The sequence below is a fragment of the Arachis ipaensis genome, chromosome B10, assembly GCF_059453495.1.
Source record: "Arachis ipaensis isolate K30076 ecotype BB chromosome B10, ASM5945349v1, whole genome shotgun sequence".
NCBI classification, from domain to species: domain Eukaryota; kingdom Viridiplantae; phylum Streptophyta; class Magnoliopsida; order Fabales; family Fabaceae; genus Arachis; species Arachis ipaensis.
The window spans coordinates 101,103,233-101,175,321 of record NC_142435.1 but is presented as its reverse complement, the minus strand read 5'-3'; the positions used below and the strand labels follow the sequence as shown (position 1 = coordinate 101,175,321).

The 72,089-nt window shown below is 37.5% G+C and overlaps 2 protein-coding genes and 1 pseudogene across 3 annotated transcripts; 1 reads left to right on the top strand and 2 right to left on the bottom strand.

Moving 5' to 3' along the window:
• The first annotated feature begins 22,186 nt into the window (after positions 1 to 22,186).
• LOC107624080 (RING-H2 zinc finger protein) lies at positions 22,187 to 23,671 on the top strand. The gene has a single exon (XM_016326527.3). It carries the CDS (start codon positions 22,459 to 22,461, stop codon positions 23,371 to 23,373), a length of 915 nt encoding a protein of 304 aa, XP_016182013.1. The 5' UTR covers positions 22,187 to 22,458; the 3' UTR covers positions 23,374 to 23,671.
• Positions 23,672 to 29,107: 5,436 nt separating this feature from the next.
• On the bottom strand, positions 29,108 to 40,335 carry LOC148581085 (uncharacterized). Of its 2 annotated transcripts, XM_088488952.1 has the most exons (6): positions 38,116 to 40,335; positions 37,765 to 38,000; positions 37,474 to 37,688; positions 37,277 to 37,369; positions 37,076 to 37,177; positions 29,108 to 29,132 (listed from the first exon to the last, which is right to left on the bottom strand). In XM_088488952.1, the coding sequence occupies exons 1-3, from the start codon at positions 38,486 to 38,488 to the stop codon at positions 37,635 to 37,637; spliced, it is 663 nt and encodes a 220-aa protein (XP_088345078.1). In that variant the 5' UTR covers positions 38,489 to 40,335; the 3' UTR covers positions 29,108 to 29,132; positions 37,076 to 37,177; positions 37,277 to 37,369; positions 37,474 to 37,634. The 2 variants fall into 2 exon arrangements, with proteins under 2 accessions (XP_088345078.1, XP_088345101.1); XM_088488975.1 differs by lacking the exons at positions 29,108 to 29,132; positions 37,765 to 38,000; positions 38,116 to 40,335 and adding an exon at positions 36,383 to 36,820 and having other exon boundaries at positions 37,474 to 37,622.
• Positions 40,336 to 42,005: 1,670 nt separating this feature from the next.
• On the bottom strand, positions 42,006 to 45,896 carry LOC148581084 (uncharacterized; annotated as a pseudogene).
• Positions 45,897 to 72,089: the final 26,193 nt, after the last annotated feature.

Here is a 72,089-nt window from a genome sequence, read left to right as displayed (position 1 = left end):
TCTATGCTTATGAATACTTTTTTAGTCAATTGAACGTTACTTTCCCTTTTACTGCCTTTGAAACTGATTTATTGTGGTCCTGCAACATTGCCCCATCCCAGCTGCATCCCAACTCCTGGGGTTTCATCAAGATATTTCAATTTCTTTGTCAGGAGTTGGATATAACACCTTCTGAAACTCTTTTCCTTTATCTTTTTGTCTCGGCCAAACCTGGGGGTTCCTCCAAAAAGAAAGCTTCCTGGGTTTCTTTCAGGTCGGCCCAAGGGCATAAAGTTTTTGCCATGTATGATGAGTCGTTTAAAGATTTTAAGAACTATTTCTTCTGAGTCCGTGCTATTGAGGGGGTTCGCCCCTTTTTTCTTGATGAAAATGATGAACCTGCTTTTCCTCTGGAGTGGCAAAAGAATGTAAGAGTGCCACGTTACACGTGGGAAATGCTTAGTGAAGTTGAGCGGGCCTTTGTGGTCGTTCTTGAAGATTTGTGGGGGAAGCCACCCCACCTGGACACGAAGAGATTTTTGAGTGATCCATCTTTGGTTCGGGCTGCTTTAGGTACTGCTTGATTTGCTTTTATACTTGCTCTCGGGCTTTGTTTTTCCTGTGTTGTAACTTGTTCTTTGTTTTTTGTGTTTTTCAGAGATGTCGAAGAATAATGATTCCATGAGAGCCTATAAGAAGGCGAAGAAGGCGACCGCAGCACTAAACCTCTCGGCCAAAGCGGCCGGAGAGGGGTCTTCTCAGCCTCTGGTTAAACCTCCTATACCGAGTTCTCCCGGGCTGAGGAGAGCAATTCCTACTCCTCGGGTCCGTCAGGTCGATCCTCCACAATCTTCCGTTGCTGCTTCCGGTCCGCCTCCTAGTAAGAAGCAAAGAACAACTGAACCTTTCAACCTTGATACTCCTGACTTTGATGCAGTTGAGTTTGTAGATCAACAAATCGGCCCTTATGGTGTTCTTCCTATGGATGACGTGTTGATTCTTTATCATTTTGATTATATCACCCGGAGTGGTATCAAGTTGGCACACATGGGGGCGGCCCTATATCGGACTGCTCAAAGTCTTCCTCTCCATGCCACTAAAGCTTTTATGGAGGAGGCCAAACAGGAGTTTGATCGAATGAAGGATTTAAAGGGGGAGCTTGAAGTAAGGGTGGCCAGGTTGGAGAAAGATTTGGAAAATGAAAAGGCTATTTCTACTTCCTTGGCTGGCTCTCTGAAACTGGCCGAGGACACGGCTATGCGGCATAAGGATAGTTATTTGATGTCTTACCGGGAGGTGTTGCGTCTGAGAGAAGAGTTAGAGAATGCCCGGGCTGATTATTCCAAACTCCAAAGTCATCTTGTTGGCAGTGTAACTGCTGCCTATGAGAACCTGAGGGAACAAGTTCGGGTTATTGCTCCCGAGGCCGACCTGACCCTCTTTAGCTTGGAGAACATTGTCAGGGATGGCAAGGTTGTCCCTGATGACGAGGATGAGGATGATGTTGATCCTCCTCCTGTAGCCTCTACCAAGGTGTCGCCTTCTGCTGTCCCTGCCGAGGTTGGTCCTCCCGCTTCCGACCCTGACTGCCAGATCTTGAACCGGGATGACGGTACTATAGATGCCGTTCCTCTCCAGACTCGGCCTCCATCTCCTCAGCCTGATGCTGCTAAAAAATCTTCTGACCCTTAGTTTTAATCTTTATTCTGGATATGTAGTTGGCCCGGCTTGTGGGCTTTTTTAAACTCTTTATGTTTTATTGATTGTTGACACTTTCTCGTTGCTTGCCCAGCAACTTTTGTTTTTTATGAAAAGCAAATGGTAGCATGCTTTAGCTTTTTTGAGATAGATTTTGGTGGCCTCTGAGGCTTTTATAACCTTGTGGATGATATCGCGCTTTTGTGCTTGACTTGGTATCTCTTTTGGATTGCTTTGTACTTTGTATCTTGAATCCTTCGAGGTTGTGACTAGGTAGGTCTAACTTGATTTTTGGTTTGTTCCCGCTCCGGCTTGCATTTCCGACAATTTATAACCGATTTCTTCAAGTTAGTCCTCCGTGTTGTTTTCGCAGTCCTTTTCTGAGTTATTTTTGTAATCCCTTTCCTGGATCTTTGTTAGGTCTTTTTCAGGGATTGCTTCGATAACTTTCCAGTTGTAGGAGTCCGACTTGGTCATATCGGTCTCCTTTAAGTTATTTTTGTAATCCTCTTTCTTGGATCTTTGTCTGATCTCTTTCAGGGATTGCTTTGATAACTTTTAAGTTGTAGGAGTCCGACTTGGTTATATCGGTCTCCTTTAAGTTATTTGTAGTCCTCTTTCTTGGATCTTTGTTAGATCTCTTTCAGGGACTACTTTGATAACTTTTAAGTAGTAGGAGTCCGACTTGGTTATATCGGTCTCTTTTAAGTTATTTGTAGTCCTCTTTCTTGGATCTTTGTCAGATCTCTTTCAGGGACTACTTTGATAAATTTTAAGTAGTAGGAGTCCGACTTGGTTATATTGGTCTCCTTTAAGTTATTTGTAGTCCACTTTCTTGGATCTTTGTCAGATCTCTTTTAGGGACTACTTTGATAACTTTTAAATAGTAGGAGTCCGACTTGGTTATATCGGTCTCCTTTAAGTTATTTGTAGTCCTCTTTCTTGGATCTTTGTCAGATCTCTTTTCAGGGACTACTTTGATAACTTCTTATTTTGGGTTGACTTTGTCGTGTCGAGCCCTTCTAAGTTAAAGTCATCCTCTTTAATAGGGTTGGCCAGACCTCTTTCCAGGGTTTACTTATAACTTGTGTTGACTTGGTCCGACTTCTCAACGTCGGCCAGTCTTTAAGTTATTATTTTAGCAATCCGTAAGACCTCGTCAGGTCCTTTTTTGGATCACTTTCGATAACTTCTTACATTATTCTGTGTTTATCTTTGCCGATTTGTAGAAAGTGGTTGTCATCTCTAGATCGCCCTTTGGGTGAATCGCGTTTTCACCTTTATCGGACGGTTGTCTTTATCGTGATCGTGCAGTGAAATTGTTTTTCACTTTCTGCCGATCTGTTGCTTTATAATCGGACGATGAATGCTTCAGATTAATGCGTCTTGAAATCTTTGTAGAATATCTAAAATATATTTTATTTAAAGGAAAAGTGCAAATATATACATATGGGATTGTCTGAGTCTCAACTTGGTGCCTCATTAAAAAACCTTTTCAGGAAAAAGAATGCATCCAATGATGAGATCTTTTATCTTTTCTAACTGTAGTACCTTCTAAGGTTGCAGGCGTGCCATGACCTGGGAAGCTCTCGTCCATCGAGTTCAGACAGTCTGTAGTAGCCCTTTCCAAGTACTTCTACAATTCGGTAGGGTCCTTTCCAGTTTGCTGCCAACTTTCCCTCTCCTGGTCGAGTTGTTCCGATATCATTTTGGATTAGGATGATATCATTTTCTGTGAAATTTTTCGGTACTACCCTTTGATTATACCTGGAAGCCATTCGGCGTTTTAGAGCTTCTTCCCTGATCCGAGCTCTTTCTTGGATTTCGGGTAACAAGTCGAGCTCTTCTCTCTGAAGTTGGAAGTTTGCTTCCTCATTGTAGTGAACTACTCTGGGCGACCCTTCCTCAATCTCTATTGGAATCATCGCCTCTGTTCCGTATGCTAATCGGAAGGGGGATTCCTTTGTGGTGGAATGTGGAGTTGTTCGATATGCCCATAGGACCTGTGGAAGCTCTTCTGCCCAGGCTCCTTTTGCATTTTGTAATCTCCGTTTTAGCCCAGCCAATATGACTTTGTTAGCCGCCTCGGCCTGTCCATTGGCTTGTGGATGCTCAACTAAGGTGTACTGGTGCTTTATATTCAAGTCGACTACTAGTTTTCTGAAACCTGCATCCGTGAATTGAGTGCCATTGTCTGTAGTTATCGAATATGGAATCCCGAATCTCGTGACAATGTTTCTATATAAGAATTTTCGACTCCTTTGAGCGGTGGCATTGGCTAGGGGTTCTGCCTCAATCCACTTTGTAAAGTAATCTACTCCCACTATGAGAAATTTAACTTGTCCTGATCCCTGTGGGAAGGGGCCGAGAAGATCGAGTCCCCATTTTGCAAATGGCCAAGGTGAAGTCACGCTGATGAGCTCTTCTGGCGGAGCGATGTGAAAATTGGCATGTTTTTGACATGGTGGACATGTCTTTACAAATTCTGTGGCTTCTTTCTATAGAGTTGGCCAATAAAATCCTGACCGGAGTACTTTTTTGGCGAGAGATCGTGCTCCGAGATGATTGCCACAAATGCCGCTATGTATTTCTTCTAGCACTTCCTTTGTGTTGGAGGTCGGCGCGCATTTTAGTAAAGGTATTGAGATTCCTCTTTTGTACAGGATGTTGTTTATGATGGTGTAGTACTGTGCCTCCCTTTTTAACTTTTTTGCCTCCTTTTCTTCTGCGGGGAGTGTTTCTTCTTTGAGGTATTTGATTATGGGGGTCGTCCATCCTTGGTCTTGACTTGTTATGGCCAGAACTTGTTCTTCTTCCGAGATTGACGGGTTTTGCAACATTTCCTGGATGAGGCTTCTATTGTTGCCCCCTGGTTTGGTGCTGGCTAGTTTTGAGAGTGCATCAGCTCGGGCATTTCGTTCGCGGGGTATGTGGCAGATCTTGTATTCCCCGACTTGTCCGAGTAGTTCCTTGGTTTTGTCTAAATATTTTTTCATGGTGGGGTCTTTGGCTTGGTAGCTCCCTGTTATTTGTGATGTGATCACTTGTGAATCGCTGTAAATGTTGAGTTTTTGAGCTCCGACCTCTTTAGCCAGCTTCAAACCAGCTAATAGTGCTTCATATTCCGCTTGGTTGTTGGAGGCCGGGAACCCAAACTTGAGGGAAAGCTCAACTTGGGTTCCTTGGTTGCTTTCTATTATCACGCCTGCGCCGCTTCCAGTTTTATTTGAGGAACCGTCCACGTAGAGATTCCATTCTGCGGGAGTTTCCGGGGTATCTGTGAATTCTGCGATGAAGTCGGCCAGATACTGTGACTTGATGGCCGTCCGAGCTTCATATTGGAGGTCGAACTCCGATAACTCGACTGCCCATTGTAGAATTCTGCCTGCTAAATCTGTTTTTTGCAGTATTCCTTTTATGGGCTGGTTAGTTCTAACCTTAATGGTATGAGCCTGAAAATACGGGCGGAGTCGTCGAGATGTTAGGATGAGAGTATAGGCAAATTTTTCTATTTTCTGGTAGTTCAGCTCGGATCCTTGTAGTGCTTTGCTAATGAAGTAGACGGGTTGTTGCCCATTTTCGTCTTCTCTGACTAGTGCTGAGGCTATCGCCCGGCTTCCTACTGCGAGATATAATATAAGTGGTTCTCCTTTTTGTGGTCGAGATAGGATAGGTGGCCGTCCTAAGAACTCCTTGAAGTCTTGGAAAGCTTGTTCGCATTCTGTCGTCCATTCGAACTGTTTTCCCTTTCTTAAAGTAGCATAGAAGGGGAGAGATCTTATCGCAGCTCCTGCTAAAAATCGGGATAGGGCGGCTAGTCTCCCGTTGAGTTGCTGTACCTCTTTGACACAGGTTGGGCTCTTCATGTTGAGTATAGCTTGACATTTGTCTGGATTCGCTTCAATTCCCCTTTGCGTGAGCATGAAACCCAAGAATTTGCCTGCTTCAACTGCGAAGGTGCATTTTGCGGGGTTGAGTCGCATGTCATGCTTCCTTATAGTGTTGAATACTTGGGACAGGTCGGACAATAATGTATTTTCGTTCTGTGTTTTTATCAACATGTTGTCCACATAGACTTCCATGATTTTCCCAATGTGATCTGAGAAGACTTTATTCATTAGCCTTTGATAAGTAGCTCCCGCGTTCTTAAGACCGAAAGGCATCACGATGTAGCAGTAGTTCGCCTTTGGTGTTAAGAACGATATTTTTTCTTGATCTGGTGGATACATGGGGATTTGGTTGTATCCCGAATAGGCATCCATAAACGAGAGGTACCTATATCCAGAGGAAGCATCTACCAGAGCGTCAATACTTGGGAGTGGATATGGATCTTTTGGGCAGGCTTTGTTGAGATCGGTGTAATCGGTACACATGCGCCACTTTCCGTTTGACTTTTTCACCAAAACGACGTTGGCTAGCCATAGTGGATATTTGACTTCTCTTATGAATCCTGCCTCCAATAACGCTTGTACTTGTTCTTCCACAGCTCGGGATCGTTCTGGTCCGAGTTTTCTTCGTTTCTACTGCACTGGCCGAGATCCTGGATAGACCGCTAACTTGTGGCACATTAACTTAGGGTCTATTCCTGGCATGTCTGCGGCTTTCCATGCGAAGAGGTCGACATTATCTCGCAAGAATTGTATCAGTGATTCTTTTGAGTCTCCTCTTAGGACCATGCCGATATTAGTCGTTTTATCCGAGGTGTCTCCAATCTGAACCTTCTCTATCTCGCCTTCTGGGCGCGGACGGAGTTCTTCTCGACGCTGAGCTCCACCAAGCTCAATTGTATGAAACTCTTCTCCTCTGCCTTTGAGGTTTAAGCTCTCGTTATAGCAGCGACGTGCCATCTTTTGATCTGCTTTTACCGTGGCTATCCCCTCTGTAGTTGGGAATTTTATGCATAAATGTGGAGTTGAGACTATTGCTCCGAGTTGATTGAGTGTCGTCCGTCCTATGAGAGCATTGTAGGCTGAACTTACGTCGACCACAATGTAGTCTATTTTGAGGGTCCTAGATTGGTTCCCTTTTCCAAAAGTAGTGTGTAGCGATATGTATCCCAACGGTTGTATCGGAGTGTCTCCGAGTCCAAACAGATTGTTCGGGTATGCTCTTAGTTCCCTTTCGTCTAAGCCGAGTTTGTCGAAGGCTGTTTTGAATAAGATGTCAGCAGAACTCCCTTGGTCTACTAATGTGTGGTGTAAATTGAAATTTGCCAGTATAATTGTGATGACCATGGGGTCGTCGTGTCCCGGGATGATGCCGGATGCGTCTTCTTTAGTGAATGTTATCGCCGGGATGTCGGGTGCGTCCTCCTTTCCCTGAACGTGGTATACTTCTTTAAGGTATCTCTTTCGAGATGATTTGGAGATCCCGCCTCCTGTGAATCCGCCATGTATCATGTGGATGTGTCTTTCTGGTGTCCGAGGTGACCGTTCAGTTCGTCCATCATCTTCGTCTCTCCGTCTTTTTCTTTGGTCATCATCCTGGGTGGCCAGAAATCGATCTAATTTTCCTTCTCTTACTAATTTTTCTATGATGTTTTTCAGATCGAAACATTCGTTGGTAGAGTGTCCCCGAATTCGATGGTAGTCACAATACTCCTTCCGATTTCCTCCTCCCCTTTTGCCTTTGAGTGGTCGCGCTGGGGGGATTTTCTCAGTATGGCAAACTTCTTTGTATATGTCGACCAGGGATACTCTGAGAGGGGTGTAGTTATGGTATTTTTTGATTTTTTCACGCTGTCGATCTTCTTTCCTTTTGGAGTCCTTGTCTCTGTCTCGGTAGGAGGCTCCAGATTTTGAGGTTTCTCCCAACCGAGCGTTCTCTTCCATGTTGATGTATTTTTCTGCTCGCTCCTGTACTTCGTCTAAGGAGGTGGGATACTTTTTTGATATGGACTAGCTGAAAGGTCCTTCTCGTAAGCCATTGATAAGCCCCATGATGGCGGCCTCTGTTGGTAAACTTTGTATGTCCATGCATGTTTTGTTGAATCTTTCCATGTAGTTGCGGAGGCTTTCCCGATCTCCTTGCTTGATCCCTAGTAAGCTGGGTGCGTGCTTGGCCTTATCCTTCTGGATGGAGAATCTGGCCAAGATCTTTTTGGCCAGATCGTCGAAGTTTGAGATGGACCTCGGAGGTAAGTTGTCGAACCATCTGATTGCCGTTTTTGTGAGAGTTGTTGGAAAAGCTTTGCAACGAACGGCATCCGAGGCATCAGTAAGGTACATCCTGCTTCTGAAATTGCTAAGATGATGGTTGGGATCTGTAGTGCCATCGTACAAAACCATATCTGGAAGCTTGAAGTCCTTTGGAATTTTGGTCTTCATGATTTCCCTGGTGAATGGGTCCTGTTCTTTACGTGGTTTTTCTTCAGGAGTGGTCCGAGGAGCTTTTGTTTTGAGGTCGGCTTCTAATTGCTGTAGTTTTTCTTCTAGTTCTCGACGTCGCCGTACTTTCTCTTTGTAGATCTTTTCCGATCTCCCGTTGTTGCTGGGTTTCTTTTTCTAGTTGCTTCAAACGATCTTGGAGTGCTTTCATGGCTCCCGGATTTGGTGAGTTTTTGTCTCCGTTGGATTCTAGGGTATCCTTTAGCGTAGTGTCTGCATTCTTGTGTGGCGTTCTGTTCTCCAGATCTGAATCGTGGTCGTTGTCATGGCCGTCCGCCATGGTTTTGAGATGACTTCCAGGTTCCCCGGCAACGGCGCCAATGTTCCGAGGGTTACCTGAAACTGGAGGTCGATCTCGGATGAGATCTTCTGTACTGATCGGAGATGACGTGTCCGGCTGGCTGATGACGGCCGGAGCTGTTGGGTCCGACTCGTTGGACTTGCTGCACTGCTGATCCTTGGCCACCGAAGGGTGGGGGGTACCTGCAAGAGACTCCGATGCTTAATTTAGCACGGGTATTAAGCAGGTTTTTATGTAGAATCAGAGTATGAGTTATACCTGGGTGCTCCAGTGTATTTATAGTAGCGTGGGCTGACCTTTCTGGTAAGATAAGTTAGTTATCTTATCTTATCTTATCTTGAGTGAAGTCAGCTTATCTTCAAAGGAACCGCCTTTATCACTATAGGCTGGGATTTCCTTTGGATTCTGGGTCGTGTTCCTCTATTTGGGCGCTTTTATTGGGCTTTGCTGTCGATTTGACCGACTTCTTCGTAAAGAAGTCGGTCTGCTTGACCTGAACAGGTCGGTCGCTTCGCTACTGAACATCCCGGTTCGGACAGCTCGACCTCGAGTATGAACAGATACCAACTCCCAAACACAAAAGGAAGAACTCGACCTGCTTTCAGAAGTTCGAGAAAGAGCTCGGATCCGAGAGGAAGCCCTGAAATATCAAGTGGCGACAAGGTACAACCGAAAGGTAATCCAACGAAGCTTCACTACCAACAACCTCATCCTAATCCAAAATGACATCGGAACAAGTCGGTCAGGAGAAGGAAAGCTGGCAGCCAATTGGAAAGGCCCATACCAAATCACAGAAGTACTAGGAAAAGGTTACTACAAGGTGGCCGACCTCGAAGGGCCGGAGCTACCAAGGTCATGGCACGCTTATAACCTAAGAAGGTACTATAGCTAGAAAAAGGCCTTGAGCCATGGTGTGCTATTTTTCCCACCAAAGGGTTTTTTAACGAGGTACCAGGCCAGGACCTGAAAGCTGCCCAACTTGAAGGGTAAGCCCACATATGTACATACTCTTATTTTTATTCTCTCATTACACTTTATTTCTAATAAAAGTAGAAGATTTCCTAAAAAAGTTTCCTGCCAAGACGCAATAATTTGCACTCAAAAAAATGCAAAATTCATCGCCCAACTAGGAAAGGTCGGCAAGGTGAAGCGACGAGGCCCAAATAATGCAAGAAGTTATAAAAGCAATCCGTATAAAGCGACCTGACGAGGTTGGAAAAAAAACAAGATTGCATAAATAACTTGAAAAGGCCCGACAGAAAAGTCAGACCATCCAAAGGATCACTGAAAAAGGGAATAAAGCCTACCTAGCCATGTAAAGGCCCTAAAAAGGTAAGCGTCAAAATCGCCAAGCTAGAAGGTACGAGTCCGAAAAGGACGCTATTTAAAAAGCAAAAGGCGATCTCAAAACAAAGCAGGGCTCAAAAAGTCGTCCCAATAAACTAAAAAGAAAAGGTTCCACATAAGAACACTACCTAGAAAGTTATTGAAAACCGACTGAAAGCCCGAACAACAAGCTGCAAGGACGATATTGCCAAAGCAAGAAGGTTGTCAACACAACTAAGGAAAGGCGTAGTCTAAAAAGCAAAGGTAGAAGTTTGTAAAAAGAACACTGCCTCAAAGAGCAAGATGCTGGCCCAGAAAGCCCCAATCCTAAGGAATGGCTGGAAAACCCACGAAGGGATGCCATCCTCAAACAAAAGGCCATAGAAGGTTGAGAAAACAATCTAACGAAGAAAGCATTTTGCCCAATCCGGCCAGCACACCACCAGAACAAATCAAAACATTACCAGAATGATAAAAAACGAAAGCCTCAAGAAATTAAAACATTAAAACTCGAAGGTTACCTCACAGCAACCTAAGAGAAAAAGTGTTTTGATTAAAAAAACTAAAAGTTGCTAGGGAGAAACTACGAGTGTCAAAGAGTTATCCAAACAAATTACAAAACCAAACTGTTCAAAAGGTCCACAAGTCAGACCATATTCATACATAATCAAAAGAGAGATAAAAAGGAGGGAGAGTCACAAGGGGTCCAGCTTTGCTCCTGTAGCTGCGTCCTGAGAAGCGGGAGGAATGACCGAGATCGGGACGGCTCCGACCACACCATTAGGGCCGTTTAAAATCTCCACATCGGGATTGGCCTCAGGTCGGGTCGGCTCAGCGGAAGAAGCTTTGGCAGAAGGATCCGGCACAGGAACCTCATCATCATCAGGGGCAGGCACAATCTTGCTGTCCTCCACAACATTATCCATGCTAAACAAGGTGAAGTCGGCATCAGGAGCAAGAACTCGAACTTGGGCCTTCAAATTCTCATAGAGAATGGTCATGCCATTCACCACGTGACCTTGCAACTCGGCGTAATTGTCATAAGAGGACTGAAGTTTTTCCATAACCTCTAGGAGCTCACCATAAGTTTGGGTATAACTCTCCTTAGCCTTCTTTGCCATGTCCTCAACCAAGTTGGCAGCCGCCTCTGCCGCGGTAGCCCGGGCATTCTCCCTCTCCACCATGAGCTCCAGCCCAACATTCTTTGCCTCTAGCTCCAGCCTCAGACCCTCCACCCATAATCAGCCTTGGCTTTCTCAAGAAAGGCACAAGTGGTGTGGATAGGAGACTTCTTGAACTCCCTCGAGAGAGCAGCACTAAGATTAGCCATCCGAAGGCTATTGCTGGATATGAAGTCAAGGTGGTGCAGAATGGACATGTCATCAGTCAAAACATGACCATGAGGGGCGATGTGCTCAGCGACAAAGGCCACGCCGTCAAACTCTTTGTCGTTAAGATTAAAGGTCCCAGCAGTCCTCGGCCTCTTAGGAGAAGGCCCAGAGGGAGGAGGAGAAGAGGCAACACCAGAAGACGAAAGGGGCGGATCAGCAGAAGCCGCCTGAACTTGAGGTGTTGGGATAATCTTCCTCCGTCCTTGAGGGCCCGAGTCCAGCTTCTTCGGCGGGAGTTGGGAAGAGCCCTCCCCCGATGTCTTCATAGATAAATTCTGGGCAGCCACCGCCTTCTTAGCCTTATGAAAAACCTTCATCGAATCAGAACTCGACACCATCTCTGAAAAAGGAAACCATTAAAAAAGTTATACAGTAGATAACGACAAGACCACGACAAATAAAGAAGAAACTTCCAAAGAAGAAGTTGGGCACTACCTAGCTCAGAACGGAGAAGAGCATGATTCCCTAAAAACCTCTTAGTATCCAGATGAGGAGGCTCCCCCCAGTGCTCATCCAAAACGCCCACAAAGGCCCTCTCCACCTCATCAAGACTCTCTAAATGATACTTAATAACTACAGGGTCCTTCTGCCACCAAAGAGGGAAGGTCGTTTCATTATTCTCATCTAAAAAGAAGGGGTGAACATCGTCAACAGCCCGGACTTTGAAATAAAAGTTTTTGAAATCGTGGAAGGAATCATCAAAAATAGAAAAGACTTTCTTTCCCTGAGTAGCCCGGAAAGAGATCCAAGAAGCCTTCTTCTTGGCCGCCCTCGGCTTGGTCATCACAAACAGATAAAGAAAAAGAGAAATGATAGGTCGGACACCCAGCTCCTGACACAACAATTGAAAAATCTTCATGAAAGCCAAAGAGTTTGAATGAATCTAGGAAGGAGCCACGTTACAGTTCCACAGGATATCAGTCTTAAACGCGGTAAAGGGAAGGGTAATACCTAATTTGGTAAAAAATCAGTCCTAAGCGTAAAAGAAGGGACTCTCTGCCCGACCTAAGGGAGGAAAACTAACCCTCTCCTCGAGGTCGGGCGACAACAGCTCATAGTTCTTCTCATCCTCCCTATTCTCGCAGATCCTATGAAATCTTCTAAACTTCTCACAATACTCTGGGTCCGCTACAGTAACACACATTAATACTATGGAATCTAACCAGTCAGCCATACCAGGAGGGACCTTTGCAGACATATCAACAATATTTCTATGAGACATAGAAACTACACCTACAAGGCAGAAAATGAAAGAGGCGTTACCACCAAACAACTCGGGCAGAATAAAAAATAGCGAACAAATAAACAGCAAATGAAAGGGCGCCCCAAGGTTCACAAAAAACAAGAGAATCATCATTGAAACCCAGGAGCACCCTTTGGAGGCAATGCAGATACAAAAAGGAAGAAACGCAAAAGCCCTAGCCCTTTCAGCAAAAAGAAAAGCCCGAAGAAAAACCAAAAACCCAAGCGCCAGCATTATTCAAAACAAACAACAAAATAAAAGATAAAAAATTTTCAAGAAATAAAAGCATGCAGCATCACCAGAAGCCAGCACAAAGGAGGATCGCAACTATCAACTAGCGAAATGCGGAAGACATAAAACAAGCACCAACCTGTAGTAAGAAGAAATAGTGGCAGCGAGCGCACAGTAGAGCCACGAACGATCCACACCAACAAATGCTTTGAAGCCTCAGAGAAAGAAGAAAACTTGGGGCAAATCGAAGGAACAAAGGCAAAGAAAAAAAGCTCTTTTTCCAGAAAATGCGAAGGCAAAAAAGAACTAAGAAATTGAAAAGCAAAACCCCTTTGATTTCAAACAAAATACAAAGAGGGAAAAGAAACAGAAAATGGAATAAAAGCCCAATCAAAAGGCTTTAAAAGCACTCGCATGCTCCCAAGGAAATAACGCCCTCGAAAAACGACGCAGCAATTAAGGAGCAAAAGCAAAAAGCTTCGCATTTTGAAATGGCATTTAAAGACACGAAACTCGCACAAGAGAGAGCAGGCCGGGCACAACCAAATAGTTGCTTGAACACGACTTCCCCAAAGAGGTCGAAGCTCGGAAGCACAACCTCGTGAAAAGGTTGAAGCTCAAGCAGGGGCACTGTTCATACCCAGGATCGAGCTTTGGGGTTGGGGTTGCATGAAGACAAAAGACCGACCTCTTTAAAGGTTGGCCCATTACAAACGAACTCTCTACAAAGAGCTTGGAAGATCACCACAGAGGCCCAAGGAGACCCAGAATGAAAAGACCACCGACTACTAGAAGGCGATTGGCCAAAGATATGATCTCACTCACAAAAAGATAAGATAAGATAACAAACTTATCTAAAAAGAAGATCGTCAATCACTACTATAAATACACTGGAGCACCCAGGTATAACTCATACTCCAATTCTACAAAAAACCTGCCTAAAGCCCGTACTGACTTAAGCATCGGAGTCTCTTGCAAGTACCACCACCCACCGGTGACCAAGGACTGAGCAGCTCCTCCACTGCAACAAGTCAGACACAGTAGCCATAACCGGATTAGAAGGTCTCATCCGAGATCGACCACTCTGTTTCAGGTAACTCCGGAACACTGTCACACAGAGCTTTACGCTTAAGTTCGTAAATCAGAGGTAGTGAGGCATTGCGACCTCTAAAAGAAAAGACGTATATAAATATAGTTGAAAGAAAATTATAACTAGGAGCTTTGAAAAAGAAGCTAAACAAAAGCATAATAGAAAATCACATCACTCACGTCCGGGTAAGCATAAAAGGATAAAAGAATGAAAGGAAAAGAGTAATATATATATAAGGATCAGAGTTCTAAAAATACAATTATCAAGCTCCACACGCGACCTGCAATGTTAATGCTAACCAGAGTATCCATACATACATACATACATACATATATATTCCAAAAGTATCTTAAAAGATAAGATAAATACACCTGTTTCTCCAAGTCAACCTCTAGGAGGAACAAAATACAAAATATACAGGGCGAAGAATATAACTACATATATATACATAGCCTAATCACAAAATATTATACCCAAAACTGAAATCTACGCTTGCACAGGGAATCTCCAGAAGCTCAACAAGGTGCCTCTTGACCTGCATCTGAAAAACAACAATATATGTATCGAATGAGAATCTGAGGTTCTCAGCATGGTAAAGGTGTCCACATAGATAATATATAAGGTCCCGGAAAAAATAGAGACAATCCTAGAACTCTGACAACCCAAATCAAACTTAAACTCCATACTAAACCAGAAATTTTGGTAATCTATCAAAAGAATTGGTATTCCCAGAGATTTTGCCAGTTTCAGGAGATAAAACAGAATTATCTCCTATAGAGTCTTTTGCAGCAGCAGGTTCACACTCAGGTAGTCCAGAATTTTTCTTTTCTTGACTTTGGCCTTCAATGTTATTGTTCTCCACTTGGTTTCTTGCATTGAATTCTTGTAAAATACTTTGAATCATATTAGTATCACAAAAGGTAACATGTATAGACTCCTCAATTATTCTGATGGAAAATTCTATATTCTTTGCTAGTTGTGGAATATCCTACAAATAAGCATTTATATGCTTTTAGATCAAATTTTTCTAAATTTTTTTTATTATTTAAGATAAAACATTTGCATCCAAGGATATGAAGATAATCCAGATTTGGTGGGTTTCCTTTCCAAAGTTCATAAGGAGTTTTCTTCAAAAATTTTCTTACGATTGTTCTATTTAAAATATAACAAGCTGTATTAATAGCTTCAGCCCAAAGAAATTTTGATACATCACTTTCACAAAGCATAACCCTTGTCATTTCTTGAATGCTTCTATTTCTTCTTTCAACAACACTATTTTGTTATGGTGTTCTTAGGCAAGAAAAATTTTGTGATATTCCAAATTCCTCGCAAATAATTCAAAAGATTGATTTTCAAATTCTTTGCCATGATCACTTCTAATAGAAACAATCTTTAAATATTTTTCATTTTGAATCCTTTTACTGAAAACTTCAAAAGCAGCAAAGGCATCATTTTTATGAGCAAGAAACAAAACCCAACCAAATCTTGTGTAGTCATCCACAATCACCAAACCATAATGTTTACCACATAAGCTTTGAGTTCTTGTTGGACCAAATATATCAATATGTAGCAACTCAGGTGGTCTTTTAGTAGAGATGTCTTCCTTTGATTTAAATGAACCTTTCATTCGTTTTCCCATTTAACATGCATCACAAGTGATATCTTTGTCAAATTTTATCAAAGGAAGATCTTTTACTGAACCCCTTTTAACAAGCTTGTTTATTTGAAACATGCTTGTATGGCCCAATCTTTTGTACCATAACCACTTTTTAGATTCTTTAGAATAAAAACAAGCTACATTTTGATTATTTAGTTCATCAAGAGTGAGGCCATACACATTATCACAATGATTTGTAATAACAATACCTCATTTCACATTTCACTCACTACACGGCATTCTAATCTTTTGAATATCACAAAGTAACCCAAATCACACAATTGACTAATACTCAAAAGATTATGCCTCAATCCATTAACCAAAAAGACATCATCAATAAAGGTAGACTGATTTTTATCTACTTTTCCAACAACTATGATTTTACCTTTACCACCATCTCCAAAGGTTATAAATCCTCCATCATACGTGTTGAGTTTGATGAAGAATGTTGACCTTCCCGTCATGTGCCTAGAGCATCCGCTATCCAAGTACCATATGTCTTTCTTCTTCTTGGATGCTAGGCAAATCTGCATACACTCTTAAGTAACCTTAGGTATCCAAATCAATTTGGATCCTTTGAAGTTAATCTATCTTAGTTGTCCAAGTGTATTAAAATCACAAAAAATATTGTAAGTTTGGTTTCCTACACTTCTTTTGTCAATAAAGAATTAGGAGTAGGAGTGACTAGGTTTTTTACAATTAAAACAATGAATTCTGTGTGCATGTTGCTGAAATTGATTGAAGCTTTAATGTTGATAACGATTAAGAGGGTGAAATTTTCTGGTTCTTGAAAAATGTGCATTTTTTTTATAAATTCATTTTTAGTGTTAGCACCCCTTTTTGCAAAAGGTATTAAACTAGAATTTTTGAAAGCATATGGGCTTCTTGAATAAGAGTCTCTTTTGTAAAATTGTGGCTGTTTGAAGCAACCTCATTATTTGAGAAGCGTCCCTGACCAGAATTGTTTGAAATCGGTTCAATTTTAGAGGATGATGCAGTTTCATCAAAATAAGACTGTTCAAACGAGGCATCATTGTTAGAAAAATATCCAAGAACAGATTTCTCAAAAGAGATTTTTGTTTTTGAAGAAGAGGCCATGAATTTCGCAATTGATTTTTCAAAAAATGTATCATCTTTTGTCACATAGCCCAAACAATGGTTTTCAAACAATGATTTTTGACTTGCAAGTAATTTGTCCAAATTACTTGAACTGTGAGCAAACTTTGCTAAGTCACTATTCAACCTTTTAATCATTTCATTTAATCTTTCATTTTCAGCAACAAATTCTTGAGAAGGATCATTAAATTGTGCTTTCCTTTAAGCTTTTCGATTTTAGATTTCAAAACTTGATTTTCTTCAATGAGATCCATAGCACATTTGGCTTTCTTCACTTTTTCTTTCAAAAATTATTTTCAGCTTTCAACATTTCATTTTCAATTTTGCATTTATTATATTTATTCAGTAATTTCTCAGAGTGGTGGGTGAGATCATCAACAATAACATGTAAATCATCCATAGATAGGTCATAGTAATTTACCTCACCCAACTAATCTTCACCAGCCATGAAGTAGACTTGAGCTTCGTATTTGGAGTCCTCTTCCTCATCCGAATCGTTCTCTAGATCCTCTCAAGAGGCTATGAGCACTCTCTTCTTTTCTTTCTTCCCTTTTTCCTCCTTCTTGAGCTTTGGGCAGTTGTACTTAAAATGTCCAGCCTTCTTGTAGTTGTGACATATCACTTTACTCAAATCCTTCTTGTATTTATTTGATCTCGAGCCCTTGTACCTGCCTTTGTTCCTCATTAGCCTCTTTAGCTTCCTAACAAAAAACACAAGTTCGTCATCTGAAAAACTATCACTAGACTCACTCTCATTTGGTTCTACTTTTAATTTTAGGGTATTCCCTTTTTTTAGTCTTGGCTTGTGTGTGTGGTTTTATAAGCAAGAAATTTTCCTCTTAGCTCATCATGGTTATAGGACTCAGGTTATTAATCTCGGCTAGGACAGTGTCTTTTGTTTCCCATTCTTTTGTGAGGTTTTTAAGGACTTTTCTCACTAGAGTTTGTTCAATGTGTGTTAAGCCCATAGTATCAAGGCTGTTGATGATGATTGAGAATCTCTCAAATATCTCATCAATGCTTTTTTCATCCTTCATGGTAAACATCTCATACTCTTTTTGCAGCATATCAATCCTTGTTTCTTTGACTTGTTTGGTACCTTCGTGTGTGACTTGGAGTTTCTCCCAGATTTCTTTGGCGGTCTTGCATCTAGACACCTTTCGGTACTCCTCAAAACTAATGGCACAGTACAGCAAGTTTATAGCTTTAGCGTTCAGTTCCACCTTCTTTTTATCATCATCATTCCATTCAGCTTCCTCCTTTGGAGTCACCACTCCATCAACACTAGTCTTTGTTGGGATTTTAGGACCATTCACCACTATCTTCCATATGTTATAGTCTATTGATTGAATGAAGATCCGCATCCTCTCTTTCCAGTAAGCATAGTTCTTCCCGTTGAAGAAATGAGGCCTGTTGTTTGACTAACCCTCTATTAGCGTGTAGGCCACTGTTGGCTTTTCCCTCAAGTGTTTCTCTCAGCCTTTTTCACTCTAACACATTTTTTCAATGCCTCTCTTTCTTGCCTTTTACCTCTCAGAGAAAACTAAGAAAGATCTACATTGAAACTGAATTACAAATAATTAACAATGAAGGAGATGATGATTCACAGCTTTGACTCTATGTAATAAACCCAACATCTAAACTCATAACCTTGTTCTTCATCTTGGAAGAGTGCTTCCTTTAGTGTATATGCAATGCTTCCAAGACTTCAAACTTAGTAGTGAGAATTCACTCTTTGCTCAATTCGGGTTCTCTCCCCTTGCTTTCCAAACAGAATCAATTTTTCTTTTTGTACCTTGTTCTGAGATAAGGTTAGGGTTTCTTCCAAGTCAACTTCTTGGACCTTGAGCTTTCAGAATTCATCCCTTCTCTTTCTTCAATCAACCTCCTAAATGAAGGATTTCAAATCTGATCCATTTGCTTGACCGAGGACAACAGAGCAGCAGAAATGAGCTTGCTCAATGATAATCTCAAATCCACACTCTTGAGAGTGTGCTTTAGCCCCAAGTAACAATTTGAGCCTTTAATTTATAGCAGTGAAAATCAACCACCATTTTCTTCAACTTCCCAAAAATGGCATTGCAAAGAGTGGGAGAAGAAGTGAAGAAATTAACTTGCATGCAAATAGAAATAAATCACCTTTAACCTCTGACTTAGCTTAACCTGCTTTTAATTAGTGTGATAGGACAATGCTTTCTTGATTAGCTTTCTCTTTCTTTCTTCTCTGGTGTATAGGTTCGAAGATGAAGCTCTCTCTCTCTCTTCCTTGTGTTTACCCGAAGTGTATAAGAGAGGCTTAGCTTATGATTGATTTACTAATGCTTGATTGCAATTGGGCTCGGTTAGTGGATCAGTTTCCCTTCATAACATTTGAGCACATTTGTTTTATTGGTTTGGGCTGCTGCATAATTATTTAGGCCTGCATCAATATATGAAGCCATCAAACCCAATTGGATATTTAACCCAATAAAACAATGTTTGTCATCATCATTAAATTAATTTTATTCTTAACTCAACAGACATAAATATCATTTTATAAGTAGTATTTTTTAATACAATAATCAAACATTGATAATAAATTCTATTAAATAATAAGTCTATCTTTGGACAACCTTATTGTTTATATGGAACCAGATAAGTATCACATGTTTATTACCACAAATGTGTATGTAATTTGGCCAAGTACAGAATTTTCAACGGGTCAATCCATATCCACATAAATTACGTACACATAAATTTATTTAGTGCAGGTTACCAAATATTCTCAATAAAATTCTGTTAAACAATAAGCCTATCTTTGGATCGACTTATTGTTCACATGAAAACCTGAAAATTGTATCTATTTCTTACCACATATATTTTCTATGAATTGGTCAAGCACTAACCTTTCTTTGTGCTGATTAATGGTTGTATAATTAAATAGAAAATATACATAATGTCCAATGTTTATTATTTTGCTAAACAATAAATTTCATTTGGGTCGATTATTATTCGCATAAATAATAAGCATTGATTTATTCTTAACTAACTACTTAAATATATAAATATCATTGATATGTATATATAATTCAGTCAAATATAAACATTTCTTTGGGCCGACCAATATTCACATGAATTATATATCACAATATTCTTAATATTTTAAAATAAATCAATTTTAACAACAGAGACTATTTCGATAACATAATGTTCAATCAATTTATTCTAAAATTAAGTTTTATAAAATATATAGGTATTATATTGTCACTAATTCTCTTATGTAACAAATCTAAAATACTTACACAATACATATAACAACAACATAATATTAGGAGTTCTTATTATTAATTAATTGTTAATTTTTTTGTTTAACACAAAATTAAATCTATGATAAAAAAAAAATCTAAATAACAAAGGCACAACAATTCTCAAAATTAATCATGAATTAAAATTCATACTATTATAAAATTGTTCAATTGTTTATCTATTTGAATGGAGTAGTAACTAAATCTAATAAATAAATTTATAATAATAACTTAATAACAAGAATCTTTTTACTGATGCAAGTCAAGCTATTGGGGTCCTTTGGTTATTTACTATACTTTATAACTAAATTGAGTTACTCAAGCTCTAAAAGAAGAAATTTTTAATATCCACTTACATATTCTGATAACATAATATCTTTTATATTTGTTCATTTAAACAATAACAAATAACATATCCTTAATTTTATCAAAAGCTAAAAGAACAAATATCATACAAATATAACTACAAAATTGTCAATAACAATTTCATATATCACATATTATTAGTGGCTTATTATATTAAATCTTAAGAACAAAGAGCAATTAAAAAAATACCAAAAGAATATATATAAAACTTGAAACAAGCACAAATTTGTGACTAAAATCAACAATAAATTTTGATAGTAACATTTTATTTATCAAAAAGATATATATATATATATACATACCGGGAGGGGAAAAAATATATTCATAAATTCATTCAAATTTTATGAAAAACTTTTTTTCTTATTCAAATATGATTAAAAAAAAAGATATGATCATTTTAATCAAAAGAATGATTTAATAATAAAATTGATCCTTTTAACAATTTAAATATGAAAGATTCTGATTCTACTTGTTAAAATTTTTTTATTTTCTTAATCCTAAAACTATTCATATTAAATCATTAAGAAATAGATACTTGAGAGTGTAAAAGTGTACCTGAATTTGTGAGTATAACGGATAGAGTTTGGTTCTTTGATATTCTTCAATAAAACTCTTCTCTATCCCTAATAAGGTTGAAGAAAAGAGTTACGGAGACAATTTTATGTGTTAGGGACCAAAACTCTGAATTCATTATTTATATTTGAGTATAGTATTTATTAAACTCTAAAATTCAAATAAAATAGTATAATTAATTTTAATCTAATTTAGTTTTAAATAAAAAATAATAATGACTTATTTAATTTAATATTTATAACAATAAATGAGATTGCCATTATATAAATTATTTAATGTGAAATAACTTAATTTGTAATTATAGTTAATATATATATATTACTCATAAATACATTAAAAAATAATAATTTATTAATAAAAAATCATATGAATTTCTCTATTTTTCTTTATCTTCTTTTTTTTCTTTTTTTAACCATAATTGTTGAGTAATTCTCTATATTTTGTGTAACTTAATCTGTCCATCCTATTCGGATAAGAAATTCGTCATTTCACGTTCATATTGGGCGTGTGCACTTCAAGTTTTAGCGTCCACTAGTCAAGTCCAAGAAATGCCAAAAACTGAGTGGGGCCTCAAAAACAAATGCTAGAAAAAGACTCAAACTTGGATGAGTAACGATATGGTACTTTATATCAAAAAAAAAAACGATATGGTACTTCAACCAAGTTGGGTTGGTCTAGTGGTTAGCTCACTAGTCCGCTTAAGCAAGTGTCGGGGGTTCGAATCCCGCCTTGTGCATGCAGCAATCCATTGGCCAGCGGCAAACCCTTAAATGGAGCTCATTACCGCGACGGATTAGTCCTTGACCTGTCCGGTTGGGGGATACCGTGGGAAACCAAAAAAAACGATATGATACTTCTTCTCACTACTGTGTCATCTTAATTCTTGTTAATATATGTGATAAAAATTAAATATATAATAAATTTAGTCACAAAAAAAAAATATATAATAAATTTTAAACGAATTTTTATTTATTTATTTTTTTTTTAAATATAGATTGACATAGATACTAACACAAGTAATAACACATAATATACAAACATATTGATATTGATTGTGTTTTTTTATTTATTTTCTCTTATTCATTTAAATTGAAAAAATATTTTGTATTAATAACTAATTTATTATCTGTTTTTATACCATAAATTATATTTAAGAATTGATATTTGATTGTCATTAATATATTTTTTAAAAACATATATTTAATTTTTAATTTTAAATTTATTTTTATAATTTTATATTTTTATTTAATTATAACCGAGTCAATTAGATAAATCAGTGACCCATCGATTGAACCAATAACCTAATAACCCAATAATTCAATCGTATGACCGAATTAATTACCGATTCGATTCTAATAACTATATGTGTGTCCCTTAATTATTTTTTTTGAGATTTAATAATCACTGAAAGATAGAAATAAAGTTTGCTTGCTTGAGAGGATCTCTACTTTGTGTACTTCTATAAAACCCCAAAAAAAAGAGCACGGTGAAAATGAAGTGAATGAAAACTAGAGAAGCCACGTACTTAGGAGTTAGGAAAGAGAGTAGCCAGAAGCAAACAAGGAAAAAATGAATGAATATTATAAACCAGAATAAAATCTCATTCTAATCTTAAATCATAAATCCATTCCCCACCTCTCATACACCCTCTAATCCAAATTCCAAACCATTTTTACCAAACCCAGCCCACAACCCAAACCCAAACCCCTATTCTTTCTTCATTCTATTCCAGTTCCACCATCACACCATGTATATAACGCAATCTAACAAAAATTACGAAATTGTCCCGGGGAAGATCAACCAGCACCAGGGTTGAAATGTCACCGCCGCCGCAGCAGCCACTGACCAACCTCCAAGACAACCTGGTGGTCGGGCTTCCGTCGCTGCCAGATCTCTTCCTCACAGCCCTCTCCGTCTGCCTCCTATTCACGTCATCGACATCCAAATCTCACAGCATAACCGCCACAAGGTGCCCCTTCCTCTCTTTCCCTCTCAACCCACGCCGATTCCTAAAAATCCCCGCCATGTCCCATTCTGCCACGTCATCACCACCATCGACACCCTCTCTTTTTCTTCTCCCTCGCCGCCACAACTTCGCGTCCCCTCAGTCCCTCTCCGACTGGCTGAAACCGCGTTTGCCCTCCGATTCGTTCGCCTCATGGGGAATCAAGCCTGGAACCAAGAACGTCCATAACCTATGGCTCGAGCTCGCAGAGGGTGAAACCTCCCTTGCCGATTCCACACCTCCGATTCGCACCGTTCAGGTCGTCACCGTCCGCGTTGCCGGAAAACACGGCAAGTTTCTCGTGGAGGCGTACCAGGAGCTCTCCGATGGCAACGTTAGGAAGCGTGGCCGGCCTTTGTCGGAAAAGATGAAGCCCAACGAAGATCCCGAATCCGCCGCCGTGAGGGCAATTAGGGAAGAGCTTGGCTCCGTCATCATCGGTGGTGGAGAAGCTGGGGTTATTGAGGTGGAGGACATTGTTCGGATCGATCCGAATTCGTACGAGATGAGGGTGGAGGAGAAGGTTTCGGATTCGTATCCGGGTTTGCCCGGTTGCTATGTGCTTCACACGGTGTGTGCCACCGTGGAAGGGTTGCCTGAGGGTGATTTCTGCACCTATGAGGTTGAGGAGTATGGGGCTTCTGAAGAGAAGAATCTCGCGGATAAAGCTGTGTCTGTTAAGAAGCATTATTGGACATGGGTTAGTGCTGATTCCATCAAACCTTGATTGATGACATTTTCTTTTTGTTTTCTTAATTTTGGTGTTGTGTTGAGAGTTTCTCTTTATTTATAGATATGGGAATTGATGCCAACATTTTTGTACATGTAAGTAAACTATGACTTTAGCTTTTGGGATTGGGGGGATAATAAAGTGGGAGTTTAAGCTTCTGCTTCTGGTTGGTGTTAATAAAGCCATTACAATATACATATACAACCGGTATATAGAATTTTACTGTTTTCTGTGTAACTTTCTATGTGGATTACATGATTTGGTTTCAAAAACCGTGTTTGCACTTTTCATCGCTGTGTCTATTTTCACTGTTACATTCTAGTATGTGCTTCTAGAGAGCTTGTTCCAATTCCAATGTTGTTTAGGGCAAGGCATATATCGGTAATCATCAGGGGAATTTCTTCCTTGCGAATTTGTGGCTATATAAGTACAAGGTCTTCTGAAATTTCTCCATTTTAAGGGCTGTCTGTAGTTTTGATTTTGTAGGACAAGATAGGGAACGGAAGGGTTTGAACTTTGAAGTGTAAAAGTGAACTGTCTCTTATTAGTCTTCAAAACCTTCGTTTCCATCCCTAAACCTCCAAAACTTCAAGTCACAAAGACACCTAAATAACTTGTTTGTTGAGAGAATATTGAATATCCACACTGTAAGTAAATGTTTTAGAAGGGTGCTTGATATGTTATGTTGTATAATGTATACACTAATGTTGGAGACTTGGAGACAAGTTCAATACTGGAAGGCTTAAAAAAATCCCTGAATGGTAAAATATGCAACAGGTTTAGAGGAATTTTGAAACGGCAGTGGAAATCGGATACGTTTAGATTAAATAAAATGGAATGAATGAGATAATTTTCACCTGGTTCTAATGCTTTAGTTGAGGGGTGTTCTTCATTACTGAGTGGATCTTCGGTTGAAAGAAGCGTCAGGGATAACAATCTCTTCCCCAGGATCATGTATTAAATGAATCTATGGAAACAAGATGCAATGCCTGGAAGTATTTTTTCATCCAAATTCATCTAAGTAGGCTCATCACCAACAAAAACCACTCTCATTAAAAAAGCGCGATTACACGCGTGTCATCTTCTACTTCTCATGCTCATTTACACATGGAGCTTCTTCTCCTCCTCCTCCTTCTCAAACTCGTTTACGCACGGAGCGTCTTCTTTTTCTTTGCCTTTTTTTTCGCGTTCCTCCTCTTCCTCCTCCTTTTTCGCGTTCTTTCTTCTTCATGTGTTTTCTCCTTATCGTTATTCTTTTGTTGTTGCTATTGTATTTTTGCTTTTCTTTTCCTCCTCTCTCTAGCGAGGCAGTAGAAGGTGATGAGGAAGAGTTTTGACTTGTACAGAACAGAAATGAATTAAAAGTATCTTCAAAATGAACCGAAAATTATATTCAAAATGAACTGAAAATTATATTCAAAATGTAAATTCGTTTCAAAATAAGTACAGAAAAAATTGAATTATGAACAAAGACACGTCCAAATCCATCAAGTGATTTTGCAGTATTATGTGTTTCTTCTTCTTTATTTGATTAGATGATGAGAAATTTTGAGAAATTTCTTCTTCTTGTTAGTATTAATCACTAACAACACCAACATTTTGAATTGAATTTGAATTTATATAATAGACAATGTTTGGTTCATTTAGTATTATACAGTGGTTTCGCTTTGATAATATTTTCGGTTCATTTTAGACGCAAATGTTTCTGAATTCGAATTTATATAATAGACAAATGTTCGGTTCATTTGGTATTAAACAATGGTTTCACTTTAATAATATTTTCGGTTCATTCACAGTTCAGGTGTGTTGTCGATGAATAATTTGTCCCAATGGTTGAAATGGATTTCAAGACAAATGGAATGGAATGGAATGAAATCTAATATAATTGAATAAAATGATAATAAATAATTTTATTCTTTTTTGCTAAAAAAAGGCTCAATCATTAATAAAGATACATCGAAATTACTTAAAGAATAAAAATTTTTTTCAATACTTATCATCAGCATCAAATAAAATCTCAATTAAGACACAAATGAACCAAAATAAATTAAGAAATGAACCGAAATTATTTAATGATAGCAGCAGAGAAAATCAGAACTAATAAAGATGTTCGTAAAATGTTAGATATTATTGGTAATGACGAAGAAGAAGAAGGAGAAAGAGAAAGAGAAGGAGCGTGTGTTATAATAACTTAGTTATATTTGTCAATTATATAGTGTACGTAGTTGGTACAACACATTTAGTGTAAGAAGGATCAGTAGTGCTTACAATTTTTTTCTCACATACCCACACATTCCTCACACATTTATCATATTTTCTCCTTGATTGCAACTAGTAGGGTTTGAATCTGCGACCTTTAAGGTGAGGAAGGAGAAATATGTCATATGAGCTAAGGTTCATTGGCGTGGTGCTGGCGATTAGAGGCGGCTTGTTTGCGTTGAGCCGAGATGTTGGCTAATGGGACGAAACGGCAGTAACATGGATTGAGTTTTGTGGGCCTATCAATTGGTATCATTGGGCTGGCATGTGAATACATGATAAAATGATTAGGTGGGTAATGCATTGTGGGTTTTGGGGGAAACAATGGTTGTAGTACATACAAAATGTGAGTAGACCAACTAATTTGGATTAGTCGAATAATTAGTTTATTCGTCCATTTAAATAAATGTCAAGAGTTTAAATTTTGCCTTGTATATATAGTAATCTATCGACCATCAGAATTAATTTAATCGATTAATCTTATATATAATTTTGTATCTAAATAGATTATAATAAAATAAATATTATTTAGATTACATTATTTAATATTAGCCATCAAGATTAGTTTAATCGATTCACCTGATAATTTTGTATCAAAATAAATTATAATAAAATAAATATTATTTGAATTACATTATTAAAAATTACTTTAGACATAAATTTATACTATTTCAAATTATATTATTTTAACATTCTTTGACTATAATTTCTTTTGAAAAGAATTTAAATTTATGAGTTAAAATTTAGTACTCTTTTGATTATAAATAAATATCATACTATTAACAAAAAAAATAAATAAAAAATTGATAGAAAATCACAACTTAACAAAGAGTACTAATAATAATATTAAAAAATATTTATTTGTAAAGTATAGCCACGAAAAAAAAATTCAAGAACTCTGATAATTATTTTTTTGGTATCTCTTATTGTAAATGAGATTAAATGGCAAAATTGATAAAAAAAAAAATAAATTCTTTAATTAATTTTCTAATCTATCAATTAAACACAAAATCTAAACACAAAAGTTACAATTTATTGCTTATGGTGAATCAGAGCTCAAACCCAAAATTATGTTTGCGTTTAGAAAAAAAAAAAAAAAAGTAGCCACACAAAATTATGGCGTTCAAAACGATTAAACATATTTTTTGTGTTTCCAACATGTTTGTCAAACACATCCTAAATAATTCTGGATGGATATAGTAAATTGTTTCGCTCTATTATTATTATTATTATAAGAAAAATAACTTATTAAATGGTTTATGATCAGGATTTAAAATGATTTTATACAAGCATGTAAACAAAAATAAATATTTTTACTGATTATAAGAACTTGAACAGGAAAAAATTCTGTTGTTATGTAAAGATAACAAAATGAATTTCGAAAAAAAAAAACGTTAAGCTGTCATGTCTAATTTTAATTTTTTATTTATTCTACTAAACTATATTTAGTATTTTTATTTTGCAGGTTTTATAAGTCCTTCATTCTTTTTAATAAAAATGTAATAATAATTTTACCACCTTTTATGTTTAATATTTTTTTATTTTTTTTATATTTTATTGTCTTTGATATTCTGCATGTAATTTATAAAATATTTATTTTTTACTCTATTATATATAAAATTTTCACTTTCCATTTTGTAAATTAAAGTTTAGAATTAATTTTTTTTATGCTATTGTGATTAAAACTTATCTATTTTTATTCTTCGTTATTCATGTTGTTGAGTATTATTTATATGGATAATTTGAGAAATTTTGGTGATATCAAAAGGAGAAAGTATAGAAAAACAACGTTTTTTTTGAATAACTTAAACAATAGGTTAAAAAAGGAAAGTCAATTCTAATTTGAATTAATTAGATTTAATCATAATTTTGAGTCATTACCGCTCTTTCGCAATCTTGTGCCACTATCACCGTTGCTGTATCGCGACCCCGGTATCCCACAGCTGCTATCTCGTTACTTGTTTCTTATCAACTAAGTAGGACGTTTATTTTACTATGTATGCGGAAGGTTTTTTTTATTCTAAAGTGGATGTTTATTTGGGTATACTATTGATATGTTACTTGATTTGCTTGATTTTGCATGCACATGTTCTGCAGGATGTTCATTTCACTATGTATGCGGATGGTTCTTTTCTCTAAGATGTTGATATTTATTTGGGTCATACCATTTGGGTGAACGAAATAAAGCGCTCACAATGGAAGTGGCGAAAACACGATGCAGCAGCGTGGAAGCAAGGGCAGAGGAGCAGCATTTAGTGGCGAAACAAGGCCTCTAACTCGGCAACAGTGCGACATCATGGAGGGGAGAAGAAGGTGCACATCGGCAGCGTCACTTGCAGGGAGAACAGGGGTGGTGCGACGCATGGGAGAAGAAGATGCAGCGGCAATATCGAGAGCAGGGGGCAATGTAGGGAAGAAGAAGGTGCAGCAGTAGCGTCGGTTGCAGGGAGCATAGGGGTGGTGCGATGCATGGGAGAAGAAGGTGCAGCGACGGTGCGGCGTGTTGCTTCTTTAGATGGTGGCGGCAGCGGTGAGGTGCGTTGGTGACGGCACGACAGGAAATATGGAGTGAAGTGGCTATAGTTAAAGGAGAGAAAGGTGGAAGGTGAGAGACTAGAATTGTGGTGGATAAATGAGGGTGAAATATTTTTTTTGTTTTAATGGGCTTGGAGTGTAGCCCAATGTTCATGTTATTCGCACTCCCATTGTCTACTTAGCAGAACTCTATCGAAAGGGAGTTTATGTGGTGTAGCAGTCCAAATTTCTAATAAGTTGAATTGTTTAGTTATATACTTTAATTTTAGACACTTGAGTATTTTAGTATTTCAATTCATTATAGAGAATAAAAAATTATATTATTGTAGTCAACAAGAAAATAAACATTTATTTTTCTACAAAAAGTAATTCCTTAATGATACTTCAAAAATTATTAAATTATGCAGTCTTAAAATAATAAAATAAAATGTTTCTAAAATTAAAAAAAATAAAAATGCAAATTGCAATCTTTGTTTGTAGGTTTCATTTAAAAAAAAAAAAACTAAAGCGTGAGTTGCTAAAGTATGAGTCGCATTTTGACCTAATTACTTCATGTTCACCCATTTCAATGTGTAACACCAAAATTCTTTTCATATTATTGAAATAAATCAGCCTCTAAGAACTCCCCAGTTTTTACCGATACTTCATGTTTACCCATCACGTACGTCTAAACCTTTTTATTATATACTACCTTTATTGAATATTGAGTCTTCGCGAATACGAATCGATACTTTAATTAAGAACTCAAAAGGAGAGTTTATTTTAAATCACTTAACCATAAAAGTATATATTCACATAACTTTATATACATAGACTTATGTCAAAGAACCTCAATTACAAATCCTACCCCTCTAAAAACTAAAAACAATAAACGATGAGGGAAAAATAAATTCTAACAACTCAATTCGTGAATATAATCTGCTATGCTCTTGTAGCTCCGCACTAAACCTTCGCACCTGTAGCTGAAAGGGGTGAAAATCGGGGGTAAGAACTGGGGAGTTCTTAGTAGGGTCGGGGTTAGAAGTTAAGTTTGTTTCATTATATTCTCAGTCAATAACAATAGTCAACAAAGTATAATCCAACTCAACAATTATAGAACATAGAATCCAATTACAAGCACAAACAATCATAGAAAACATAATCACAAACAAATATGTGCAAACAAGTATGATGCATGTCTAGTCCTATACAGGCCATGAGCTCATGTGTCAGTTTGTTGCCCGATTCCCGACACTGATCCTGAGATAAGCGTTTCGTACCACTGTCCTTATCTCAGCCAACGTCCCCTCCATGAGCGTTACGTATCGTCGTCCTCATGGAGAAACCTTCTTTTCAGTCTCCAGTGAGCGTTAGGCATCGCTGTCCCCACTGAGCCGTCCTTATAGTATCAAGTGAGCGTTACACATCGCCGTCCCCACTAGGCACTTGGCGCTAAGGCCCAAACAACACTCAATTTCTTTTTAATCTTTGCACTCTACTCTACTGCGGCAGAGATACCTTTAATTAATACCCTTTTTTCTATCTGCTCTACTGTGGCAGACGTTCATTAGATTCTTTTAATCTTTGTTCTCTGCTCTCCTGTGGCAGAGATTCCTTTAATTAATATATTCCTTTCTCTTATATTCTTTTAATTCTTTTGTTCTCTATCATTTATTGAATTATATTTCTACTTAACTCAGCAAGCTTTGTCTGAGTTTGGCTTCCAGTGCCATAACCTCTGTAAGCAACCTTTGTCTTACAGGTGCGACTCTCTTGAGTCGATGTATGCAAACATAACCTCTGTAAGCAACCTCGGTCTTACAGGTGAGGCTCTCTCTAGCCAATGTATGTATTGATAACCTCTGTAAGCAACCTCTGTCTTACAGGTGCGACCATCCCCTGGATTGGCCGATGTATTTCTGGAAAGCAAATCTCGGTGGACTCACCACCATATCTCTGCTTATCTCATTTTCTTTTCGTTCTTTATTTCTTTCTTTCTTTTCTTTCTTATCATTTCACAATATAAATTATCTTCACATTATTCCCTCGCCTTTCCCTAAGTGTCTTATGGAAAGAGTATCAAAGGTTCTAAACTTAGATTTGTCTTTCTAAAGCTTTTAGGACAGTTTTCTGCTTACCCTTTTAGTATATCATAAATAAAATAATATATTTTAAATAAAATACTAATATATAATATATTTCAAAAGTACATTGATAATAATCTTAATAAATTAAAAACAATAATAATGATTTTCTTTATTACCCAAAACTTTGTTAACTTGAACTTTAAATATTCTCATTACTCAAAATTTATTAACTTAAACTTTATTATTAAGCTCTTATAAATTATTCTGCATCTTTGACCTTTCTAAATTATTTATATTTTTACTCCAATATATTTTGTAGTTTATTAAAATGTTCTTACATATTATATAATTACCAAAATAACCTTGCATCTTTTATAAAATTCTCATTTTATCCCTGAACTTCTTAATTATTCCCCAAAATATCCCAAAAACGTATATAATTACAAAACTACAATTTTTAGTAAGTTACTATTTCATTCTCAAATATAAATCTTAATTTTCTGATTATAACTGTATCAAAGGATTGAACCTCATTTCCAAAATTCTTCAAGTTTTTAGCTTTAGTTTTAAGTCTGTTTTTAAGCTTTACTATTACCGATTTTTCACCGCTTTTTATTTAATCTCTCGGCCATCAAACCTCATTAATTTATACTTTATTGTCAATGATATTCCAACCCAAAAATTACCAAAACACCTCAGCTGGCTGTTCATACATAGCCGACCCAAAATCTCAAGCAAACAACAATAATTCAATAATATTTCAACATAAAGCTCAATCAAACTCAACAATAATCAATTAAAGTAACATTCACTTATAAAATTCACATTTAATTATTATAAAATTACCAAACCCTACCTCCGTACGAAATCAAAATAATGAAAACTCCAGAGAAGCTTTCTGACCAAACTGCTGAAGAAGAAAACGACAGAAATCGCCTGTGCCTGCTAGAACTCCAATTGGATGAACTTAAGGGGAAGAGGAGCTACGTCACCATCAACTTCTACCGAACAAAAGTGATGCCAATGTGTAGAGGAGGAAGATACAAACACTTTTATCGGATTAGATTTTTTATTGGAGTTACGAATCTCAAGAAATCAAGACCGAAAAATCAAAGGAAGTCGCGGTTCTCTTTTCCTCACACTTTCGGTCCCTTTCTTTTTTCATGTTCAGTGATGTATGAAATGAAATGAAGATGAGCAATAATGATTCTTGATTGAGTGTCATTGGATTATTAAATAAAAAGGGCATAGGTGGTGCATGAAATTGACTCTGCAATATTCGCACAGATAGACCAGCAAGTGCACTGGGTCGTCCAAGTAAAACCTCATGTGAGTGAGGGTCGATCCCACGAAGATTGTTGGTTTGAACAAGCAATGGCTACCTTGTAGATCTTAGTCAGGCGGATAGAAAATATAATTGTTGTGAAAAATGCATAAAATAGAATAAAGTTAGAATTACTTAATTGGTGTGAAATCAATGATAAGAGAATAGTTGAGGCTTCAGAGATGCTTCCTCCTTCTGGATCAATTTTTCTCACTGTCTACTCCAACTTCTGATGATTCATTCCTTGGCAGGCTGTAAGTGACTAACACCAGGTCAGTGGTTATTAATCTCCTCTGCTTCAGACCAAACGCCAGGTCAGTGGTCATCCAATCTAAATGGGGGTGAAGCTCCAACAGTCCATTCCATTGGTGATCCTACTCAAAGCTCCACAGACAAGGTCAAATCTTCTGGATCAGAGAATGCTGCTTCCTGATTCTATCCTATACCACAAAGGCCCTAATTGCCTCGTACCTCGGCTGAACTGATGTCTCCAAGTCCCTAACGAAGTCGTGGATTAGTCGTCTAAGAGATGTATAATCAAGCTTATGGTTCAATACTATCCTGTCAAGGACTCACAAGAACCCATGTAAAATAGGGATGACGGTCAAGTTACACTCCCAATTCATTAGGATGAAGAATGAAGATACATCTTAGAATAGAATCAAGCATAGAATGAAATAGAACAATGATATTATTAATCCATAAGAATCAGCAGAGCTCCTAACCTTAACCTAGGAGGTTAGTGACTCATAGCTTACATAAAATAGTAATGTATTTGAAAATATGGCATAAGGTAAAAGCCAGGTAGAAGATCCTAAACATGGGTGATCATCTCCTATATATACTAATCTAATAACTAAGGATTACAAAAATAGGATAAACTAGGTTGATAGTGTGAAAATCCACTTCTGAGGCCTACTTGGTGAGTGTTTGGGCTGAACTAAGGGTGACTTCACGAGCTAGTACCCTTCTTGGGCATTGAACGCCAGATTTGGACTCCTTTTTGGGTGTTGGACGCTAGCTGATCCCTTTTGGGCGTCCAACGCCAAGAAGAGGGTGAAGTGCTGGCGTTGAATGCCAGTTTTGGACCTTCATTTCCAAAGCAAAGTATAGACTATTATATATTGAGCGCTGGATGTTAGCTTTCTAATGCCGTTAAGAGAGCGCCATTTGGACTTCTATAGCTCCAAAAATGCTCCTTTGCGTGCACGGAGGTCAGAATCCGACAACATCTGCAGTCCTTTCTCTGTCTCTGAGTCAGACTTTTCCAAAGCTCCTTAATTTCGGCCAGAATTTACCTGAAATAATCATAAATCACACAAACTCAAAGTAGAATCCAAAAATGTGAATTTTGCACTAAAACCTATGAAAATATAATAAAACCTAAACAAAACATAATGAAAACTATATGAAAATGATGCCAAAAAGCGTATAAAATATCCGCTCATCAAAATACCAAACTTAAACGGTTGTTTGTCCCCAAGCAACTAAAATCAGAGTAGGACTAAAAAGAAGCGAAGGATACAATGAATCTCAGAGTTTTCAATAAAGTTCAGTTTCAATTAGATGAGCGGGACTAGTGGATATTCACTTCTGAATAGTTTTGGCATCTCACTTTCCTTTGAAGCTCAGAATAATTGCCATCTTTAGGAACTCAGAATCCAGATGATATTATTGAATTTCCTAGTTTAGTTCTTTTTTATTCCTGAACGCAGCTTCTTTTGAGTCTTGGCCATGACCCTAAGCGCTTTGTTTTCCAATATTACCACCAAATACATAAACGCCACAAACACTTAACTGGGTGAACCCTTTAGGATTGTGATTTAGCTTTGCTATAATCCTCAGCCAGCGGTGTCCAGAGTTCTTAAGCACACTCTTTTCGCTTATGTATTATTTTTTTTTCTTTTATTGCTTTTTTGCTTTTTGCTGCTTTTTCTTGCTTCAAGAATCAATTTTTGGATTTTTCAGATTACCAATAATACTTTTCCTTTTTCATCATTCTTTCAAAAGCCAACATTCTTAACTTCAACATCAAATATGCACTATGCATACATGCATTCAGAAAGTAAAAGCAATGCCACCACATCAAGATAATTGAACTATTCTTATTATATAACTCGAAATTTAAGTATCTCTCTATTCTTTTTCAAATAAAATTTTCTTTCAAGTAAGGTGAGAGATATATAGAATATTTCATGGCTTTAAGACATAAAATAAAGATGATCATGCACTAGAAACAGACAATAAGATAAAATACATGAAAAATAGAAAAATAACATAGGCAACAGGGTATTAAGGGAACGTGTCCACCTTAGTAACGGTGGCTACTACTCCTTCTAGAGAATCCAATGGAGCGCTTGATTTCTTCTATGTCACGCCCTTGTCTCTGTTGTTCTTCCCTCATGGCTCTTTGATCTTCTCTTATTTCATGGAGAATGGTGGAGTGCTCTTGGTGTCCCATCCTTAGCTGATCCATGTTGGAGCTCAATTCTCCTAGAGAAGTATGCAATTGGTCCCAATAGCCTTGGGGAGGAAAACGCATCCCTTGAGGCATCTCAGGAATTTCTTGTTGAGGCGGCTTCACATGCTCTTGTTGAGGTGCATGTGTAGGCTCTCTAGTTTGCTCCATCCTTCTTTTAGTGATGGGCTTGTCCTCCTCAATAGGGATGTCTCCTTCTATGACAATTCCAGCTAAATTGTATAAATGACACATAAGGTGGGGAAAAGCCAACCTTGCTAAGGTAGAAGGCTTTTCAGCTTTCTTGTATAATTCTTGAGGTATTACCTCATGTACCTCTACCTCGTTCCCAAGCATGATGCAATGAATCATGATGGCTTTGTCAATGGTCACTTCTGATCGATTGCTAGTAAGGATGATAGAGCGTTGGATGAATTCCAACCATCCTCTAGCTACAGGCTTGAGGTCAAGCCTTCTTAGTTGGATAGGCTTGCCTTGACCTCCCTCTTCCACTGAGCTCCTTCCACACAAATGTTTGAAAGGACTTGATCCATCCTTTGATCAAAATTGACTCTTCTTGTGTAAGGATGTGGGTCTCCTTGCATTACTGTCAAATGGAGTGCCAACCTTATACTTTCCGGGATGAAATCTAAGGGTCGGCCTTAGACCATAGTGCTCTAATTTTTGGGGCTTGGGTTCACGCTTGTATCATGATGTTTAGTGACCCATACATTGGCATAAAACTCTTACACCATCAAGATTCCGACTTTCGGAATAGAATTGGTTAGAACTTCCCAACCTCTCCTTCGGATTTCTCGTCGGATCTCCGGGTACTCATTCTTTTTGAGCCTAAAGGGGACTTCAGGAATCACCCTCTTCTTTGCCACTACTTCATAGAAGTGATCTTGATGAGCTTTGGTGATGAATCTTTCCATCTTCCAAGGTTCAGAGGCGGAAGCAACAGCTTTTCCTTTCCTCTTTCTAGAGGATTCTCCAATTTTGGGTGCCATAAGTGTAAATGGAAAGTAAAAGCAAGCTTTTCCAATACCAAACTTAAAAGCTTTGCTCATCCTCGAGCAAAAAATGGAAGAAAAGAGTAGAAGAATAGGAGAATGGGTGGAGAAAGAAGGAGAGAGGGGTTCGGCCAAGTGGGGCTTATGTGTATGAATTGTGTGTTGAAAGGGTTGGAAGAAGGGGTATTTATAAGGGTGGGATGGGCTAGCTTCGAATGTGAGGGGGGAATTGGGTGGAAAATTTTGAATTTGAAGTGGGTGGGGGTTAGTGGGAGCTATGATGGTTTTGAGAAGAGATATAGATGTGATTGGTTGAGGGTTTATTGGGGAGAGTGTGTGGGGAAGAGTGAAAGAAGGAGAGAGAAGAAGGTGTGGTAGGTGGAGATTCTGTGGGACCCACTGGTCTTAGGAGATGATGAGCGGATATTTTATATCCTTTTTGGCATTGTTTTTACATAGTTTTTAGCATGTTTTAGTTACTTTTTATTATATTTATATTAGTTTTTATGCAAAAATCACATTTCTTGACTTTACTATGAGTTTGTATGTTTTTCTATAATTTCAGGTATTTTCTGGCTGAAATTGAGAGACCTGAGCAAAAGTCTGATTCAGAGGCTGAGAAAGGATTGCAGATGCTGTTGGATTCTGATCCTCCTGCACTTGAAGTGGATTCACTACAGCAGAGGCGGGATTTGGCGGCGGTTTTTTTATGAATTGGCGGCGGTTTTAAACCGCCGCAAAATCAAATGCCGGCGGTTAACTGAAACGCAATGGATATGGGCGCCGGGATGGTATTTGGCAGCGGTTTCCAGCAACCGCTGGCATAACTGCCGCTAAATCAAAATTTCGCGGCACACCTACAGAAAACCGCCGCCGTATTCCACTGACACAATTTGCAACATATTTACCGGCGGTTTTTTAACCGCCACAATTTTTATCGCTTTGTTTACGTGGCCGCATGTTTAGCGGCGTTTTTAAAACGGCCACCAAATGCTAATATATTTTCTGTTAGAGATGCCGGCGGTTACAAACCGCCGCTAGACATAACACTATCCTTAATTATCGAACCAAAATAGAGGCGGTTTAAAACCGCCGCTATTTTAATAGAAATTAAAAAAAAATTCGGGTCTTTCAAAAAAAAAATCGCAAAATTGGTTTAAAATATTATTCAATTATTTTTTATAATTCTTCTTATATTTTTTATTATTTTAAGATTGAATATTTTCAACCTTAGAATCTAAACTTGTAGCAAAAACAAAATTGATATATAAGCAAAATAGGAAATATATATATATCCATAAAAAATACGAACAAAAAAAAATCTCTTTCAAAGAGTTGCTCAGTCTAATTCGATAAAATACTTGATTCATAGCAAAATATCTCCACTCCTAATATTCTACTATTCACTCTATCATTCCACGAAACCCATTCCTGCAGCAATGTCTGGTGGCAGCTCCTCACCCTGGCGTTGAAACAGATAAATCAGAGCACTCTCCATCACCTTCATCTTTTTCTTCTCTGCTGCTGCCTCATCCTCCATTGCCTTCCTCTTCAACTTCTCGCCTTCAAGCTGTGCCTGCAGTTCAAGCAGCTTCCTCTGAGTCTCCTCTAGTTGGACTCCGTTGCCAGACCCATGTGAATTTGGACCGTAGAGTTGACTAGGAGTCGGTCCAAAACCCACACCACGTACTCTATCCGGTTTCTCTTTTCCGAAAACCTGAGCAATGGAATCATTTTGAGACAACACCCTTGATGACTCATCCTGCTGCTCAATCTCCTCAATTCTTTCCTACAGACATAAATTAGCATAAACAATTATTTATGTTGATGCATCTCATGTCAAAAACACACCAAACGATAACAACATAGGATTCCAACCACTATAACTAGTTGTAAGGGATAAATGAAACTCAATCATTCAAATTCTACATAGGGAATTAAACCATTCATCAACAAGTAAAAAATCAAAATAACATATAAAAGTAGACTACTACCGTATTTGAGGTCATAACTTAGTCGATCAATTATAAGTAGTAGTACTTACACCGATTGCTCTTGCTTCATCATTCATGTAGGAGCCGTCCTTTTTTTTGTGCACTGCGATCCATAACTCCCCTCTTCCGACTATTCTCCCTTGTTGTTCCAACTGTATAAAAAATTTTTATGACATTACCATTTTCCACACAATCAAGGCAATCTCAAATCATAGAAATAGTCCAAAGAGTGAATAAAAAAAGTAAAGTACCTCTTCTTCGATCTGTCGTGCAAAGCTTTTTGAACCGCCAGTATGGGTATATTGTTGTTTTGATCAATTCTTCGCATTTTTCTTGCACTTTTCCTATTGGTCCAGTAGAGACAAAAGGCGATTATAAGATGATCTAAAAAGACTCAATGCAACAATAATTTACATAAAAGTTGTGTACCAATGATATACTAGATTACCTTCGTTTCAAGTTTGGCGCGATAGTCAAGGAACCATCTCCAATGCTCTCGATCGATTCCCGGGGGACGATTCTCAATATTTTGTTCAGTCGTGAACGTTGGCTCGAAATAAGCATTATACAACCTCAGCCTTGTCTCCTTCCAGGACTTCCCCATACTTTTCAAGATATTTTTTTTATAGTTCCTTCGCTATCTTCATCAATGTGGAAAATTTGCTATACAGATAACCAAAAATTTGTCAAAAATTGTAAAAATAAGCAGATGTATTTTAAAGGGGATATAAACTTTTACCTTCACACATTCGTCATAAACTTTGTCCTTTGTGGTAATTTTATGCCAGCTTTCCTCACAGATAGGAAACTTCCCAAAGTTAGATCCTAGCAGACCAAGCACGCCACTCAACAGTCCAGCTTCGTTTCCAATGGCTTGCTTTGCTTTGTTGAACCTGAGGATGATCTTTCTACCGTTAGGCCATTCCATGGCCTCCCTCACGCTTAGTCTTGCCGGCTTGATTGTGCCATCGGAATCTATAGGCCAAACATAATACGTTAAGTTTATCCGTAGTGGACAGCATGCGAGAATAATAAAACATAACAAGAGTATAAATCATGTTGAACACATCAAATTTATTAGCTAAATTACCGATTGTCCTGACTTCCCAAAACTCTGTAGTCTTACGTCCTTTGCGAGTCTGAGCTCTAGAATCAACAAAAGACTCATCAGCTGCTTGATCGACAGAATCTACATCATTAGCATTATCTGCCGAGTTTACATGGCTTGGCTCCGAGTTCTGATTGTTAGTTGTGCTCGTTTGTGGAGCCAGCCTTGGTACACTACGCGGTGGAAGGAACGGGCGTGAAGTTGGAGGGACACTATCACCACTGTCCGGGAGATTTTCAGAGTCATCACGGTGGGAAGTCGAGACCGGAGGCGGGACCGGAGGCGGAGCCGTTTGTAGTTGCTGACATCCTGGTCCTACTTTCGGTTTTCTTGTGAAACGACCTTTTCTAGCCATCTTAAAAGGTATAGGGCGCCTGGTTCAACCAAAAAAGAATAATAGAATTAAGAGGAGTCAATGCACATTCATGCTATTTTGGTAAATTTGTTACAACCAAAATTGAAATATAACTCATTGACTAATTCATATAGAAAACACAAGTTTGAATATGGATATAAGATTACATACATGTGGAAATATAATTTCTTCCTAGGAATCTAAGATACTCCCAAACATTTCACGGGAAAAGATCCACATACATTCAAGAGTGTAGTACATGCAAACGGCAACTCCAAATTTCTTACCGTGTTCCATATATAGCTTTGGGCTTCAAATATCACATACACTATATCTAATAATATAATTTTATTCAATCTCTCCTTTTAATGCCATGAACAGTCTAACGGTAATAAATGGTGTATGTTAATATATTTATTTAAGGCTAAGTGACTAAATAATTTATATAAACATGTTGCACCAATCACACAGGGAATAGTTAAAATATATACAATGCAATGCGTATAGGTAGGTATCACCAACCCATTAACGCTATTGTAGACAACACTAATAAAGAACACCAAGCACAATTCAAAATCACATCCAAGTGGTTATATATATATATAAATGTGCCTTTTCAGGTACATGTTTAAACAAGGAAGAGCCTATAAATTACTCATTCCCTCCCCCAATTTAATTAGCTCCTTGCATTAATTATTTCATGCATGTCCTAGAGTGTGAGCTATAATCATTGCAACGAGTATATGATACCAAAAAGGATGTTATTTTAAAATAATTAACGAATAATGATCAAATTGAAACAACAAGACAATAAGAAAACTATGCTGCTATGAGGATTACATATAAATATTAAAAATGAGATAAAGTAGGAAAGAAAAAAACAATTGTATTGTAAATCTATTGAATTATGTAATTAAGCATGACAGCACATCAGCAAGCTAAGAATGTATTGAATCTTACTAAGTTTTGATTGAAAATAAGACAACTATGCTAAACGGCCATGCTGGTGACTGCAAACGGGGTAACATCTAATTATTAGCTCTCATAAGTTCTTGAATTAGTCAATGCATTTTTAATACCAAGTCAAGTATACTTCTAAAAGAGTGGTGCATTTTAAACTACCAAATCTAAAAAAACCTGTATCCCCTTCCGATACACAAACTCCTAAGTCCCACTCCTCCGTTCCCAACTTTACATTGGATATACCTCCTCATAACATTCCTACTTCTGCATCAAATTAATCCTTTTCAAGTGATATTTGCATTTCAGTGGTACAAATTATACAACCCAAATTAGCCCATATATAAAGCGGATGTCAAGCTATGAATTTTAGAAGAGGAAACTGCAGAGCAGGTTATAATAGTGTAGCCTCAGGTCAGCAACAATCTGAATCAAAATAAATCTGCTTAGTTCATTAAATATTCATAACTCCTTATTGTATTACGGGGACTATACACCTTCATATTAACATTCTATTGTGTTCACCTCTTACCCAGAAGAAAATAGGCTTACGGTGAAAGGAACAAAACAAATTTCAGTCATATTAAGAGCACCCACTGAAATCAACAATTTTAACATCACCCATTTTTGTGTTAGAAAGAGGGAGGGTTATCGGAGCAGAGACGTTGGGCCAACAGTAATCCCGACCGGAAGACAACCACACGGGCGGAGAGACTTGAGCAACTGGTAGCTTCTCGAGACCCAAGATCCGACGCGAGTTAACGATTTCTTGTTGGAGCCCGAGATGTCAGAGCTTCTATGGGCTGGGGAGTGCCTTCGTTGAATGTTTTTGAGTTAGGGTTAGAATGTATAAGGATTGAGGAGCAGATGATATGACTGCTGCAGAGGCTGGGGTATGAAAATTTCAATCAAAGGAGTTCAATTATTTTGGCGGGTCTTTGAGTTTGCCTAAAACCCAAATCCCTAACTTCTGACTTTTAAAGCAAATTTATTTATAAGATAAAATAAATCATCAGTAACAAAATCCAATTGAAAAATGCACTATGTTAGCGATGACGCAAAATTGTATAGGGTTAGTTGATATAATAATAATAATAATAATAATAATAATAATAATAATAATAATATAGTATAGGGGTTTAGTAATAATAAATAAGATTTATTAACAAACGAACAAATTAATAACTATTTAATCAAATATGTAGTAAATCGAATTCAATGAAGTAGACTTAAGTGAAAACATTATTGAATAAAAGTAGAATCAAGTATATAATCGTGTATGTTTAAAATGCTAATAAATCGAATGAATTGGCTTTAATTTACATGTTTGATTTAATTAAATTCGTTTTTAAATGAAAATATCGTAATAAATGTTTAGTATTTATTTTTCGTAAATTAAACTAAAAATATTTTTTAATGGGCACAATTAATAATAATTATATTTAAAAAAGAATTTTTTTAAGCTAAAAATATTATAATAAATTTATATATTTAAAAATTAACTGTATTAATTCATTTATTGATACATAAAGTTATGCTAATGATTTTAATTTTAACAAGAAAAATTACTAACTTGCCGAAAAACCATTCACGGTTTACCACAAAATTTTAAGCCCTGGCGAATGAAAATTTAGTTCTGTGTCACATTCCCTAAGTTCTCCAACATGAAACATTATACATTTATATTAATTATAATAACTTTGCAGTTAACAAATTATTTATTTAATATAAATACTATTAGTTGTGCTTATTGAAAATTATTTTTAAAGTTTAATTCATCAAACTTACATACGATAAAGTTTATTTAAAAATTATCTTTTAAAAACTAATTTAATAAATATTAGCAATTAATTTTACCTACATTTGACTCTTCTGGATGTGCAGCTCATATCATCATCACAATCACTTCCTACAACTATATCAGTTTTAGAGTGGAAAAAATTACTTCCATTTCCATCTATTATGATAATCTTCCGAGTTAGAAGCACTTAATTAATATCGGGCAAGATACAACTACGCTATTAGGAAGGCGCAAAATTCTCACTAAGCTCAAGTTAACAACACTTACTCTTCTGAACCTCCATATTCTCATGATAAAGATTAAACACAAGACTAGCCGTAGAGTAAAAACTTTAAACACCAGCGAATGAAATATGTATAAAAGTAGACTCGATGGCCTTCATTGTGGCACGGAATAGTGATAAATCCAATTCATTAATTAATCGACTCTAAAAAATAATAACTGTACCAATCTTGACCAAATATCGCATTCCCCAAGTTCTCTAACATGATAATACTTTCCAACAAGAACAATCTCAATATAACAATCTGAGAAGTTATAAAGTCACGAGAAAACCAATGAACAAGGTTTGAATTTCCTAAATAACCTGAATTGAAAATCTTCAAATAACCTAAAGCACTGTCCTCACGGATTCAAGTACCGTATTGCCCAATTAGCCAAGTGCCATGCATTCTTTTTTCCAGGAGACATTCCACTGTAAGGATATTCATTCTCATTTGGCGTTTTGTTGAGGTCATATGACAGCATGGAGCAATTTCATCCTGCAGAAGTGGCCTCATAAGATCCATCAGAGGAGACAACGTCCTCTTTCTCCATCAAATCTGGAACCACCTCTCCTGGTGCTTCGGATGCATCTTGGAAATTGGGTCGAGATAACCCTGAGAGTTGTGCATCATATCCAAACATAATAAAAAAATTAAAGAATCAGAGTGCGAATACAATCCTATACATTATTAACATTGCATAGATCATATCTCTCTTACTGTCCCATAGTCGTTCAAGGCCATGTTCTATGAGCTTGAATTCCTTCCGTGATGCAACATCCAGTTCAACGACCAGAGTATTTTCATAGCGTGCCTGCACAAATTTCCAAAATTAACACTAATAATAAGAAGACGAATTATCAACCAATTATCAACCAAAAAGATATTAGGACAACAAGATATTGCCCAGGGGTTTAAGATACTGCTCAGAACAATGCCATACCTCAAGGCTGGGTTGAATATCTAATCCTATGAATCTATGAAGTAAGAGTCAGAACACACCATGTATTGATCTTTTCTATAATCAATCACCATTCTCATGAATAATTGGGTGCTTTGATTAACCTCTGCTTACGCTTCCACTTAATTGAGGTCCGGGAAAAAAAGTAATAAATATATGAATACTAGTTATGAAGCTCCAAATATTCCTACAAACGAGCTAATACTTTTCTTTGACATAATACTTTATATATGAATACTAGTTATGAAGCTCCAAGAAGAAATTGAAATTAAATAGCCTGACATGGAATCCAATAAAAATTGGGCAAATTATACTGACCCCTTCTAAAGTTTGGTTAAATTTATTGTTAATTCCTTTTATTTGCCCAAATCACACTGAAATTGACCGTGAAATTCACCTTTTAGAAGAGTTCTGTATTATCTTTATAGTGGTGTTCTGTGTCACATTTTATAGAATAGAAAAATACTTAGAATAATAGTATATAAATTTTAGGAGAGGGTTGAATTTCATCAACAGTGAGGCGTGTGTAATTTTTTCTAAAACTTTTCAACAAACTAAGATCCATTTGCTCAGCTCGTTTTTAAAAACAATTGGGCTTAATTTTTAAACATCTGTGTTTCTTAAAATTCATAGCTCATTATTACACTAAAAGTATAATGAAAATGAGATGTTTCTTTTCAAGGTATAACTCTATTACTATTATTAGTATTGAGTGCTATGTGGGTAAGAGTATTTAGTGTGTAACAAAATAAGCTGCTACTATAGTCTTGTGTCATTGAAGTTTGAATGGTTAATAATATACATTATATCTGTATTTATTTATTTTTACCTGGTGGTAGCTACGTCTAGACGTATTGGGAAATTAAGAAAAACTATAACTAAAATAATGAAGAAAAATCTAGATTTTAATAACTGTACTGTAAATATATTTACTATATGATACTACAGCATTTCTAATCCATAGAGAATTATAGATAGAATTTAGCTACATATATAGAGAACTGTTTTATACGTTAGATAAATACAAAAGTAAAATAGAAAGTTTTTTACCTTCACCTCGTCAAGTTTTTTTTTGGGGAACCACAATTCCGTACTTGTTATAAACTCAAACCCGAATTTAGCCCGGTACCTTCGGTCCCATTGAAGCAGTTCCTAATAATTTAGTATAACCGTCTGAAAATGGGTTTCATCAACGAAAATGAAAAAGATTTTGATAATGAAATTGGGAAACAGCAATCTAACCCTCATCATTGAAGCTGGAGCATGACCAATGGCTCGATAGAGGTGACTGTGTCCAGAGAAGGCATCCAGCCATGACTGTATACGAGACTCTTTGAACCACAACTGCCTTGCAAAGGATGTTGCGTTCTCCAACGAAGAGAATGGAGATGCCTCTATCATCTTCTCTGCAAACCAATAGCTTCGGGTAATGAGAAAGAAGTCTCGTGTCTCCAATTTCCCTGATAGGCCACGGACATAGACAGAATGTACAGGAACAATTAAAATATGCGATTGTAGGAAGTCTTATATGAGAGGTAAGAGTTAAATAAAAGAGCTTTATATGAGAAACTAGTCAACTAAAGGAGCTTCATATGAGAGGATAAGTTTTAGAAATTAATAAACGACTCAATCAATTCAATTTTTTGTATAATGATATGACTAGGATAAAATTCACTATCTATCATAGGTGAATCACTATAGTAGTACATGCGCATGAAATCCCGTGAATATGAGCTACATCCGTGATGGAGAAATGTATTTTAGGAATCGGCGGCCTCATCACAATCCTGAACCCCGTCATTAGTGGATTCCTCGACAACCTCGTCTCTTGTCAACCGCAGGCCTTCGACATCAAATTCAGGCAAGCTGGTCATACAGCACTGGGGGTGAAAGTCGACCTAACATTGTTCATAATTTTCGCCCATGTCAAACAAATCTCTTGGCTTCACATGGACTACTACACTCCATCCGTTGTCCACCTCATCCTCCACGTAGAACACAAGACGTGCCTCAGATGCTAGGATGTACGGCTCATCGTCTTCTCGATCACCGGTGTGAATCGGATTGGCAAAATTGACACAGGTATGACCCAACTCGTCTTGTCATATGCCTCTGCCCGACGTGGTGTCTACCCAGAGACACTTGAATAAGACTACATTGAACTGACCACTGTAATTTAGCTCGATGATGTCTACTAATCTCCCGTAGTACGAGACACCGCCGATGGCAACATTGACATCCCGTTTGCTTGCATAACTCCTAGTATCCGAAGTGACATAAATCCCGCTATTTTGTGTTTTCATCCCTTGCTCCCTCGAGATGGTTCTAAATTTAAATCCATTGACGTTGTAAGCTTGATAGCGTCTGGCCTGAGCAAGGGGCCCACAGGCAAGCCATTGCAACTCGTTCGAATGACTGGTGCTTCCAAATGGGACCTAGAATTGAACCATTAGAGGCAAGAAAGCATCAAAGGGTAGTGGGATCTTGTGATATTAAGGATTACCTAATGCCTAAACCAGTTTGGGAATTCTCTGTGCACCACACTATCTATAAGAGACTGGGACCTTGTTTTACTTCGCATTTTTCTCTTTGTGATGGCTCTGTACTCACTATGCAGTGTGAAAAAAATGTTCACTTTTATTATTATTAAAGCCATATTGGCTCGCTGGATTATTTTAGAACTCGGTCTCGATACTTACTCTAAGAATTTCTCTACAGCAATGCAATTGACCAGTACATGACGATGTGCTTGAAGGATTTCAGTGGCTGTCAAAGTAAAAAACGAAGCAGCCCCGACCACCTTTCCAACTTCTGGGAACATGCTGGAAGCCTCACTGGGCAAGACATCGCTCGGCCGATCGTCAACCCGCGTCGGTCGGTTGATCCTAGTCTCGACGTTATCTAGATATCTTGAACAGAACGTGAGAATCTCTTCTGACAAGTAGCCCTCTGCAATAGATCCCTCCGGTTGTGCCCTATTACGCATGTACTGCTTGAGACGACATAGGTACCTTCGAGAACATAACACATAAAATTATAGGTGACAGTTATCCTAAAAAAATAGTTTGAGGAAGCTTAGGTAGATTTTTACCTCTCAATTGGGTACATCCACCGGTAATGCACTGGGCCACCGAGGCGTGCCTCTTCGACCAAATGCACCGTTAGATGAACCATGACTGTGAAGAAGGAAGGTGGAAATATCATCTCCATGTGGCATAGAGTATGGACCACACAATCCTGAAGGAGAGGAAGTTGACGAGGATCTATGCATTTGCTGCATAGTAGTCAAAAAAAGGCTGATAACTGAGCCAAGACAGCGGACACTTGGGTGGGCAATACGTGCCTTGACGCAATTGGCAAGAGATGTTCCATTAGAATGTGGCAGTCATGACTCTTCAAGCCCAATAACTTGCGCTGTTTTATATCAACACATCGAGAGATGTTGCTAGAGTACCCGTCTGGAAAGACCACATTCTTGATAGTCCTAAGAAATACCTCCTTCTGTGGATTTAACATGGTAAAGACTGCAGAGGGATACTTTCCACCTTCAGGTGAACACAATGTTGAACATGGTGATCTTTGAACTTACCACTCTCGTTCAACATGGTGAACACAATGTTGTCGCACACATTCTTCTCTATGTGCATCACATCAAGATTGTGGCGTAATTCGTTGTTCTCCCAGTATGGGAGATCAAAGAATATACTCCTCTTTTTCCAGGGAGACTCTTCTTGTACCCCGGTCTGCTGTCCGTGCTTTCTTTTACCACCCACCACTCCCACCTTGCCGTGTGAGACTGGCACACCCTCCAACTATCTCAAGATATCCCTGCCAGTCAATTTGACAGGTGGGGATCTATCATCTACCTTTCCATCAAATTTATCCCGGTCCTGTCTATATCTGTGATCATGATTCAAGAAGCGACGATGACCCATGAAACACCATTTCTGACTGAAAGTGAGTCGCCTAGTCTCGGCGTCCATATTGCACGTGGGGCAAGCTCTCCCGCCGTACGTGTTCTAGCCAGATAAATTGCCCAATCCAGGAAAATCACTGATGGTCCACATCAATGCAGCACGCATCTTGAATGTTTTCTTCTCACTGGCATCGTACGTATCAACACCGGCCCACAACTGCTTCAACTCATCGATCAATGGCTGTAAGTAGACATCTATGTCATTGCCAGGCATTTTAGGACCGGGAATAATCATGGAGAGGATAAAGTTGGTTTGTTTCATGCAAATCCATGGGGGTAGGTTGTATGGAATAAGAATCACTGGCCATATTGAGTACTTTGAACTGAGGTTTCCATATGGATTGAAGCCATCACTAGCCAAGGCTAAGCGAACACTGCGCAGATCGCCAGAAAAGTCAGTATATCTCCTGTCAAATGCTTTCCAGGCCTCACCGTCCCTGGGATGCCTCAAGGAACCGTCAGAATTGGTTCCTCTCTTGTGCCACAACATGTCCACTGATGTCTTGCTGGACATGAATAATCGCTGCAACCGTGGGATCAGAGGAAAGTAGCGGAGAATCTTCACCGGCAGAGGTTTCCCATTCTTCTTGACAACGGCGTTGATTCTTACTAAGGAATTCTTCTGGGTCTTTTGCTTCCACCTGGATGCTCCACACTGTTTGCATCTAGATAGGTCTTGATCGGAGCCCTGATATAGCATGCAGTCATTTGGACATGCATCTATCCTCTTGTACTCAATACCGAGCTTCCTTATGATCCTCTTGGCATCGTGCAAGGTATTCGGTATCTTTGCATGCTGGAAGGCATCCCCCAGTAGCTCTAGAATCAAACCGAAAGCCTTGTCGCTCACTCTGCACATGCACTTGATATGGTAGAGCAACACCAAGAAAGACAGCTTCAAGAATTTTAAGCATCCCGGGTACAATTCCTGCTCGCCATCCTCCAGCAAGTCGTGAAAGGCATGAGCCTCGCGGCTAGGTTCGTCAGATAAGTACGACAACCCCTCCAGAACATCTTCGACATGACCATTCATCGAGTCTTCATCGTCACTCTGCAGTCCCGCCAAGTTGAATGCGTCGTGGACCATGTCACGTATTTGATCTCCTAAATTTACAGTGGGTTCTAGTTCTTCCCTACCGCTGGATCTCTCGTCTACGATCCTCTCACCGTGATGTAACCAAAAGTTTTAGTTAGGGGAAAAGGGTTTCATCAAAAGATGATCGTAGGCGTCCTCTCTAGTTTGGAAAAATCGAAACCCACACAAAGGGCATGGACAATGTATCATCCCATCGGATGATGCATTGGCAAATGCGAAGTCAAGGAATCTATTCAGACCATCCATATATTCTACAATACCTCATGGCTTTATAATCCAGCTCTTATCAATGTCTAAATAGATGAAATAGCACAAACAAATAAATGAATAATAAGAAAATTACATAGAACTTAAAAAGCAGTAACAGTTTATCATAGTTATTGGATGGGAGAGTACCATACGTAATAAGCTCGACAATATATTGCAAGCAAAACCATGTAGAAAGGAATTGGGGAGGATGCTTACTCATTGTCAAAATTCTGTGCTTTATAAAAAATTACTAGTAGAAAGAATTGCTGATCCCAAGTCCAAAAAATGAAAAGACAAAGAAGAAAAAACCTTAAAAAATGAGGGAAAAAAATAATAGGAGTAAAAGTTAGATTTATGTAATAATTAATAAGAAACTAAATAATCATAATGAACAGAAACCTCAAATACAAATTTTCTGCCCTTAATTGCGGGTTAACTCAACAAAATAAGAAGAGAATAGCCGGATATAATATCCTCTGTTATGCTTAATTTAAATTCTTTGAAAGATAAATTTGATTAAAAAGATCATTTGAAAGAAATAAAAAGTTCATTTTAGGGAAATATTAATAAAAAACTAATCTAACAAAAAAAAATTTGGAGATAAATCTAAACATTTACTCCCAAGATTCTCGAGCAAAGCATGCTGGCATGTTTATGTTGATGATGAAGCTCTTTGCAATGATGACAAAAGGTTATTAATAAAGCAACTTAACATGCAGTGGCAACTACATATATTAATACTTATATAATTCATATATAACTCTCTCATATAGTGGCAAAAGCCTATAAATACGTTGAAGACAACAATCTAGATATCACAAGCCAAGGCTATATTTCCTTCCAATCAACATTATGCTGCCAAATGAACCACAAGTAGAAAAATTAAATAAATAAAACGAACATTCAATTGCAAAGCTCGAATATTGTTTCGGATATTGGATAATTAATGCTCTGCGGCATATTATTTTATCTGTTGATAATCCAGGATGTTTGCACTAACTCATTGGTAGCAAATTCATCCTGGACTGAAGTGGCAAGTAAACATGAACCCCACCCCCACCCCCGGGGGCGGAAAAAGAAACCGTAAAGAAAAAGCCATTGTAACTTCTCAAACAACTAGCTCAAATCAAATGCCAAGTAATAATTCGTATTAAGGTCATAGACAGTGAAGTAACAATTCATTCATCAAGACAACCAGTAAAAGCAGCAAGTATTTCCAACTTGTTCCACCCACAAAACATTAAAGTTTGTTTTCATCATCAGGGTCATATTCATAGCAGATATACTAAATATGTAGATTGAGTAAATTGGACTGAACCTAGTACAAGACCGCCACCAAGCACAATGGAAACTTCAGTTCTGAAAGTACCAGTCCTAAAATTAAAGGAAACATCAAACTACACAATATAACACTTGAGAAAAGAAGCACATTTCATTTCAAAGAGCAATGGCTACACGATCTAAAGGGACAAAACAAAACCAAATCCTAAAGGACTATAACCAAATAGCATTTCATAACTAACTCAGAATTAAAGCAATGCAAAAATAACCAAATCCTAAAGGACTATAAGTTCAAACTCTAACATGGTTTTATTTTATTTTATTGTATTACTTTAAAAGCTGCAAGGGAAACACAACTCGTATAAAGGATTAGTTTCACCGTTTCTCATAACAATTGAAAATAGGGAAGTCCATAGAAAAACAAAGCTATTTCTTTGGTTAAATTTATCCCAAGGTGGCAATAATGCTATTACTTCTATCAATCAACATTGCTACTTTAAGATAAACACTATATAACCCATTCACCTCTGTTTCTTATAAATACAAAATGTATATGTGGAAAATATAGAATGAATGTTATTTTTTTAGGGATAAGTATAGACTATTAAGGAACTAAAATTTTGAAAGTCTTTTAAGTTGAGTAAAATAACACTGTTAAAAGAGATTGAGATAAAAAAGATCAAGAAAGTATCTAACTGCAGGGGAGTTTTTAGGTCTCTTGCTTATTGCATTAGGAGTTGACAATTGTTCAAACAAATAGGGCTTATTCTCTCAACCACAATCTTCTGGTGTGATGGTGTTAGCTGCTATACTCCTATTGGTCCCAGTAAGCCAATTTTGCCTTAGCCTCTTCAATAATCATATAGGAGATTCCAGATCAAGTGATGTTAATATTAACTCCACATTTTTCCATGTTTAGGTTCTAATTAAACAGGGAAAGTGCTATCAGGGAGACAAGGTTTTTTTAGTTTTCGGGCAATGATAAATGTGTTAGAATCCTGCTTGTTTTCCTGCAGTTAAATATTGCAGTAACCATTAAATGCATGAGTGGTTCATTATACGGTTTGAATTCATTCTTCTCACTTTAGCATCTCATCCTAGATTTGGGTGAGCTTGGTTTCTGAATTCTAATTATTTAACTTCAAAGGAATTACAATGTTACCTTATTTATTTGCTGAGAAAGGTTAATAAAATTCTGCTGAAATAAAATATTAACCTCTTCTAGCAAAAATGTTTTCACAAAAGACCAAGGTCTAGAGCACACTTAACGAACTAGCAAAACAGCAGTTGAAAAATAAATTACCAACGTTCAATGATCACTTGAAAGAGTCAATTTTACAAAGTCCTAGTTCTTGTAAAATATGGCTTCATTAGATATGTATTCTCAATATACCATTCATCCTTTATCCTTAAAGCATTATGTGAATTTCAGCCTTTTTAACCCCCACCCTTCCAATTTAACGTCCCTACCAGGTAATGCATTCTTTTATGAACTGGTGCTGAGATCGTGCAATATTAGATATGCATTCTTGTGTAGCGTAGAATGATCAATTCTACTACTCACCAAGCCTAATGAGGAATAGTACAACAATGATAAATCAAGATCATGATATTCATATATAATAAGAAAGTTGAAAGAGAAAAAACCTTGTTTGGAGTGTGCTCTAGAAGCTTCTATGCCCCAAATTATTTTACAATTATTATCAACAGCGCAAACAACAACACCCTTTGGCAATTTTTGTGCACAATACTTAGCAATCGACACCGAACGAAGTTGCTTCCTGCATCAGAACTGGGTTTGTTGATGAGGTTCTAATCAGCAATGTCTCTTAAAAGATTGAATTATAATCTGCTAATTAATCTAACTCAATTATCTATCTAGCCAATCACAACTCACGTGTTCATTTGGTTAAAATTATGACAGGAGCAGAATAATGAGTAGCCAGCTGAGCTTGCTCACATGGGACCAAATCAGATGAATCAAATCCATAACCCAATCAATGCAGCAGTTAACCCCAATTAATAGAAGATTCGGACAAATTCTTGTTCGAAATTCCGAACCAAGAGTGAAAACACGAAGGAAAGCTTAGGGTGTTAGAACTAACCAGGGACAGGGAGAGGCCATGATAGCTCAGGATGGCGAACGGTGGAGGGTGGCTCAACAATTTCGTGCACGGTCGGCAGAGGACCCAGTATCGGCAGCACCTTCACAGTGAAGTAGAGACGGTAGCAGATTTCGCGCGCTTCCAAGGACTCTTCGCGCGGTTCTGCTTAATTTGGGCAAGAATGAATTAGAATTTATAGGAGAAATTAAAAAGGGGTAAAGTAGAAATTGAGTTAACAAATCCTCACCTGGTGGCATTTTGCGATGCAATCGCCGCTGATTTGTGGCACGCGAAAGAGTTCTGCCTTCACAACCTTGTTTTGGAATAGCAGCAATGGGTGTGCTTCGTGGGCTACCAATCACTCTTCGCGGGTTTTCTGCAAATTTGGGGGGGAATCAACTCAGAGTTATAGGAAAAAAAGGGGGCAAAATAAAAATTAGATTGCTTAAGATTGGATCCTCACCTGGCAGCGTTTTGTGATGGAGTCGCCGCTGATGAAAAGGCACGCGAAGGAGTTTTGCTTCCCCAGCATGTTTCGCGGCGGCGAGGTGTGTGGCCTCCAGATCTTCGCCGCTATTTTTGCCTCGCGTTGGTGATGGCGGCATTTTTGGTGGAGTCGCCGCTGATGATTGTGGCACGCGAAGGAGTTCTGCTTTCCCCAGCATGTTTTGCGGTGGCGAGGTGTGTGGCCTCCAAATATTGGCCCCTATTCACCGTGCCTGGCGTAGTGATTTTCTGGAGCTACAGAAGCCCAATTGGCGCATTCTCAATTGCGTTGGAAAGTAGACATCTTGGGCTTTCCAGAAATGTATAATAGTCCATACTTTGCCCGAGATTTGATGGCCCAAACTAGCGTCTAAACGCCAGCCAGAGACCCTTTTCTGGCGTAAAACGCCGGAACTGGCACCAGAACTGGAGTTAAACACCCAAACTGGCATCCAAGCTGGCGTTTAACTCTAGAAAAGGCCTATGCACGTGTAAAGCTCAATGCTCATCCCAAGCACACACCAAGTGGGTCCCGAAAGTGGATTTCTGCACTATCTGCACTTAATTACTTATTTTCTGTAATCCCTAGTAACTAGTTTAGTATAAATAGCACTTTTTACTATTGTATTCGCAACTTTTATCACTTTATCATCTTATCACTTTATCATCTTATGATCTTTGGACTTTGAAGGCTGGCCATTCGGCCATGCCTAGACCTTTTTCTCTTATGTATTTTCTACGGTGGAGTTTCTACACCTCATAGATTAAGGTGCGGAGCTCTGCTGTTCTTCATGAATTAATGCAAGTACTATTATTTCTCTTTCAATTCATGCTTACTTCTTCTCCAAGATATACTCTCGTACTTAATTCAGTTAAGTCAGAATGAAAGGGTGACTGATGATTGGACTTTTGTGTGGTCTAGAATTCACAATAAATTCTCGTTGCAAGTATAGTTTCTAAACTAACAATAATCCTTTGATACAAAAAGTTGTTTGTCACAAGTACAAACCCCTAAATTTATAAACCAAAGTATTGAACCTCGGGTCATTCTCCCTAGGAATTGCAATAAAGTGCCTTGTTATTGGTTATGGAGCTATGTTTGGGATTTTTGAGATATTAGACATGAAAGGTAAATGGCAATGAAAATAAACTAACAACTAAAAAGCTCTTGGCAAGGTTGTGAGAATTAGAAGTCATATCCTAGTTATCCTCCTCTGTTGTGACCACAATTATCTATTGCTACCACTTAGTTAACCTCTAATCATGGAGGAAAGTCAAGTGGATGAATCAACTTGATTCCACAAGTCCTAGCCAACTCCCAAGGGAAAGACTAGCGTTAGTGGTATGCAAATCAATTAGCAACTTCTAATTATCAATCAACAAATGAATTAGATAACTCAAGCGTCACTAATTAGTCTACCAAAGCCAAGAGGAATAAAATTTATACTAAAATCCAACCAAGCATTTTATCAAACACTTGGAAGGCATAAAAGGAAAGCAAAGTAAATTGACAAAAAAAAAATAGAATCTAACAACAATTATGGCAATGAATTAACAACAACAATCAAAAGGAACACAATTATTATGAATTACCTCTAATTGAATTGAAAGAAAAGAGAAGGAACAAAAGTAGATCTACAACAAAATATAGAAACAATTATAAAGGAAATTACAACAAAAGAATGGAGGAATCATGAATGTCACAACATAGAATTGAGAAGAAGAAGAAGTAGAGAACATGAATCAAAATCTAGATCTAAGAACTAAACTAATCATAATCCTAATCCTAGAGAGAAGTGAGAGCTTCTCTCTCTAAAACTAAATTTCTCTCCAAAAATTAAACTAAACTAAACTAATGTGTGAAAGTATGTTAATACCCCTTCAATCCTTGGCTTAAATAGCATCAGAAATGAGTTGGATTGGGCCCACAAGGCTTTTAAAATCGCTGGCCACGTGTTTGACTAAGTGAATTGTGTGCGCCCATGGACGCGTACGCGTACCGTGCGCGTGCGCATCTCTATGCGAAATGCAACCATGACAAATCTTATATCATTTCGAAGCCCCGGATGTTAGCTTTCCAACGCAACTGGAACCGCATCATTTGGACCTCTGTAGCTCAAGTTATGGTTGTTTAAGTACGAAGAGGTCGGCTTGACAGCTTTTGCGATTCCTTCATTTCTTCATGAGTTCTCCATTTTTACTTGCTTTTCCTTCATTCCCTTGATCCAATCTTTGCCTCCTAAATCTGAAATCACTTATCAAACATATCAAGGCATCTAATGGAATCAAGGTGAATTGAATTTATCTATTTTAAGACCTAAAAGCATGTTTTCACACTTAAGCACAATTAAAGGAGAAGTTATAAAACCATGCTATTTCATTGGATAAATGGGTGAAAGGTTGACAAAACCCTCTAAATTCAACACAAGATAAACCCTACAAATGGGGTTTATCAACCTCTCTACACTTAAACCAGGCATGTCCTCATGCTTTAAACCAAGAGAAAGCAAAGGGTATCAACATTTATTCAATGAGATGTAACTAAATGCACCTATCTATATGCATGCAACTAAATGCAAACTGATTCTACCTACTTGGTTAAAAATAATTCAATCTCCAAGATATACATGCACAAGTAGGGCTAGGGTCCTATGATGACTCATGAATCCTACCAATCTAAATATCAAAATGAAGTTCAAGTAGACTTGCAAGAAGAATGCTCATGAAAGCCGGGAATCAAGGAATTGAGCATCGAACCCTCACCGGAGGTGTTTGCACTCTAGTCGCTCAAGTGTGTAGGGTCGATTCTCTCAATTCCCCCCTAATCATGCTTTCTAAGATTTGTTCTTCTTCTAACAATCAACATTTATTCAATGCATGCATACAAGTATCATGAGGTCTTTTCATAGGTTGTAATGGGGTTAGGGTCAAGGTAGGATGCATATATGGTTAAGTGAGCTTGAAATTTGAATCTTTGATAAGCTTAAACTTCCCACCTAACCTATGACATCCTATACAATTTCAAAGCTAACCTAACTACCCATTTTTCTCACTTTTTTCACATACTCATGTATTCCTTTTCATTTCAAACACTTATGCATTGACCCTTATTGAGCTTTGCTTTGGGGCACTTTGTCCCCTTTTATTTCTTTCTTTTTCTTTGTTTCTTTCTTTTTCTATTTTTTTCTTTTCCTTTTTCTCATTTTTCTTTTTATATACAAGATCATCAATGCATAAGATTTTACATTCATTACACATGAGCATGTACCCGATTCCCAATAATTTCAATAAAAATACAAAACTACCCTTTTATTCCCCCAATGTCCCAAGATTCCCACACTTGAATGATACACATACGCTAGTCTAAGCTAATCAAAGATCCAAATAAATGACATTTATTGTTTTTCGCTTTAAGGCTTGTGATGTGCTAAAATTATGAACAAAGTGGGTTAAGCATAGGCTCAAATTGGCTAACAATGGAAGATAAAAGGTAAGGCCATTTGGGTGAGTGAGCTAAATGAAATGATGGCCTCAATCATATAAATGCATGAATACACAAAATAATGGACATAAAGAATCAAACAAATAAAATATTACAATCATAGAAAGAGAATAATGCACACAAGAAGGAAAATAAGTGGTTATAAGATGTAACCACACCATTAGGCTTAAATCTCACAAGCTTGTGTTCTTAGCTCAAAAACCATGTTCCACAGTATGTGTATAATTCAAGCAAGTTCTATGAAAAGTTTTCACTCAAATCAATTGAGGTGCCCTATAGATAGAAATCTTGAAAAATCTCATTATTTTGACTAAGCTTATTGTGTATATGTATGCAAAATTAAGAAAATGCAACAAAAATCCTAAAAACCTAGAATGAAATGCAATAACTAACTAACATTGGTGTTGAAAAAGGAACTGGTACCCATGGAGATCGGTCGAACGACCTCCCCACACTTGAAGATTGCACCGTCCTCGGTGCATGCATAGAAGAGCAAGATGGATGGGTTGCTCCAATTGGTGAGCTTCTCCGAAAGGTTGTGTGGATGACTTGTTCGTTGCCCCATCTCGAAGCTTTTCCTTTTCCTCCTTTCTTGGCGGCCAACCTAAAAGGAAAGAAAAAGAAAGAAAATTAAGCCCACAACAAAGATATTTAAGCAAATAGAACATAGGCGGGGCTAATGCCAAATAAGGGTAAGGTTCTCACTACATGGTAGCTAAGCATGTGAGGGAGAAAACAATATAGGCAAAGGACATATCAACTAATACTTGATGCAAGAGTAAAGTCAAAGCATGAAGAGCATGTTGAGCATCAAGTTCAAATAAGAAAAAATGGGTCATGAAAAACAATATGAGGTCATATCAATGCACAAAGACACAAGAGTCATACAAGATGAAGCATTGATTTAAAAGTTTCATCACCCAACAATATCAAACAAGTCAAGAGGCACCAAAATAATGCAAAAAATTCTCAACGATTGAGTAGGAAAATTCAACACCATTATTAAAATAAGAAACTTAAAGAAAGAAAATTACAACAAGCTATAAAATCAAAATTAAAATGCAATGAATGAAAGAAAGCAAAAGCAATAAAAGAAAATGGAAGAAAAGAGAAAAATTTTTTTTTTAATATTTTATTTATTTATTTATTTATTATTATTAGTTTTTTTTATTAAAAAATTTTTTTTTTCAAGAGAGGAAGAAGAAAGGTAGAAAGAAAGAAGAAGAAAAGAAGAAAGAAGAAGAAAGGAGAAAGGAGAAAGGAGAAAAAAAAAAACAGGGTGCAAATCGACGCGTACGCGCGCATGGCGCGTGCGTCGATGTTTTTTTTTTCCGAGAGTGACGCGTATGCGTTATGTATGCATACACGTCAGTGGTTTTGTGCCAAAGGCACAATGCGCGCGCAGCGTTCGCACAACTCTCGGGTTTTTGGCTTGGGGATGGAATTTCTCAATCCACGTGTACGCGTACATGACGCGTGCGCGCGGATTGGCGAAAATGCTTAATGCACGCGTACGCGCACATGGCACTCTTTTTTTTAGAAGCATAGAAATAGAATTTGACACTCTCCTAACCTATAAACACTCTAAAGCAACCAAAATTCAAATTTAACAAAAATATTTAAGTTTTTGAAAAATTTTCAAAGTCAAAACAAACACAACTTGCACTTTAAGTAACCTACTTTAACAACAATCTAAACTAATCAAAACACACTATAACAACCTATCAATCAAAACAAAATGTATAAGAGTATATTAAATAAGAAAACTACCTATGATGGCAACTCAAATCACTTATTAAGTATATATACAAGAGTATGGAAAGAGTTTACCATAATGGGGTATCTCCCACCTAGCACTTTTATTTATTGTCCTTAAGTTGGACTTATGGGGAGCTTCATATCAAGGAGGCTTGTGCTTGAAGCTATCTTTGAACATCCACCAATGCTTGAATCTCCAATAAACTCCATTCTTCAAAGTTAATATCTTCAAGCTTTGATGGAGTTCTTCACAAACCATGAGCTCCCAAATTTGATTTTCCTTGTGCGATCTGGGATTCCACACTTTGTTTTGACAGCCGTCCTTGAGTTGGTCATCAATATTCCATCCGGGTGGCATGACCTTAGAATTCTCATAGAAGGTTCCAAAAAACTTCATAAACCTATGCAATTTAGTTCCACACCAACCATTGCTCTTGAATTTTGAGCTTGCAACCATCATGAGCTTAGAATGACGTTTCCAACCACTACACAAATCTCGTCTACTTTTAACTCCACAAAGAGCTCTAAGTTGACCATCATTTTCAATTAAAACATATTCAAGTGAGAAAGTAAAGCTTAGGGATAAGAATTTTACCCACTTGAATGTTGTGTTGGATGGTGACTTGGGGAGGGTGACCTCCCCACACTTAGATAATGCGAGGTCTACTTCTTTAGGCTCTTCTTTAGTTGTTTCCACTTCTTCGCAAGCTTTTTCAATTTCAACCTTTTCCCTTTTATCATTTGGCTTGGTGTTGTCTTCAAGAACTTCGATTTCTTGCCCAATGGGAGGTGATTCAATTTTGGATAGGAATTCATTGATGAATGAATCCATCTCTTGATCAACCTCTTCATATTCTTCAATTTCGATATACACCAATTCAACTTTTTCCCTTTGGTAGCTTTCTTCTGATTCGCTCTCCTTCTCATTTCTTACCAAGGGTATGGGAGGTTGTGCACATTCGTCTATAATTTCAACTTCATGTCCAATGGGAGAGGATTCCATTGTAGAGAGAAATTCATCTATGATTGAATCCATCTCTTGATAAGACTCTTCCAAGTCTCCAATGATGATATGCCTTGGAGGTTGCGCACCCTCCTCAACATCAATATCAAGCCTCTTGGAAGAGTGCTCCATGATGCTACATTTCCATGGACTTTCAACATTTCCTAAATCTTCAACTATTTCTTCCTTTTCTTCAACAATCATTGGCTCCTCCAATTGTTCTAACACAAAGTGGCATCCCTCATTTTCCACCGGGGTTTCCAATCTCTCCTTCATACTATGCTCTTCAATTGATTCTTCACATGTGGCTATGGAAGCACCTTGAGTGTTCAAGCATTGGTAGGCTAAGGTATGCACTACCTTGGTCAAGTTAGTCACAAACTCTAGGGTGTTCCTTTGCATATCCGCTTGGCCTTGAAGTAGCAAGGTGAGAGAATCATCTATTGGGGCTTGGGGTGGATAAGAGGGTTCATTATTTTAGAGAGAGGGTTCATAGTAGGAAGGTGGTTCTTCTTGGTAAGGGTATGGAGATGGTGTGCATTGAGGTGGTTCTTCATAGTAGTCATGATAAGGTTGTGGTGGTTCCAAGAGTTCTTGCTCATAATGGTCATGAGAATATGGTATGGGTGATTGGTCATATGAGGAGTATGGATCATAGGAAGATGCGTGGTATGGAAAGACTTGTGAGTATGGTTGAGGTTCATGTTGAGGATAAGAATCATAGGCATATGATAGTGGTAATTGATTGTCATAAAAAGATTCATCATAGCCATTGAATTGACATGCATTAGGATGGCGATTATACCTATAAGTATCCGAAGGTTGTTGCCAATAGGAGTGATCAATTCTTTGAGGCTCCTCCCATCTTTGTTGGTTCCATCCATAATGAGTGTCATCATTGAAGTTCACATTTCCTACAACACAATTAGGACCAAACTCATAGCCAAAGTGAGAGTTCATAGTGGAAAAACAAAATAAAACTAACAAAAACCAGAAACAAGCAAAATACAAACCTATTCACACTATTCACATATATACAATAACCAATAACATAACACCATTGCAACTCCCTGGCAACGGCGCCATTTTGATGATTGGACTTTTGTGTGGTCTAGAATTCACAATAAATTCTTGTTGCAAGTATAGTTTCTAAACCAACAATAATCCTTTCATACAAAAAGTTGTTTGTCACAAGTACAAACCCCTAAATTTATAAACCGAAGTATTGAACCTCGGGTCGTTCTCCCTAGGAATTGCAATAAAGTGCCTTGTTATTGGTTATGGAGCTATGTTTGGGGTTTTTGAGATATTAGACATGAAAGGTAAATGGCAATGAAAATAAACTAACAACTAAAAAGCTCTTGGCAAGGTTGTGAGAATTAGAAGTCCTATCCTAGTTATCCTCCTCAATTGTGACCACAATTATCCATTGCTACCACTTAGTTAACCTCTAATCATGGAGGAAAGTCAAGTGGATGAATCAACTTGATTCCACAAGTCCTAGCAACCTCCCAAGGGAAAGACTAGCGTTAGTGGTATTCAAATCAATTAGCAACTTCTAATTATCAATCAACAAAGGAATTAGATAACTCAAGCGTCACTAATTACTCTACCAAAGCCAAGAGGAATAAAATCTATACTAAAATACAACCAAGCATTTTATCAAACACTTGGAAGGCATAAAAGGAAAGCAAAGTAAATTGACAAAAAAATAGAATCTAACAACAATTATGGCAATGAATTAACAACAACAATCAAAAGGAACACAATTATTATGAATTACCTCTAATTGAATTGAAAGAAAAGAGAAGGAACAAAAGTAGATCTACAACAAAATATAGAAACAATCATAAAGGAAATTACAACAAAAGAATGGAGGAATCATGAATGTCACAACATAGAATTGAGAAGAAGAAGTAGAGAACATGAATCAAAATCTAGATCTAAGAACTAAACTAATCCTAATCCTAATCCTAGAGAGAATAAAACTAACTTTTCCTCCAAAAATTAAACTAAAATAAACTAATGTGTTAAAGTATGTTAATTCTCCTTCAATCCTTGGCTTAAATAGCATCAGAAATGAGTTGGATTGGGCCCACAAGGCTTCTAAAATCGCTGGCCACGTGTTTGACTAAGTGAATTGTGTGCGCCCATGAACGCGTACGCGTACCATGCGTGTGTGCGTCCTTATGCGAAATTCAACCATGGCAAATCTTATATTATTTCGAAGCCCCAGATGTTAGCTTTCCAACACAACTGAAACCGCATCATTTGGATCTCTGTAGCTCAAGTTATGTTCGTTTAAGTGCAAAGAGGTCGGCTTGACAGCTTTTGCGATTCCTTCATTTTTTCATGAGTTCTCCATTTTTACATGCTTTTCCTTCATTCCCTTGATCCAATCTTTGCCTCCTAAATCTGAAATCACTTATCAAACATATCAAGGCATCTAATGGAATCAAGGTGAATTTAATTTAGCTATTTTAAGACCTAAAAGCATGTTTTCACACTTAAGCACAAATTAAAGGAGAAGTTATAAAACCATGCTATTTCATTGGATAAATGGGAGAAAGGTTGACAAAACCCTCTAAATTCAACACAAGATAAACCCTACAAATGGGGTTTATTAGTGACCCGTGACAATCACCCCCTATCTTCGTTACTCGCTTAGCTAAGATCCGCGTGGCTAACAACCACAAGCGGTCTACATGATATTCAACGTTGTCATTGGACGACAGCCGGAGTATAATCTCTTGGGTCTCTGATCCATGGACCGATTCCGTGAGATTAGAACCTTCGTGGAAGAAGCTAGAACCAATTGGCAGCATTCCTGAGATCCGGAAAGTCTAAACCTTGTCTGTGGTATTCCGAGTAGGATCTGGGAAGGGATGACTGTGACGAGCTTCAAACTCGCGAATGTTGGGCGCAGTGACAGTGTGCAAAAGGATAGAGAGATCCTATTCTGACATGAATGAGAACTGACAGATGATTAGCCGTGCGGTAGCTGTACTTGGTATTTTTCATCCGAGACGAGAAATCCGATAATTGATTAGCCGTGCAGAAACCATACTTGGACCATTTTCACTAAGAGGATCATACAGCTTGCCATGGAAGGGAGCACGCATGATTGGATGAAGACAATAGGAAAGCAGAGGTTCAGAAGCAATAAAGCATCTCCAAATGCTTATCTGAAATTCCCACCAATGAATTACATAAGTATCTTATTTTATTTTATGTTTTATTTATCCTTTAATTATCAAAACTCATAACCAATTGAATCTGCCTGACTAAGATTTACAGGATGACCATAGGTTGCTTCAAGCCGACAATCTCTGTGGGATCGACCCTTACTCGCGTAAGGTTTTATTACTTGGACGACCCAGTGCACTTGCTGGTTAGTTGTACCAAAGTTGTGAACAGTGTGATCACAATTCCATGCACCAAGTTTTTGATCCACGGACCGAGTCCGTGAGATTAGAACCTTCGTGGTTGAGGTTAGAACCAATTGGCAGCATTCTTGAGATCCGAAAAGTCTAAACCTTGTCTGTGGTATTCCGAGTAGGATCTGGGAAGGGATGACTGTGACGAGCTTCAAACTCGTGAATGTTGGGCACAGTGACAGTGTGCAAAAGGATAGAGAGATCCTATTCCAACACAAGTGAGAACTGACAGATGATTAGCCGTGCGGTAGCTGTACCTGGTATTTGTCATCCGAGACGAGAAATCTGACAGTTGATTAGCCGTGCAAAAACCGTACTTGGACCATTTTCATTGAGAGGATCATACAGCTTGCCATGGAAGGGAGCACGCATGATTGGATGAATACAATAGAAAAGCAGAGGTTCAGAAGCAACAAAGCATCTCCAAATGCTTATCTGAAATTTCCACCAATGAATTATATAAGTATCTTATTTTATTTTATGTTTTATTTATCTTTTAATTATCAAAACCTCATAACCATTTGAATTTGCCTGACTAAGATTTACAGGATGACCATAGCTTGCTTCAAGCTGACAATCTCTGTGGGATTGACCCTTACTCGCGTAAGGTTTTATTACTTGGACGACCCAGTGCACTTGCTGGTTAGTTATACCGGAGTTGTGAAAAGTGTGATCACAATTCCGTGCACCAGGAGGCTAGGGAATTCGAGTTCCCTGCCCCCTTGTGGGCGTTGAATGCCCAGCTCCTACTCCTAGCTAGCGTTCAATGCCAGCTTTATGCTCCTCATTGGGCGTTGGACACCCATAGGAACCTCCTTCTTGGCATTCAACACCAGGTTTCTGCCTTCTGGCTGGCGTTCAATGCCAACAATGCTGCTCTTCTTGGGTGTTGAACACTCAGTTGGGATTCCTGTCTTGGCGTTCAACGCCAACTTGCTACTCCTCCTTGGGCGTTGAATGCCCATTAGGGATACCCTGTATGGCGTTCAATTTCAGCTTTCCTCCTTGTCTGGCGTTTAATGCTAGCAAGGGGCCTACTCCAGGGTGTCCTGTTTCCAGTTCTGACTGTCCTTGTTTCTGTTCTAACTACTGCACATGATCATAAACTTAAAGAAATAATAATGTAAGATAAACTTAAAGAAAAATAGAAGTAACTAATTATGGTTGGGTTGCCTCCCAACAAGCACTTCTTTAACGTCACTAGCTTGACGGTTAGCTCCTTACGGATATGGATAGGGGCTCAGAATTTCGCCCCTTACAGTGAATTTCTTGCCTGTGCTCTCATGGATGAGTTCCATATGTTCTAGAGACAGGATCTTGTTCACAGTATGTGGAATGACTGGGTTGTCAGTGAAGACAACTTTCATGCCAGGTGAGAGGCCTTCAGTGGGGATTTTCTTGTCTCTCCAGCCTTTAGGTACTTTCTTCTTAGTACCTTTATTCTCAGTGCTTGATGATGGCTGTCCAACACCAAACTTAGAATTGGTGTCTGGGGGCTCTGTATAGCTTTGCACCAAGAGAGAGGGTTGGAACACTAAGTGTTGCACAATTGTCTCTTTTTTGTCAGAGAGAGAATTAGGGCTAGGTATCTTGAATAAGATACAATTCTCATGCAATTACAGGACTAGCTTTCCCCTTGCTACATCAATGATGGCATTGGCAGTGGCTAGGAAGGGTCTTCTAAGGATGATGGATTCATCCTCTTCTTCCCCAGTATCTAAGATTATAAAGTCCACAGGGATGTAAAGGTTTTTAACCTTTACTAGGACATCTTCCACTAAACCATATGCCTTTTTCATTGACTTATCTGCCATCTCTAGTGAGATTCTTGCAGCTTGTACCTCAAAGATTTCCAGTCTCTCCATTACAGAGAGAGGCATGAGGTTTATGCTTGACCCTAGGTCACACAGAGCCTTCTCAAAGGTAATGGTGCCTATGGTGCAAGGAATTAAGAATCGTTTGGGATCCGGTAGCTTCTGAGGTAGTTTCTATTGAACCAAGGCATTGAGTTCCTTGGTGAGCACTGGAGGTTCTTTCTCCAATGTCTCTGTTCCAAATAACTTGATATTTAGCTTCATGAGGACTCCCAAGTAAAGAGCAACTTGCTCTTCCCTAGTTTTCTCTTCCTCATCAGAGGAGGAGTGATCCTCATAATCCATAATTTGTAACAAGGCATTCAATGGAACTTCTATAGTCTCCTTATGAGCCTTAGTTGTCTTCAGTTCTTCAATAGGGAAGTGTTTAGTGGGCGTTGAACGCCCAGCTGCCCCATTACTGGTGTTCAATGCCAGCTTTTGTGCCACTTTGGGCGTTAAACGCCCAGTAAGGACTCCCTTACTGGCATTCAACGCCAATGATGGCTCATCTTTGGGCGTTGAATGCCCAGTAGGGACTTTCTTACAGGCATTCAACGCCAAAGCATCCCCTTCAGATTCGGCCTCAACTTCTACAGTGATGGCCTTGCACTCTTCTCTTGGGTTTACTTCAGTGTTACTTGAGAGAGTGTTAGGAGGGGTCTCAAGGATTCTCTGCTTAGAAGTCTCCATATGTTTCTGAGAAGATGGGGATGGTTTATTACTGTTAAACCTATTTTGGTTTCTTCCACCTTGATTATTGTTGAAGCCTTGCTGAGACTTCTGTTGATCCTTCCATGAGAAGTTAGGATGATTTCTCCATGAGGAGTTGTAGGTGTTTCCATAAGGTTCTCCTATGTAATTCACCTCTTCCATTGTGGGTTGATCTAGATCATAAGCATCTCCTTCATAGGAGATCTCTTCAGTGCTACCAGCTGCAGCTTGCATTTGAGTCAAATGCTGAGAGATCATATTGACCTGTTGGATCAAGATCTTGTTCTGAGCCAGTATGGCATTCAGAGTGTCAATCTCTAGGACTCCTTTCTTCCGAGCTACCCCATTGTTCACAGGGTTTCTCTTAGAAGTGTACATAAATTGGTTGTTTACAACCATTTCAATGAGTTTCTGTGCCTCTTCAGGGGTTTTCTTCAGGTGGAGTGATCCACCAGCAGAATGATCCAAGGACATCTTGGACATCTCAGATAGACCATCATAGAAGATACCTAGGATAGTCCATTCTGAGAGCATGTCAGGAGGACATCTCCTGATCAGTTGCTTGTATCTTTCCCAAGCTTCGTAGAGGGATTCACCCTCTTTTTATCTGAAGGTTTGAATTTCCACCCTGAGCTTACTCATCTTTTGAGGTGAAAAAAATTTGGCCAAAAATGCATTGACCAACTTTTTCCAAGAGTCTAGGCTTTCCTTAGGTTGAGAATCCAACCATATCCTAGCCTTGTCTCTAACAGTAAAAGGGAAAAGCATAAGACTGTAGACCTCAAGATCCACTCCATTGGTCTTAATAGTATCACAGATTTGCAATAATTCAGATAAGAATTGATGTGGATCTTCCAATGGAAGTCCATGGAATTTGCAGTTCTGTTGCATTAGAGAGACTAACTGAGGCTTAAGCTTAAAGTTATTTGCTCTAATGGCGGGTATGGAGATGCTTCTTTCATAGAAGTTAGAAGTGGGTGCAGTGAAGTCACCTAGGACCTTCCTTGCATCTCCTCCATTGTTCGGATCGGCTGCCATGTTTGTACTTTCAGCTTCTTGTTCGAAAAGTTCTGTGAGGTTTCCTACGGAGTGTTGTGCTTTAAATTTTTGTAAACGCCTCTTTAGGATCCTCTCAGGTTTAGGATCACGATCAAAGAGAGGTTCTTTATCTCTGTTCCTGCTCATAAACAAGAAAAAGAAAAACAAGAAAGAAAGAGAATGGGGGTTCTATGTCAAAGTATAGAAAACTCCAGTGAGATGTGAAGAAGAAAGATGAATGAAGATAGATGATGAATTCGAATAGAGGGGGTAGAAGAATTCAAAAATTAAGAATAAAAAGAGAAATTAGAAGTAAAAAATTTTTGTTTTTGTTTTATTTATTTATTGAATTCGAAAAACAAGAAGAAAATTAAAAGCTAACAAACTAAAAAGATTTGAAAATTAAAAGGTGATTTTCGAAAAAGAAGAAAGAAAGATTTGAAAATAAGATAAGATAGGAGGTTTGAAGAAGATTTGATTTTAAAAAAAAATTAAATGTAAAATTGGAAAGAAAAAGTCAACAAGATAAGATAAGAATTGAAAAGATTTGAAAAAGATTGAATTTTGAATTTTGAAGTTGAAACAAGTTAAGATAAAGATTTGAAAATAAGTTGAAAAGATAAGATATGGTGAATATTTGAAAAGATAGTAAAGATTTAAAAAGATTTGGAATTTGATTTTTTGAAAAATATTTAATTTTGAATTTGAAATAAGATAAGATAGGTTTTTTTTTTTTTTGAAACTTAAAGAAAAATTAAAAGATAAGATAAAGGTTTGAAAAGGATATGAAAAGATAAGATTTGAAATTCAAAATTTAAATTTTACCAACAAGAAAATACCAAACTTAAATAATTTAAATCAAGATAAAAAAAGAAGGCAAGATTTTCAAAAATTTGAATAAAGATAGAAAAGATATATTTTTGAATTTTCGAATTAATGAAGAAAGAGAAAAACAACCAAAAGACACCAAACTTAAAAATCTTAAGATCAAAACAAGAAAAGAAACAAGAACAACTTGAATACCAAGAAGAACACTCAAGAACAATTTTTGAAAATTTAAAGAAAAGATAAACACGCAAGGGACACCAAACTTAAAAATTGACACGACTCAAACAAAAGACAAAATTCTTTTTTTTTTTTGAAAATTTTTGGCAAAAGAAACCAAGAAAGTTCAAAACTTTTCACAAAAGACTCAAACACAAGACAAAGAAAAGATGAATTTTGAAAAAGTTTTTGAAAAAGAAAACAAAAGACACGAAACAAAATAGTAAAAGGTACCTAATCTAAGCAACAAGATAGTCCAGTAGTTTATCAAACTCGAACAATTCCCGGCAACGGTGCCAAAAACTTGGTGCATGAAATTGACTCCGCAATATTCGCACAGATAGACCAGCAAGTGCACCAGGTCGTCCAAGTAATACCTCAGGTGAGTGAGGGTCGATCCCACGGAGATTGTTAGTTTGAACAAGCAATGACTACCTTGTAGATCTTAGTCAGGCGCATAGAAAATGTAATTGTTGTGAAAAACGCATAAAATAGAATAAAGATAGAATTATATAATTGGTGTGAAATCAATGATAAGAGAACGGTTGAGGCTTCGGAGATGCTTGCTCCTTTTGGATCAACTTTTCTCACTCTCTACTCCAACTTCTGATGATTCATTCCTTGGCAAGCTGTAAGTGACTAACGCTAGGTCAGTGGTCATTAATCTCCTCTGCTTCAGACCAAACGCTAGGTCAGTTGTCATCCAATCTGAACGGGGATGAAGCTCCAGTAGTCCATTCCCTTGGTGATCCTACTCAAAGCGCCACAGACAAGTTCGGATCTTCCGGATCAGAGAATGCTGCTTCCTAATTCTAGCCTATACCACAAAGGCCCTACCGTACCTTGGCTGAACTGATGTCTCCAAGTCCCCAACGAAGTCATGGATTAGCCGTCTAAGAGATGTATAATCAAGCTTGTGGTTCAGTACTATCCCGTCAAGGACTCGCAAGAACCCATGTAGAATAGGGATGACGGTCAAGTTACACTCCCAATTCATTAGTATGAAGAACAAATATACATCTTAGAATAGAATCAAGCATAGATTGAAATAGAATAATGATATTATTAATCCATAAGAATCAGCAGAGCTCCTAACCTTAACCTAGGAGGTTAGTGACTCATAGCTTACAGAAAATAGTAACGTATTCGAAAATATGGCATAAGGTAAAAGTGAGGTAGAAAATCCTAAACATGGGTGATCTTCTCCTATATATACTAATCTGATAATTAAGGATTACAGAAATAGGATAAACTAGGTTGATAGTGTGAAAATCCACTTCTGGGGCCCACTTGGTGATTGTTTGGGCTGAACTAAGGGTGACTCCACGACCTAGTACCCTTCTTGGGCGTTGAACACCAGCTTTGGACTCCTTTTTGGGCGTTGGACGCCAGCTACTCCCTTTTGGGCGTCCAACGCCAGGAAGAGGGTGGAGTGCTAGCATTGAACGCCAATTTTGGACCTTCATTTCCAAAGCAAAGTTTGGACTATTATATATTGCTGGAAAGCCCTGGATGTTAGCTTTTCCAATGCCATTAAGAGTGCGCCATGTGGACTTCTGTAGCTCTAAAAATGCTCCTTCGAGTGCACGGAGGTCAGAATCCGACAGCATTTGCAGTCCTTTCTCTGTCTCTGAATCAGACTTTTCCAAAGCTCCTTAATTTCAGCCAGAATTTACTTGAATTATCATAAAACATACAAACTCAATGTAGAATCCAAAAATATAAATTTTGCACAAAAACCTATGAAAATATAATAAAATTTAAACAAAATATAATGAAAACTATATAAAAATGATGGCAAAAAGCGTATAAAATATCCGCTCATCAATGTGTCATAATTACATGTATGGATATGTGATTATATGCCACACTTCCTATTTCTTTTCTAATGGCTTCGGTTTTTTTAAATAATAATAATAATAATAATAATAATAATAATAATAATAATAATAATAATAATAATAATAATAATAATAATATTATTATTATTATTATTATTATTATTATTATTATTATTTTACCCCTTTTTTTGAATTATCTTATTATAATAAAAATTATTTAGAAATCTTAATGGATTTTAAATTTAAAGTATTATAAAATTTAATTTAATTAATTTTAGTAAAAATAATTTTCTTTAAATAAAATTCTCAATATACATGGTAGCTACAACATGTAAGTGAGAAAATAATAGAAGCAAAGGGCATGTCAACTAAATAGCAAACAAGTCAAGAAGCACCAAAATGATTCAAGAATTATCAACAGTTGCATAAGAAAATTCAACACCAATAGTAAAATTAAGAAGGAAAATAACAACAAGCTACAAAAGCAAAGTTAAAATGCAATGGACGAGAGTATGCAAATGCAATAATCAAAAGAGAATGAAAGATGAGAAAAAAGAGAAGTGAAACTTTGAAAAGAGGGAGAAGGGAAAGATAGAAAGGGAATGATGATCGGAAGATTGATGGTTTAGAATTCACAATAAATTCTCGTTGCAAGTATAGTTTCTAAACCAAGCAATAATCCTTTCATACAAAAAACTTGTTTGTCACTAAAGCAAACCCAATAAAATTTATAACCGAAGTATTTAAACCTCGGGTCGTCTTCTCAAGGAATTGCAGGGAATTATAATTTATTATTGGTTATAGAAAAATGTATATTTGGGTTTTTGAAATAGGGAACAGGAAAATAAACTGGCAATAAAGTAAATTAATTATCATGAACACCAGTGCAAGGTATAAGAACCGAAAATCCCATCCCAGTTATCCTTATCAGGTGTGATGAGAATTGTTTATTGCTCCCACTTAGTTGACCCTTACTAAATAAAGAAAAATCAAGTGGACTAATTAATTTGATTCCTCAAGTCCTAGTCAACTCCTGTGGAAAGACTAGCTTTAGAGGGATCCAAATCAATCAGCAAATTCTAATTTTCAATCAACAGCTGAGTTTGATAACTCAAGTATCACCGATTACTTCACCAAAGCAAAGGAGGAAAATCCAAATTATTTATATCATAAATAGAAGAAAGCAATCATAAATCTGAAATACCTCAAATTGTATTAAATAGAATATTCAAATCTAACATGAAGAGTTCATAAGCCAATTTGGCAATATAAGTAATTAGCAAGTGAAATAGAGCAACTAAAGTAATAGAGTAAACAAAAGTAGAAGAGAACATAAATTAAAGGAACATTGAACCTGGAATGAAGAAACAATCCTAAAATTAAGAGAAATCCTAAATCCTAAAACCTAAGAGAGAGGAGAGAGCCTCTCTCTCTAGAGAACTACATCTAAAATCTAAAATTGTGAATATAAAAGTTGTCCCTTTGAATTGATTTTTCCCCACTTTATAGCCTCTAATCTGTGTTTTCTGGGCCAAAAACTGGGTCAAAATAGTCCAAAAATCGCCCCCAGCATTTTCTGTTAATTCTGCAGATCGCACAGGTCACGCGTACGCGTCAGTCACGCGTGCGCGTGATTTGGAAAATTTCCTTGTTACGCGTATGCGTCGTCCATGCGTGCGCGTCTTTTGTGCAGACTCCAATCCGTGCGTACGCGTTAGGCATGCGCACGCGTCGCTGTAAATTTCTCCATTCCACGCGCTTGCGTGAGCCATGCGTACGCGTCGGTGCTCGCTGGTCATCTCCTTAGTTTCTTATGTTCCTTCCATTTTTTTGCAAGCTTCCTCTCCATTTCCTAAGCCATTCCTGCCCTATAAAGCCTGAAACACTTAACACACGGATCACGATATCGAATGGTATAAAAGTGAATTAAAATATACTAATTAAAGATCTCTAGGAAGCAAGTTTTCAATCTTAAAACAATACTAAGAAGGGATTGTAAAATCATGCAAATCATATAAATAAGTGAGTTAAGACTTGATAAAAACCACTCAATTAAACACAAGATAAACCATAAAATAGTAGTTTATCAACCTCCCCACACTTAAACATTAGCATGTCCTCATGCTTAGCTTAAGGAGATAAACTAAATGAGTAGGAAAAAGTAAGACTCATGCAATGCAATGCAACCTATGTATATGACTGCGACTATATGCTAAAATGGTTTTGTCTACTTGGGTAAAAGTAAATAAATTCTCCAAGACAAATATAAATCAGATTCCACTAATTCAAATCACACAATAAAGTACAAGTGAACTTGCAGAAAAAAATAGCTCATGAAAGCCGGGAACATAGAATCGAGCATCGAACCCTCACTGAAAGTGTATACACTCTAATCACTCAAGTGTTTAAGGTTCGACTCTCTCAATTCTCTACTAATCTTGCTTTCTAAGACTTGCTTTTCTTCTACCAATCAACACTAATTTGATGTACAAATACACATATCAAGAGGTCTTTTAAGGGTTGTAATGGGGTTAGGGTCAAGGTAGGATTGTATTTGGCCAAGTGGACTAAAATCTGAATCCTTAATTAACTTAAACTTTTCCCACCTAACTTAAGACAATCCATGTAATCACAATACAAAACCTAACTATCCATTAACCATGTTTTCCACATATTCATGCATTCTAATTTCAAGTACAGTACATATGTATTGCTTTCACCACTTACTTTGGGGCATTTTGTCCCCTTTTATTTATTTGCTCTTTTTCTTTTCTTTTTCTCCTTTATTTTTTTTTCCTTTTTTTTTAATTTTTATGCATATCTATATTTTTTTTCAATGCATATGATTAAATTATTGAATGCATGAACATGTCCTAAACATTTCTTTCACATTTTCAAAAAATTCTAACATACTCAATTCTCAAACCAAATGTTTACAAACCCAATTTTCCCACACTTAATTCGTGAGCACTGTCACTAGTCTAAGCTAACCAAGGATTCAAATTAAGGACATTATTATTTTCTGCTTAGAGTTAGTGATGAGCTAAAGTAAAGAACAAAGGGGTATAATAGGCTCAAAATTGGTTTGCAAGGGATAATGAAAGGTAAGGCCATATGGGTATGTAAGCTCAGTGAAACAAATGCCTCAATCATATAAGTGCATGCATACATCAAACAATGGAAATATAGAATTAAGCAAGACAAAGATCACAATTTTAGAGAGAACAACACACACCAAAAATAAAATATTGGTTGATAAAATGCAACCAATCAAATAAGCTCAAAATCTCACTGGTTTTGTGTGTTCGAGCTCTAAACCATGTTCCAATATAATATTCCTTCAAACAAGTTTATCAAAAATTTTAAATCAAATCAGTAAAATGTTATAAAAAAGTTTCTTGAAAAAGAAAATATTACTTTAACCAAGTGGTGGTAAAATATGCACAAAATCAAACAAATATGCAATCAAATATGCAAATGCAACAATGAACAATCAAAGAAAATAAAACATTGGTGTTGAGAAGAAGGTAACTAACCCATGGAAGTCGGTATCGACCTCCCCACACTTAAAAATTGTACCGTCCTCGGTGCATGCTAGATGTGCAAGTGGATAGGTTTGCTACAACTGACGCCTTCTCTAAAGTTTGTGCAGATGGACTTGTCTGTCGCCCCATGGAGAAGCTTCTCGTTTCCCTTCTCGGTGGCCATCCTGAAAGAAGAAGAAAAAGAAGAAAAGTAACCCAGAAATAAAGATAATAAAATAAATAAAGTATGGGTGGGTTAATGACAAATAATGAGGGTCTCATTTACATGGTAGCTACAACATATACGTGAGAAAGCAATAGAAGCACATGGCATACCAATGGTGCAAAATTTGCAACAACGAGGGGGAGTGTATGGGTAACACAAGGTAGTATAAGTGCATATCAATGCAAATGGAATGCAAGTATCATAAAAGAATAGCATTGACTTATGAATATTAATACCCAATCAGAATAAAACAAGTCATGACGCACTAGAATAATTCAAGAAAAGATGCAACAGTTGAATAAGAAAATTTTAACACCAATGGAAAAATAATAAATTTAGAAAAGAAAATAAAAAATATGCACAAAATTAAAATGCAATGAATGAAAATATGCAAATAAATTAAGTAAAATAGAATGACAGAGAATAAGGATGAGAAGTTAAAGAATTGAAGAAGAAGGAAGTAAGAATGGGGAAAGAAAGAAG

Bases quoted from the DNA above. Each gene is read 5' to 3' on its own strand.
- LOC148581085 (XM_088488952.1), bottom strand. From the start codon at position 38,488: ATGGCTAGAAAAGGTCGTTTCACAAGAAAACCGAAAGTAGGACCAGGA. The intron at 38,001-38,115 runs GTAATTTAGCTA...TTTGGCCTATAG, and splicing joins TTGGGAAGTCAGGACAATCG to ATTCCGATGGCACAATCAAG. The intron at 37,689-37,764 runs GTAAAAGTTTAT...TTATCTGTATAG, and splicing joins TTTATGACGAATGTGTGAAG to CAAATTTTCCACATTGATGA.
- LOC107624080 (XM_016326527.3), top strand. From the start codon at position 22,459: ATGTCACCGCCGCCGCAGCAGCCACTGACCAACCTCCAAGACAACCTG.